Here is a 65,408-nt window from a genome sequence, read left to right as displayed (position 1 = left end):
CGGCCTCCCAAAGTGCTGGGATTACAGGCTTGAGCCACCGCGCCCGGCCTGTAATTACTTTTTTTCCATTTTTAAAAATTGTAGTGAAATACATATAACAAAATTTACCATCTTAACCATTTTAAGTGTGTAGGTATTCACCACATTCATAATGTGCAACCATCACCACCCTCCATGTCTCGAATTCTTTTCATCTTGTAAAACTGGAATTTTATACCCATTATCAACTTTATTTATTTATTTATTTATTTATTTATTTATTTATTTATTGAGACAGAGTTTTATTCTCGTTGCCCAGGTTGGAGTGCGGTGGCATGATCTCTGCTCACTGCAACCTCCACTTCTGGGGTTCAAGCAGTTCTCCTGCTTCAGCCTCCTGAGTAGCTGGGATTACAAGTGCCCGCCACCACGCCCAGCTAATTTTTGTATTTTTAGTAGATACGGGGTTTCACCATGCTTGCCAGGCTGGTCTCGAATTCCTGACATCAGGTGATTCACCCACCTCGGCCTCCCAAAGTGCAGGGATTACAGGCGTGAGCCACCACATCAGGCCACCCATTATCAACCTTAAAGAAAGATACCAGGTGGCCGGGCATGGTGGCTCATGCCTGTAATCCCAGCACTTTGGAAGGCCAAGGTGGGCGGATCACGAGGTCAGGAGATCAAGACCATCCTGGCCAACATGATGAAACCCCGTCTCTACTGAAATACAAAAAAATTAGCTGGGCATGGTGGTGGGCGCCTGTAGTTCCAGCTTACTCAGGAGGCTGAAGCAGGAGAGTCGCTTGAACCTGGGAGGTAGAGGTTGAAGAGCTGATATTGTGCCATGGCACTCCAGCCTGGGTAACAAGAGCAAAATTCCGTCTCAAAAAAAAAAAAAATAAAATAATAATAATAATAATAAAAGAAAGATACCAGGAAAAAAATCTCCTAATTTGAAGCATTTATTTAGTAGTAAGAAAAGAGGATTATAATCTGGAATGTAGAGCTATGGCAAGCCAGAGATGCATCTGAAGAAGGGAGGGGAAGCGGGGCCAGGCACGGTGGCTCAGGCCTGTAATCCCAGCACTTTGGGAGGCCAAGGCGGGCGGATCACGAGGTCAGGAAATCGAGACCATCCTGGCTAACACGGTGAAACCCCGTCTCTACTAAAAATACAAAAAATTAGCCGGGTGTGGTGGCGGGCGCCTGTATTTCCAGCTACTCAGGAGGCTGAGGCAGGAGATCGCGTGAACCGAGGAGATGGAGCTTGCAGTGAGCGGAGATCACACCACTGCATTCCAGGAAGGGGAAGCTTTTATTGGCGAAAATAAGTTCACATAAGCTGTAGGACACGAAGTTCATTGGTTCAGGAGGTTCGAAATCAGAGTTGGCATCAGTTCACTGATGGAGATGCTGTGCTAGGCAAGTGTACTTTCCAGACCATCTTATCTGAATTGCTGCAGTCCTATAAATGGAATATCTTGTGGGGTTATTTCAGAAGGTCCTTGAGACACAGTCTTTATCTCATACAGGCAGGCATGAACTCTCCTCCTTCCTGCTTTCCTGGCTCCAATTTGTTTGGGTTTGACAAAAGTGAATTTATCTTGGTATCTGCAACATTTAAACCATTAAACATTAACTCCCCATTGCCCCTTTCCTCTGGCCCATGGGAACCACCATTCTACTTTCTCTATCTATTATTTTGACTGCTCTATGCATCTCATACAAGTGGAATCATATACTCTTTTTTGTGACTGGTTTATTTCGCTCAGCATAATATCCTCAAGGTTAATCCATGTTGTAGCATGTATCAGAATTTCCTTCTTTTTTAAAGCTTAATAATATTCAATCGTATGTATATACCACATTTTACTTATCCATTCATCTTGGGTTGCTTCCATGTTTTATCCATTATGAATAATGATGCTATGGACACGGGCATACAAATATCTTTTGGAGACTCTTAGAGAAAATAATTGAATTGCTTTTTCTGTTTTGAGACAAGGTCCCCCCTCTGTCACACAGGCTGGAATGCAGTGGCATGATCGCAGCTCACTGCAGCCTCAACTTTCCGGGCTCAAGCGACCCTCCCACCTCAGCCTCCTGAGTAGCTGGGACTACAGGCCCGTGCCACCATGCCCCACTAATTTTTGTATTTCTTTTTATAGAGATGGGGTCCCACTATGTTGCCCAGGCTGGTCTTGAACCCCGGGACTTAAGCGATCCACCCTCCTCAGCCTCCAAACATGCTAGGATTACAGGTGTGAGTCACCACATCCAGCCTGCATTGCTTTCAGTTCTTTTGAGTATATACCCAGAAGTGGAAGTGCTGGATCATATAGTATTATTTCTTCTTCTTTGGATCATATAGTATTATGTCATCGTCGTCGTCGTCATCGTCGTCGTCGTCGTCTTCTTCTTCTTCCTCCTCCTCCTCCTCTTCTCTTCTCCTCCTCTTTTCTTCTCCTTCTCCTCCTTATTCTCTTTTCCTCCTTCTCCTCCTCCTCCCCCTCCTCCCTCTCCTCCCGCTCCTCCTTCCTCCTCCTTCCTTTTTCTTCCTCCTTTTCTTTCTGAGATGGAATCTTGCTCTGTTGCCCAGGTTGGAGTGCAGTGGCACAATCTCAGCTCACTGCAACCTCCACTTCCAGGGATCAAGCTATTCTCCTGCCTCAGCCTCCTGCGTAGCTGGGACTACAGGTGCACGCCACCACACCCAGCTAACTTTTGTATTTTTAGTAGAGACAGGGTTTCACCATTTTGGCCAGGCTGGTCTCAAACCCGTGACCTCACGTGATCCACCCACCTTGGCTCCCAAAGTGTTGGGATTACAGGTGTGAGACACCATGCCGGGCCTCATATAGTATTTCTATTTTTAATTTTTTGAGGAACCATCATACTGTTTTCAATAGCAGCTGTATCATTTTACATTCCCACCAACAGTGCACAGGGGTTCAAATTTCTCTGCATCCTCACCAACACTTGTATTTTCTGTGTGTGTGTGTGTGTCTTATAGTAGCCATCCTAATGGTTGTGAAGTGGTATCTCATTGTGCTTTTGACTTGCATTTCTCTAATGATTAGTAATGTTGAGCATCTTTCCCTGTGCTTTTTGGCCATTTGTATATCTTTGGAGAAATGTCTATTCAAGTCCTTTGCCCACTTTTGAATTGACTTGTTTGTTTTGTCGTCGTTGTGCTTAAGTTTTAGGAGTTCTCCACATATATTCTGGATATGAATCTCTTATCAGATACATGATTTGCAAATATTTTCTTCCATTCTGTAGGTTAGCTTTTTACTTTGCTGATACTGTTTCTTGCTGCTGCTTCTTCTGCTGCTTCTTCTTCTTCTTCTTCTTTTTTTTTTTTTTTTTTTTTGAGACAGGGTCTCACTTTGTTGCCCAGGCAAGAGTGCAGTGGCATGATCATAGTTCACAGCAGCCTTAGCCTCCCAGGCTCAAGTGACCCTCCCAAGTACCTGGGGTTACATGGATGAACCACCACACCCAGTTAATTTTTAATTTTTTTCTTTTTTTTTTTTTTTTGTAGAGATGAGGTCTCACCATGTTGCCCAGGCTGGTCTCAAACTCCTGAGCTCAGCTGGGCGCAGTGGCTCACACCTGTAATCCCAGCACTTTGGGAGGCCGAGGCAGGCAGATCACGAGGTCAGGAGATCGAGATCATCCTGGCTAACATGATGAAACCCCGTCTCTACTAAAAATACAAAAAAATTAGCTGGGCATGGTGGGGGGGCACCTGTAGTCCCAGCTACTCGGGAGGCTGAGGCAGGAGAATGGCGTCAACCCAGGAGGCAGAGCTTGCAGTGAGCCGAGATCGCGCCGAGACTGCACTCCAGCCTGGGTGACAGAGCGAGACTCCGTCTCAAAAAAAAAAAAAAAAAAAAAAAAAAAAAAAAGAATTTTATACTTTTAGGTCTTCTATTTATGTATTTAATTTCATTTTTAGTTAATTTTTGTGTATAATGTTAGGTAAGGGTCCAACTTCATTCTTTTAACATGTAGATGGATATACAGTTTTCTTAGCATCATTTGTTGAAAAGACTGTACTCTCACCATTGAATAGTTCTTGGCACCCTTGTCAAAAATCATTTGACCATATATGTGACAGTTTATTTCTGGGCTGTCTATTCTATTCCGTTGGTCAATATGTCTGTCTTTTGCAGTACCACACTGTTTTTACTGTAGCTTTGTAGTAAGTTTTGAAATCAGGAAGTATTCGTCCTCTAGCTTTGTTCTGCCATGATTGCTTTTTTTTTTTTTTTAATCAGAAGAAAAAGCTTCATGTTTTCCATTTGCATAATCTTATCATAGACCCGTACAAGAAAAAGGTACCATTCATGCCTGAATTTCTTTTTATGAAAATGCAGCTAACATATCATGAAGAACTCAAAATAAGTCAGTCACATTAGGAAAAAAAAAAAATATATATATATATATATATACACATTTTTTTAGACGGAGTCTTGCTCTTGTTGCCCAGGCTGGAGTGCAGTGGCACAATCTCGGCTCACTGCAACCTCTGCCTCTCAGGTTCAAGTGGTTCTCCTGCCTCAGCCTCCGGAATGGCTGGGACTACAGGCCTGCACCACCATGCCCGGTTAATTTTGTATTTTTAGTAGAGACGGGTTTTCACCATGTTGGCCATGGTTGCTCTCGAACTCCTGACCTCAGGTGATCCTCCTGCCTCAGCCTCCCAAACTGCTGGGATTACAGGCGTGAGGCACTGTGCCCAGCCTTTTCTGATGCGTTGTCTTGCACAGGTGGCCCTGAACCCGGAGGAGGAGGGGCTCGGCGTTTCTTCATCTCTGACTTCATGGACACCTCTGAGATGCTGCCCAGCAAGAGGGATGGACCCAGTGTAATGGAATGTCAGTGCATGGATGGAGAGTTGGGAGAGCCATTCAAACCCCTTTCCAGGGCAGCCTGGAGGTGTCCTCATCACTCTCTGCACCCGACAGCAAGAGCTGCTCAGCCTTACTATTGCTTCTTTTATTAACTTTGAAAAATCCCAGAAAGTTTTTCTTCTCTTTATCTGTCTCATCATTGCCAAGTGATGATTTTCTAAAGGTTTATCTTCTGTTGTCCCACGAGTAGAGCGCCTTTATCCCAAGCTCGTTCAGGGAGTTGGACAGCTCTAGCTCCTCCCTGGCAATGTTGTCCCTGAGGAGAACCACGTGCTCTGGGCTGACCTCACACTTTGCACAAATGACTGGGAGAATATTTTGGAGAGGAACCTCAGGGCTCACAGGCACAACAGCTTTTTGTGTCTGCAAGTAATTTACGACCAAACACACAGATTTCTCAGGCACCTTAGGGGGACCAGGCTGAATTTTCTCTTCAGGAACTTTTTCTTTCAGAAACACAGTATGCACATTCAGGGTCCCAATCAAAGTATTTGGCTTAAAACTCAAAGGTTGTTGGGTTTCTGAAGACCAAATTTCAAGGGCTTGGTGGGATGGATTCAGGTGGTTTTGAAGGCAAAGTTCAACCAGTAGGTCCATCATTGCATGGCTCCCATTGAGCACGCTCCTCTTCTCCAGCCCCCTGGGCAGGACCACGGTGACGTCCATGGTTGCTGGCCCTCAGCTCCTCCTTCATGCGGACCAGGTTCTGCTGCAACCTGAGGGCCCCATTGTTGGGGTCTTCTGGTGGCTGTGCACGTGCAGAGTGGCAGCCTTTCCAGGAGGCGGGGGAGCACGGGCCTTCATCTTCCTCCTCTCCTCCCAGGCACACCTGGGATCTCAACAGCCCCCATAGGCGTACACTCAGCTCTCCATGACGTGAGGTGGGTGCCTGCAGTCACAACAGCTGCTCTTTTAGGCCCAGGGGGAGGATTACACAGGATAAAGTGTGCAAATTTCTTTTGGTGGTGCCTGGCACTGGTAAGCAATCGATCCACGTAACTCTTATTATTCAGACTTGTTCACTTGCTTTTGGTGCATAGTTCCCTGAACAACTATGCAGCTAGAGTCCTGGCCCCTTGAAAAGAGCTCAAAGCAGAAACAAGAGCCAAACACCCATCATCGTGCTCTGGCAGGTATACATGTCACCGGAGCTGGGCCAAGGTGGTGCGGGGCGGCAAGTTGGGGGGCTGTTTTGGGGAGTAGGAGAGTCATGCATCCGAAGTCCTCTTCTGCAGCCAGTGTGCTGCAGTACCCATGATTGCTTTTTAAGATAAACCTTTGTGGAAAAACAGTCCCAAGGAAAACGGACAAAGTACATTGTGGTTTTGACAGGAAGATGGGAAGAAATACTCTTGGAGGCTGTTGCTGAGATGGATAACTCTAAGTGCTTGGAGAAAGATGATGAAGAAATTAATAAAAGGAAATACTATATATTGAGCATGTACTATGTGTCAGATGTTTTCATATATCCTCACAACAAACTCTGGGAAGCAGGTAATATTATCCTCATTTTTCCTGGTAATATTCTGAGAATTAGATGAAGTAATTTGCTTGTACCACTAGTAAGTGACAACTGAACCCATGTCATTAAGATTCTAAGGCCTGTCACCATATTTCCTTGATAATGAAACTACCTGAATAAATGTATCAAGCAGGGTCTAATCAGAAGAAAGAAATCACATGAGCTATTTGATCAAAGACAATTTAATATAAATAATTATTAACTAGGTTTATAGTTGTTAACTAAGTAGCTTAAAGGGTAAAAAGATAACACTTTTACCCAGCACAGATAAGACTGTGCTGTCCAATACAATAGCTACATGCAGCTTTTGAGTGCTTGAAATATAGCTAGGACAACTGATGAACTGAATTTTAATTTTTATTTAATTTTAATTCATTTAAATTTATATTTAGAAACCATTAGTTGGTACTTCCATTTCTAGCCAGTATGAAATAATAGAGACTGAATTTACCCTCACATTTGAAACAACTGAATATTGGATCAAATATATGAAATGGTTTCCAATACACTGGACAGCAGACAAGAAGAGCAGTGATCCCTGAGACAAGAGAAATAAGTGAGCTCTAGGATTGTCCCAGATTACTGACTGAAGAGAGTTTCCTGGCTGTGGCACAGAGAAGGGGAGGTAGAGCCAGGAGGACTCCCTGACTTGAAGAGACAGGACTGAGAGTTCAGGAAGCTCAAAGCAGCTAGACTGCAGGGAAGAATACCTGGAAGGAGAGAAGTACACAGAAGGAGAACTCTAGAGAGCTTTGGTGGATCACCTTTAAGTACTGATAGGTGTGTACATATGAGGAAACTACCAGAAGCCAAGGAAAGGACTATACAAGAGGATTAAAAGGAACAGTATCCGGCCGGGGATGGTGGCTCACGCCTGTAATCCCAGCACTTTGGGAGGCCGAGGTGGGTGGATCACGAGGTCCGGAGATCGAGACCATCCTGGCTAACACGGTGAAACACCATCTCTACTAAAAGTACAAAAAATTAGGTGGGCGTGGTGGCAGGCGCCTGTAGTCCTGGCTACTCGGGAGGCTGAGGCAGGAGAATGCGTGAACCCGGGTGGCAGAGCCTGCAATGAGCCGAGATCGCACCACTGCACTCCCGCCTGAGTGACACAGCAAGACTCCACCTCAAAAAAAAAAAAAAAAAAAAAAAAAGGAACAGTACCCAAGTACCCAACATATACTCAGAACCTGGAATACTGTCTGTCCCAAATAGGCAGACTGGAAAACCTCATAATTAATGGTAAATTGATAGATTACTCAGAAGGGTCTTCCCTTGTAGTGGGAAATAATTAGCCTTAGAAAAAAACATTGCTGTGCTCCAACCTAACAGATCTTAAAAGAAAGACTGAAAAGGATAAAACTATGTTCAAGAATTTAAAAATCAATTAATTAAAATAGTCCCAGAAATAACATAGATGTTAGAATTAGTAGACTAGGATATTTAAAGATTTATTATAATTGTATTTTAAATGGTAAAAAAGTTATGTAGAACCATGTAATATATTAAAAAATGAAAATGAAACTTAGATATGAAAATTATAGTATCTGAAATAAAATACACTGATAGGATTAACCATAGATCAGACATTTCAGTAGGAAAGATAAATGAACTTGAAAACATGTCAATAGAAACTATCCAATGAAAGAGAGAATAATAAAATAATTATTAAAAAATGAAAAGAGATTCAATGAGCTATTGAACAACTTCAAGCAGCTTAATATATGTATAATTGTAATCCCCAGAGGAGAGGAGAAGAGGGGAAACAAAACAACATTTGAAGAAATATTTGCCCATGTTTTCCAAAATTGATGAAAGCTATAAACCTACATATCACAGCATCTCAATGAACTCCCAGCACAAGAAACATGAACAGAACACTACCAAGGCAGGTCGTAATCAAATTGCTCATAACCAGTGGTAAGGAGAAAAAGTTAAAAAGCAGCCAGAGAAAAAAGGAACGTACAAAGGAACAAAGACAAGGATGATGGGAGATTTCTTGTGGGTGACAACACAACCACAAAAGCAGCGGAAAAACATATTTAAAGAGTTGAAAGAAAGAAGAAAAAGCTTCCATACCCAGTACAAACACTTTTCAAAAACAAAAGTGCTGGTCAGGCACAGTGGCTCATACCTGTATTCCTAGCACGTTGGGAGGCCGAGGCAGATGGATAACGTGAGGCTGAGAATTCAAGACCATCCTGGCCAACATGGTGAAACATCGTTGTGACAAAAAATACAAAAATTAGCTAGGGGTGGTGGCGGTTGCCTGTCATCCCAGCTACTCAGGAGGCTGAGGCATGAGAATCACTTGGACCTGGGTGGAGGTGGCAGTGAACTGAGATCATGCCACTGCACTCCAGCCTCAGTGACAGAGTGAGACTCTGTAAAAAAAAAAAAAAAAAAAAAAAAAGAAGTGCCACCTCACACCCATTTGAAATACAAAAAAAAAAAAAAGGTTGGTGAAGCTATGGAGCAACTAGAACCCTTGTATACTGTTGGTGGGAATGTAAAATGGTACAGTCTCTACTGTGGATAACAGTATGGCAGTTCCTTAAAACATTAAAAACAGAACTACCATATAATTCAGCAATTCCACTTCTGGGTGTATACTCAAAAGAATGGAAAGGCAGGATTTTGAAGACATATCTGTATACTCATGTTCATGGCATTATTATTCACAATAACTAAAATGTGGAAGCAACCCAAGTGTCCACTGTTGGATGAATTGATAAACAAAATGCAGTATATACATACAATGGAATATTAAGCCTTGAAAAGGAAGGAAATTCTGATGTATTTTACAACATGGATAAACCTTGAGTACATTATACTAAGTGAAATAAGCCAGTTACAAAAAGACAAATACTGTATGATTCTACTTATATGAGGTACTAGAATGAGTCAAATTCATAGGGACAGAAAGAATGCCAGGCCAGGAGCAGTGGCTCACGCCTGGAATCCTAGCCCTTTGGGAGGCCTAGGCGAGTTGATCATGAGGTCAGGAGATTGAGACCATCCTGGCTAACACAGTGAAACCCCATCTCTACTAAAAATACAAAAAATTAGCCAGGCGTGGTGGCAGGGTCCTGTAGTCCCAGCTACTCAGGAGGCTGAGGCAGGAGAATGGTGTGAACCTGGGAGGTGGAGCTTGCAGTGAGCTGAGATCGCACCACTGCACTCCAGCCTGGGCAGCAGAGCGAGACTCCGGAGAAGGAGAAGGAGAAGAGGAAGAGGAGAAGGAAGAGGAGGAGGAGGAGGAGGAAGAATGCCAGCACTTAGGGAGGCCAAGGCAGGTGGATCGCCTGAGGTCAGGAGTTCAAGACCAGCCTGGGCAACATGGTGAAACCCCCAACTCCACTAAAAATAAAAAAATTAGCCAGGTGTGGTGGCAGGCACCTATAATCTCGGCTACTGGGGAGACTGAGGCAGGAGAATCGCTTGAACCCAGGAGGTGGAGCTTGCAGTGAGCCGACACCATGCCACTACGCTCCAACCTAGGTGACAGAGTCAGACCCTGAAAAAAAAAAGAGAAAGAAAGAAGGAAGGAAGGAAGAAAAGAAAGAGAAAGAAAGAAGGAAAGAAAGAAAGAAAGAAAGAAAGAAAGAAAGAAAGAAAGAAAGAAGGAAAGAGAAAGAAAGAGAGAGAAAGAAAAAAAGAAAAAGAAAGAAAGAGAGAGAGAAAGAAAGAAAAGAGAGAAAGTAAATAGAATGCTAGTTGTCAGGGCTAGGAGTAGAGGATAATGGGGAGCTGCTGTTTAATGGATATAGAATTCTAGTTTTGCAAAATAAGAGTAGTTCTGGAGATGACTGATAATGATGGTTGCACAACAATGTGAACGTAGTTAATGCCACTGAACTATACATTTGAAAATTGTTAAGATGCTAAATTTTGTGTTATGTGCAGTTTGCAACAATTTTATTTATTTATTTATTTTTGCGATAGAGTCTCTCTGTGTCACCCAGGCTGGAGTGCAGTGGCACAATCTCGGCTCACTGCAGCCTCCACCTCCCGGGTTCAAGTGATTCCTCTGCTTCAGCTTCACGAGTAGCTGGGACTACAGGTGCATGCCACCATGCCTGGCTACTTTTTATTTTTGTTTGTTTGGTTGGTTTTTTTGTTTTTTTTTTTTTTTTTTGAGATGGAGTCTCGCTCTGTCGCCCAGGCTGGAGTGCAGTGGCCGGATCTCAGCTCACTGCAAGCTCCGCCTCCCGGGTTTACGCCATTCTCCGGCCTCAGCCTCCCGAGTAGCTGGGACTACAGGCGCCCGCCATCTCGCCCGGCTATTTTTTGTATTTCTTAGTAGAGATGGGGTTTCACTGTGTTCGCCAGGATGGTCTCGATCTCCTGACCTCGTGATCCGCCCGTCTCGGCCTCCCAAAGTGCTGGGATTACAGGCTTGAGCCACCGCGCCCGGCCTGTTTGGTTGGTTTTTAAACGGAGTCTCTCTCTGTCCCCCAGGCTGGCGTGCAGTGGCGCGATCTCAGCTCACTGCAAGCTCCGCCTCCCAGGTTCACGCCATTCTCCTGCCTCCGCCTCCCGAGTAGCTGGGACTACAGGCGCCCGCCACCACGCCCCGCTAATTTTTTGTATTTTTAGTAGAGACAGGGTTTCACCATGTTAGCCAGGATGGTCTCAATCTCCTGACCTCGTGATCCACCCACCTCAGCCTCCCAAAGTGCTGGGATTACAGGCATGAACCACCGTGCCCGACCTAATTTTGTATTTTTAGTAGAGATGGAGTTTCACCATATTGGCCAGACTGGTCTCGAACTCCTGACCTCGTGATCCGCCCGCTTTGGCCTCGCAAAGTGTTGGGATTACAGGCTTGAGCCACTGCGCCCGGTCCAAAATAAAGACTTTCTAAGCATACAAAAGGTTTAAAAAGTCATCACCAACGGACCTGAATTACAGTAAATGTTGAAAGACATCTTTTTTTTTTTTTTTTTTGAGACGGAGTTTCACTCTTGTTGCCCAGGCTGGAGTGCAATGGTGCAATCTCAGCTTGCTGCAACCTTTGCCTCCTGCCTGGGTTCAAACAATTCTCCTTCCTTGGCCTCCCAAATAGCTGGGATTACAGGCAACCACCACCACGCCCAGCTAATTTTTTATATTTTTAGTAGAGACGGGGTTTCACCATGCTGGCCAGGCTGGTCTTGAACTCCTGACCTCAGGTGATCCACCTGCCTCGGCCTCCCAAAGTGCTGGGATTACAGACGTGAGCCACCACACCTGGCCTGAAAGACATCCTTCAAGCAGAAGAAACAACCCCAGATGAAAATACGGATCTATATTAAAGCAATAAAGAACACTGGAAACAGAAACTTCATGGATAAATATATGATATTTTTCTTATTTCATAAATATCGTTAAAAGATAATTGACCAAGCAAAAATAGTAACAATGAATTGTGGGCTTTATAATTTATGTGTAAGTAAAATATATGCAAATAACAGTATAAAGGCCAGGAGAGAGTAAATGTAGGTATACTATTGGAAGGCTCTTCTTATATTATTTGTGAGGTGATATAATATCACTTGAAGGGAGACTACAGTAAGTTAAAGATATACGTACATGTGTGTGTGTGTGTGTGTGTGTGTGTGTAGCTTGAACCCAGGAGGTCGAGGCTACAGTGAGCCATGATCAGGCCACTGCACTACAACCTGAGGGACAGAACATGACCTTGTCTCAAAAAAAAAAAAGAAAGAAAAAGAAAAAGACCATCAGACTTGATAAAGAAGCAAGACCTAAGTGTATGCTGTTCACAACAAACACACTTTAAATACACAAACCAGTGAAAAATAAAGTGATGGAGAAAGATATACCATGTGTAGTGAACTCAATAGTGGCCCCAAAGATATGTTTATGTTCTAATCCCCAGACCTGTAAATATTACCTTACATGTCAAAATATGTGATTAACTTAAGGCTTTTGAGAGGAACTTGTCCAGGTAGGCCCTAAATGCAATCACACGTATCCTTATAGGAGAGAAAGAGAGCTAATTTAGCTACACTAACACAGAGGAGAAGGCAATATGAACGTGAAACAGAGAAAGAGATAGAGCTGTAGCCATAAGCCAGCAAATGCTGACAGACACCAGAAGCTGGAAGAGGCAAGGAATATATTCCCCCCTAGACCCTATGATGGAAGTGTGGTCTTACCTATACCTTGATTTCAGACTTCTCACCTCCAGAACCATGGGAGAAGAAATTTTTTTAAGCCACCAGCATTTCAGTAATTTGTTATAGTAGCCACGGGAAACTAATAGATCTAGTTAATTAATGCTAACACCAGATACAGGAAAGACAGATGGCTTTATTAGTGACAGACAAGTAGATTTCAAAGCAGCAAATATCACGGTAGGATGATAATAACAAAGGGGTCAATCCATCAACAGTACATAACTGTCCTAAATGTTTGTGTACTTGACAAAGCTTCAAAATACATGAAGCAAAACATGTATTCAAGTCATACAAAGTATGTATTCTGATGTCAATGGAATTAAATTATATTCTAAACACAGAAAGATAGCTGGAAAATACTCAAATATGTGGAAGCTAAATGGCATACTTATAAGTAAAACATGAATCCAAGAAAAAAAATCTAAAGTGGAATTGAGAGGCATATTTAACTGAATGAAAATGGAAATACAATATATCAAAATATGAGATACCATAAAGCACTATATAGTGGAAAATTTATAACACTACATTCATATGTAAGAAAAGAAAAAAGATTTCAGATAAATGACATCATTTCCACATTAACAAATTGAGAAAGTAGATCAAATTAAGCAAAAAGTAAGAAGTAGAAATCAATAAAATAGAAAACAGAAAATCATTACAGAAATTTAATGAAACGAAAATCTGATTCTCTCAGATAATAAGCAAAATTGATAAAACTCTGGCTATGTGGATCAGGACAAACAGAAGACACAAATTACCAATGTCATAAATGAGATAAAAATATTAACACAGATTCTACAAATATTAAATGGTTAATAAGGGAATATTGTAAACACATTTTTAGCAATAAATTTGAGGACTTAGATGAGATAGGCTAATTGCTTGAAAGATATAAACTACTAAAGCTCGTTAAAGGAGATTATATCATTATCTCTGTCTATCTATCTACCTATCTATCTGTATGTATAGAGATACATACACACACATACAAACACACAAAAATGAATACCCCTAAACCTACCATAGAAATGGAATTTGTAGTTAAAAAGCTTCTCACTAGTAAACTCCAGTTTAGTAACTCCAGACCCAGATGTTTACACCGGTTATCACTACCAAAAACTTAAGGTTGAAATAACATCAGTTTTACCCAAACTCTTCCAGAAAACTGAAAGGAAGGAATATTTCCTAACTCATTCTATGAGGACAGCATTACCATGATACTGAAGCAAGACAGATAAAACTACAAACCAATACCCTCTCATGAACATAGAAACAAAAACCTCCAAACAAAATCTTGGCAAATTGAATCTAGCAATATAAGAATATAAAAAACATAATGGGTCCAAAAAAACAGTAGAAAGAATGACTAAGACCTACTATTTGATAGCACAACAGGGTGACTATAGTCAATAATAACCGTACATTTTAAAATAACTTAAAGAGTGTAATTGAATTGTTTGCAACTCAATGGATAAATGCTTGAGGGGATGGATACCTCATTCTTCATGGTGTGCTTATTTCACATTGCATGACCATATCAAAACATCTTATGTACCTCATAAATACATACACCTACTATGTACCCACAAAAATTAAAAATTAAAAAAATAATACATCATGTGTAAGTGTAGTTTATATCAGGAATGCAAGGTTGGTTTACATTTGAAAATCAATCAATATAATTGACCATATTAATAAATTAACAAAGAAAAGCCATGAGCTCATCTCAAAAGAGGCAGAAAAGTCATTTGACAAAACCAGTATCTATGGCTGATAACAACTCTCAGCAATATAGGAGTAGAAGGAAAGTTCCTCAACCGATTAAAGCACATACGTGAAAATCCTATACCTAACAAACTTTATGGTGAAAGACTGAATGCTTTCCATATACAATCAGTAACAAGTCAAGGATGTTTGTTCTCACCTCTTATATTCAGCATTGTCTTAGTCTGTTTTGTGCCATTATAACAGAATACCTGAGACTGGGTAATTTATAAAGAACAGAAATTAATTACTGACAACTCTGAAGGCTGTGAAGTCCAAGATCAAGTCACCAGCAGGTTAGAGCCTGACCTCTTTGCTGCCAAGATGATGCCTCGAACACTGCATCCTCTGGAGGAGAGGAATGCTGTGTCCTCATGTGACAGAAGCGCACAAACCCACTCCCACAAGCCCTTTTTTTATAATGGCATTAATCCATTGAGAGGGCAGAGCCCTCAAAACCTAAACATCTCCCAAAAGGCCCCACTTCCCAACACTGCTGCAACTAGGGATCAAGTTTCCAACACATGAATTTTGGGGGATGCATCCAGACCATAGCACACATTGTACTGGAGGGTCTGGCCAGAGAAATTAGGCAACAAAATGCAATAAAAGCTCACAAATGATAAAGAAGTACTCTCTTTACTTGGATATAATTGCTCATATGCAGAAAACCAGTTACAATCTAAAAAAAGTTCTAGAACTAAAAGTGAGTTTAGCAAGGTTGCAGGCTACATCATTAATGTTTTTTAAAATTTCATTTATATATACTAGTAATTGACAATTGAAATTGAAATTTTAAAATACCATTTAGGTCGGGTGTGGTGGCTCATGCCTGTAATCCCAGCACTTTGGGAGGCCGAGGCAAGTGGATTGCTTGAGGTCAGGAGTTCAAGACCAGCCTGACCCACATGGTCAAAACTCATCCCTACTAAAAATACAAACATTAGTCAGGCATGGTGGCACACACCTGTAGTCCCAGCTACTCAGGAGGCTGAGGTGGGAGAATCGCTTGAACCCAGGAGGCAGAGGTTGCTGTGAGCCGAGATCACGACACTGCACTTCATCCTGGGGATCACACCACTGCACTTCAGTTTTATATACAAATGGTCATAGAAGCTTTATTTGCAATAGCTACAAACTGGAAAGAGCCCAAATGTGTATCAATAGGTAAATGGATAAACAAATTGTGGTATAGCCATACAGCAAAATACTACTCAGCAAAAAAAGAAAAGGACTATTGAGAGAGATATATATATAAAATAACATAGGTGTGGCCGGGTGTGGTGGCTCACGCCTGTAATCCCAGCACTTTGGGAGACCGAGGTGGGCAGATCACGAGGTCAAGAAATGGAGACCATCCTGGCCAACATGGTGAAACTCCTGTCTCTACTAAAAATACAAAAATTAGCTGAGCGTGGTGGCGTGCACCTGTAGTCCCACTTACTAGGGAGGCTGAGGCAGGAGAATCACTTGAACCCGGAAAGGCAGAGGTTGCAGCGAGCCGAGATGGTACCACTGCACTCCAGTCTGGGCAGTAGCAAGACCTTGTCTCTAAAAAAAAAAAAAAAAAAAAAAAAAAAAAACTACAACAAAAAATAAAACTAACATAGGTGAATCTGAAAATAATTATGCTCAGTAAAAGAAGTCAGAAAAAAATTGATGTATGATTCAATCAATCTATGAATCAAAACGTATAAATTCTTTTTTTGTTTTTTGTTGTTGCTATTTGTGAGTTAGGGTCTCGCTTTGTTGCCCAGGCTGGAGTGAAATGACGCGATCTCGTCTCACTGCAACCTCCATCTCCCAGGTTCAAAGGATTCTCCCACCTCACCAAGGTAGCTGGGACTACAGGTGTGTGCCACTATTCCTGGCTATTTTTTGTTTTTAGTAGAGACAGATTTTCACCATGTTGGCCAGGCTGATCTTGAACTCCTGACCTTGAGTCATCTGCCTTGGCCTCTCAAAGTGCTGAGATTATAGGCATGAGCCACTGTGCCCAGGCAAAACATAAATTCTTAAAAAACACAAACTAGGCCAGGCAAGGTGGCTCATGCCTGTAATCCTAGGCACTTTGGGAGGCCAATGTGGGAGGATTGCTTGAGTTCAAGAGTTTGAGACCAGCCTGGGCAACATAGTAAGACTTCGTCTGTACTAAAATTTTTTTAAAAAATTAGTCAGCCATGGTGTGAATGCCTGTAAGTCCCAGCTACTTGGGAGGCTGAGGTGGGAGGATCATTTAAGCCCAACAGGTCGAGGCTGCAGTAAGCTGTGTTTGTGCCACTGCACACCAGCCTGGGTAACAAAGTGAGACCCTTTGAGGGTCAAAGTGAGATTGTACACTTAAAATATGTGCAGTTTATTGTATGCCGATCATACTTCAGTAAAGCTGTTAGAAAGAACTGACCCACACAAATACATCCAACTGACTTCTGACAAAGATGCAAAAGTAATTTGGTGAAGTGTGAGAAAAGGCTAAGGCCTGACAGACTTCGCCAATAAAAAAGACACCATGAGCACTTTTAAGATTCAGACAGTTTATTACTTACGTGGAGAGTGAAAAGAAGAGTAGCCAAAGGTGCCAGCTCCCTGTGGTCCTTGTTTCACACACCAAAAAGGATGACATCAAAACAAAAGGGACCTCTTATCCTCTTGTATACTGAGAAGATCACAAGGAGTTCTGCCAAGATTCAGATAAACTGCAGGTCAAGTCTTTGTCTGTGTGGTCTCTGTTGTCAGGTTGCCATGACAGAGCTGTTCCTCCACACATAAAAGCCGCAGACCCCGGGATTTGAACAGGTTCCTCTGGGCAGAGTTATTCCTCACATGCTCCTGTAGTTAACTGCAAGAGAGAAAGCACATCCTGTGTGGCTTCAGATAGGGAAGTCTATGCCTGACCTCTCTGGACTCTGTCCAATGCATGCATTTTTCCTGTTGTTTTTGCTCCGTTTCCTTTTCCTAATAAACTTTAGCAGTGAGTAAAACCTGCTATATTGACTCTTGTGACTCCTTCTAGTGAATCACTAAACCTGGGGTGGTCATGGGACCCCAGAAACATGGGAATTTTCTTTTTAACAAATGGTGCTGGAAAATGTGCACATCCATAGGCAGAAATAAACAATAAACCTATGCCTAAGCCTCATACTTTATACAAAAATTAACTCAAATTTGATCTTTGATTTAAATGTAAAATTATAAAGCTTTTAGAAGAGAACGCAGGAGGCTGGGCATGGTGACTCACACCTGTAATCCCAGCACTTTGGGAGACTGTGGTGAGCCGATCATTTGAGTTCAGGAGTTTAAGACCAGCCTGGCCAAAATGGTGAAACACTGTCTCTACTAAAAATATAAACATTAGCGGAGCATCATGGTGCATGCCTCTAATCCCAGCTACTTAGGAGGTCGGGACAGGAGAATCACTTGAAACTGGGAGGTAGAGGTTGCAGTAAGCTGAGATCATGCCACTGCACTCCAGCCTGGGCAACAGAGTGAGACTCCATCTCAAAAAAAAAAAAAAAGGCCGGGTGCAGTGGTTCATGCCTGTAATCCCAACACTTTGGGAGGCCAAGGCGGGCAGATCACGAGGTCAAGAGATGGAGACCATCGTGGCCAACATGGCGAAACCCCCCATCTCTACTAAAAATACAAAAATTAGCTGGACATGGTGGCACATGCCTGTAGTCCCAGCTACTCGGGAGGCTGAGGCAGGAGAATTGCTTGAACCAGGGAGACAGAGGTTGCAGTGAGCCGAGATGGCGCCACTGCACTCCAGCCTGGCGACAAAGCAAGACACTGAAAGAAAGAAAGAAAGAAAGAAAGAAAGAAAGAAAGAAAGAAAGAAAGAAACAAGGAAAGAAGGAAAGAAGGAAAGAAGGAAAGAAGGAAAGAAGGAAGGAAGGAAAGAAAGAAAGAAAGAAGAAAGGTAAAGAAAAAAGAAGAGACTGGGCACGGTGGCTCACGCCTGTAATCTCAGCACTTTGGGAGGCTAAGGTGGGTGGATCACCTGAGGTCAGGAGTTCGAGACCAGCCTGGCCAACATGGTGAAACCCTTCCTGTACTAAAAATACAAAAATTAGCCAAGTGTGGTGGTGCACGCCTGTAATCCCAGCTACTGGGGAGGCTGAGGCAGGAGAATCGTTTGAGCCTGGGAGGCAGAGGTTGCAGTGAGCTGAGATCATGCCACTGCACACCATCCTGGGCAATAGAGTGAGACTCCGTCTTAAAAAAAAAAAAAAGAAGAAGAAGAAGAAAACACAGTAGAAAGAAAATCACCGTGATCTAGGAGTTGGCTGAAGGGAACTTAGACATGACACCAAAAGCACAATGCACAAAAAGAAAAAAACATAAATACATTGATGAAAAGCTCACAGAACTTCTGCTCTATGAAAGACTTCTGTTAAGATGATAAAAAGACAAGCTATGGGGCTAGGTGCAGGGCTCATGGCTGTATTCCTAGCACTTTGGAAGGCCAAGGCGGGCTGATCGCTTGAGCTCAGGAGTTTGAGACCAGCCTGGGCAACATGGCGAAACCCCGTCTCTACAAAAAATACAAAAATTAGCCAGGCATGGTGGCATGCACCCATAGTCCCAGCTACTTGGTGGCTAGGGTGGGAGGATCGCTTGAGCCCAGAAGGTCGAGGCTGCAGTGAGCCAAGGTTATGCCACTGCACTCAATCCTGGGTGACAAGATGAGACCCTGCCTCAAAAAAATTTTTTTTAGCTGGGCATGCTGGCATGCACCTGTAGTCCCAGCTATTCGGGGGGCTGAGGTGGGAGGATCACTTGAGCCAGGGAGATTGAGGCTACAGTGAGCCATGATCACACGACTGCACTCCAGCCTGGGCAACAGAGTGAGGCCTTGTCTCAAAAAAAAAAAAAAAAAACCAGCTACAGTCAGGGAGAACATATTTGCAAATCACATCTCTAACAAAGAATATATATCCAGAATATATCAAGAACTCCCAAAACTCATCTGTAGTAAACCAACCACCCAGTTTTTAAATGGGTAAAATACTTGAACAGACATGTCACCAAAGACAATGTACTGGTGGCAGATATATACATGAAAAGATGTTCAGTATCACTAGCCATTAGTGATATGTGAATTAAAACCACAATGAGATGCTGTTATGCACCTACTCAAATGGCTGAAAAAGAAAACACTGATAACAACAAATGCTGATGAAGATGTCAAGAAATAAGATCTTTCGTATATTTTTGGTAGGGATGTAAAATGGTAGAGGCAGGCTGGGCACAGTGGCTCACGCCTATAATCCCAGCAGTTTGGGAGGCTGAAGTGGGCAGATCACTTGACGTCAGGAGTTCAAGACCAGCCTGGCCAACACGGTAAAACCCCGTCTCTACTAAAAGTACAAAAATTAGCCAGGTATGGTGGCGGGCGCCTATAATCTCAGCCACTCAGGAGTCTGAGACAGGATAATCGCTTGAACCTGGGAGGCCAAGGTTGCAGTGAGCCAAGATCATGCCACTGCACTCTGGCCTGGGTAACAGAGCAAGACTCCATCTCAATAATAATAATAATAATAAGGTAGAGCCACTCTAGAAATCATTCTGTCAGTTTCTTAAAAAGTTAAACATAGGCTGGGCGTGGTGGCTCACGCCTGTAATCCCAGCACTTTGGGAGGCCAAGGCAGGCAGATCACAAGGTCAGGAGATCAAGACCATCCTGTCTAAGATGGTAAAACCCCGTCTCTACCAAAAATACAAAAAATTAACCGGGCGTGGTGGCACGAACCTGTAGTCCAACTACTCAGGAGGCTTAGGCAGTAGACTCACTTGAACCTGGGAGGCGGAGGTTGCAGTGAGCCAAAATCACACCACTGTACTCCAGCCTGGGTGATAGAGTGAGACTCCACCTCAAAAAAAAAAAGGTAAACATAGAGTTACCATATGGCCCAGCAATCACAGCAATCACATTCCTGGGCATTTATCCCAGAGAAACTAAAACTCATACCTACAGAAAAACCTATACTCAGATGTTCACAGCAGCTTTATTTGTAATAACCAAAATTTAAAAATAAGTCAAATGTCCTTCAGCAGGTGAATGGTTAAATGTACTGTGGTACATCCATACCATGGAATATTACTCAGCAATAAAAAAGGAACATATCACTGCTACGTCCAACAACCTAGATGGAGCTTATGGGCATTGTGCTGAATAAAAAGGACAGTTTCAGCTAGGCACAGTGGCTCATGCTGGTAATCCCAGCATTTTGGGAGGCCAAGGTGGGTGGATCACCTGAGGTCAGGAGTCTGAGACCAGCCTGGCCAATGTGGTGAAACCCCGTCTCTACTAAAAATGCAAAAATTAGCCAGGTGTGGTGGCCTGTGCCTGTAGTCCCAGCTACTCGGGAGGCTGAGGCACAAGAATCACTTGAACCTGGATGGCAGAGGTTGCAGTGAGCTGAGATCACGCCACTGCACTCCAACCTGGGCAACAGAGTGCGACTTGGTCTCAAAAATAAAAAATAATAATAATAAAAAAAAGCCAGTCTCAAAATGTCACATACTGTATGATTCCATTTATATAATATTCTCAAAATGACAAAATTATATAGATGGAGAATACATAAGTGGCTGCCAGGGTTAGTTGTAGGGAAGGGAGGAAGTAAAAATAAAGGGGAAGCATGAGGAACTTCCATTGTAGTAATGGAGCAGTTCTGTCTCTTCATTGTAGTGGTAGTGGTCACACAAATCTATGCACATGAGAGCTACCGTAAGATTGAGCAATCCCATTACTGGGCATATACCCAAAAGAAAGGAAATCAGTATATCAAAAAGATATCCACACTCCCATGTTTGTTGCAGCACTGTTCACAATAGCCATGATTTGGAAGCAACCTAAGTGTCCATTAACAGATGAATGGATAAAGAAATGTGGTAATTATACACAATGGTGTACTATTCAGTCATAAGAAAGAGTGAGATCTTGTCATTTGTAACATGGATGGAACTGGAGGTCATTATGTTAAATGAAGTAAGCCAGGTACAGAAAGACAATCATCACATGTTGTCACTTATTTGTGAGATCTAAAACTCAAAACAATTGAACTTATGGACACAGAGAGTAGAAGGATGGTGGCCAGGTGTGGTGTCTCACACCTGTAATCCCAGCATTTTGGAGGGCTGAGGCAGGCAAATCACTTGAGGTCAGGTGTTGGAGACCAGCCTAGCCAACACGGCGAAACCACATTCTATAGTAAAAATATAAAAATTAGCCAGGCATGGTGGCACATGCCTGTAGTCCCAGCTATTCGGGAGGCTGAGGCAGGAGAATCTCTTGAACCCAGGAGGCGGAGGTTGCAGTGAGCCGAGAAAGCACCACTGCACTCTAGCCTGGGCGACAGAGTAAGACTCCTCAAAAAAAAAAAAAAAAAAAAAGAGAGAGAGAGTAAAAGGATGCTTACCAGAGGCTGGGAAATGTAGTAGGGGAAAGGGCAGGAGTTAGGGATGGTTAATGCATACAAAAAATAAAAAGAATGAAGAAGACCTAATGTTTGATAGCACAACAGGGTGACTATAGTCAGGAACAATGTAATTGTACATTTTGAAATAACAATAAGAGTATAATTGGATTGTTTATAATACAAAGGATAAATGCTTGAGGTGATGGATATCCCATTTTACATGATGTGATTATTATACATTACATGCCAGTATCAAAACATGTCATGAACCTCATACACCTACTATGTACGCACAAAAAATAAAATTAAACAATTTTTAAAAATCTATACACGTGAGGAAATGTTATATAATCACAAAGACATACAAAAAAACAATACATGTATGCCAAAACTGCTGAAACCTAATTAAGACTTCCAGTCTGGTTAGTTGCATTGTGCCAGTTAATGTTCTGGTTTTGACAATACACTATAATTACAGAAAATGTCACCAATAGGAGAAGCTGTGTGATAGGTACATGGAACGTCTCTGTACTATTTATTTCAACTTCTTTTGAGTATATAATTATCCCAAAGTAAAAAGTTACAAATTTATAATTCTGCTAATGAAAAATGTTAAGTATGCTTGGAACAACTTGAGTATGTGAATCCATATTTTCTTTCTTTCTTTCTTTTTTTTTTTAGACAGAGTCTCACTGTGTCACCCAGGCTGGAGCACAGTGACGCAATCTTGACTCACTGTAACCTCCGCCTCCCGGGTTCAATTGATTCTCCTGCCTCAGCCTCCTGAGTAGCAGGGGTTACAGGCACACGCCACCACACCTGGCTAATTTTTGTATTTTTAGTAGAGACAGAGTTTTGCCATGTTGGCCAGGCTGGTCTTGAACTCCTGACCTCAGGTGATCCACCTGCCTCGGCCTCCCAAAGTGCTGGGATTACAGGCATGAGCCACTGAGCCTGGCCAATCCATATTTTCAACTGTAAATTTTATGAAATCTAAAAACATATCAAGAAGCCTAGGAAGCCTAGGCTAGGGGGAAAAGGGAGTTGTAATTATTAAAACTTGGGGGAGGGGCTGCAAGGAGCTAAAACCCATACTTGTTTTTTTGGTTTGTTTTTGTTTTTTTGTTTTTGAGACGGAGTCTCGCTCTGTTGCCCAGGCTGGAGTGCAGTGGTGCAATCTCGACTCACTGCCACCTCCGCCTCCCAGGTTCAAGCGATTCTCCTGCCTCAGCCTCTCGAACAGCTGGGACTACAGGAGCCCACCACCATGCCCGGCTAATTCTTTGTATTTTCAGTAGAGACTGGGTTTCATCGTGTTAGCCGGGACGATCTCAATCTCCTGACCTCGTGATCCGCCCGCCTCGGCCTCCTAGTGCTGGGATTACAGGCGTGAGCCACCGCGCCCGGCCACTAAAACCCATACTTCTGAAAAGGGGTCATCTGCTTGCTGGTGCTGAAATCTCTGAGCTTGGAAGAGGGTCCCTGTGATGCTGGGACCCAGACTTCTAAGGAGGAGCACAGACTGTTGGTGGTGTCTGTGAGCAGGGCATGATGAGATTGGTTCTTACTTTTTTTTTTTTTTCTTGAGAGGGAGTTTTGCTTTGTCGCCAGGCTGGAGTGCAGTGGCGCAATCTCGGCTCACTGCAACTTCCGCCACCCGGGTGCAAATGATTCCCCTGTCTCAGCCTCCCGAGTAGCTGGGACTACAGGCAAGTGCCACCACGTCCAGTTAATTTTTTGTATTTCAGTAGAGACGGGGTTTCACCATGTTGGCCAGGATGGTCTCCATCTCCTGACCCCGTGATCTGCCCACCTCGGCCTCCCAAAGTGTTGGGATTACAGACATGAGCAACGGCGCCCGGCCGAGATTGGTTCTTTCAAGTGATGGAAAAACTGCAAACTGGACTCACTCAATTCTATAGAAAGGACTTGCTCTTTCCAGGGTAAAGAGGCAAGGCCAGGGTGGCGCTCATAGGAACTACAAGCAGACAGGCAACCCACAGTCAGCAAACACCTAGGAGCAAGTCCTTTTCTCCTTCAGCTTTGCAATCCCCCTCTACGGACCCCTATTGTCAGAAGCTAACACAAAGCCAGCAGACAAAACTGACTTGTGGTTTGCAGTGTCCTATTGCTAGCATCATGAAGTAGGGTATAGAAGAGTGGGTTTGGAACCAGGCAGGGTGGCTCACTCACTCTTGTAATCCCAGAACTTTGGGAGGCGGAGGCGGGCCACTTGAGGTCAGGAGTTCGAGACCAGCCTGGCCAACATGGTGAAACTCCGTCTCTACTGAAAATACAAAAACTAGCCAGACGTGGTGGCAGTCGCCTGTAATCCCAGCTACTCAGGAGGCTGAGGCAGGAGAATTGCTTGAACCCAGGAGGCGGAGGTTGCAGTGAGCCGAGATCCCGCCACTACACTCTAGCCTGGGTGATAGAGCAAGACTCAGTCTCAAAAAAAAAAAAAAAAAAAAAAAAAAAAAAAGTGGGTTCAGAGCTGAGACAATAACCTAATAACTGACAAAATACAACTGTGGCAAAGCCACTTAACTATCCCCCAAATATCAGTACTGCCAGTACTGTCCTTTCATCATGCTAAATTGTGGCAGTGAGGTGGCTCTGCAGATCAGAACTACCATTTCTTAGTTCCTCTTGCATCTAGGTGGGACCTTATGACAGGTATGTATGACATTCAGGCCAATCTAAGAAGCCACTCTTTCTCATTTCTCATGTGTTGACTGGTTGTCAGCATCCAGGGTGACTTCTGATGCCATATGTTGAAAGTGACGGAGCTAGTGTTACCATAACAGATACATAATAATTCTCTAGACACTTTGGCACTCCTCATAGTTACCATGAGATTGCCAAGGAGGTTTTAAAATTCACCAGCAGGGAGCTCACAAACGCTTATCAAAACACTACTCCCAAATACATGCCACCTTCAATATAAGAAGAAATATTCCTTTTACCTTTTGAACTTAGTTTGTTTAGCTAAGAAAAATTGATACTCTTAAGAGTTTTAGAGAGTTTATTCATGCATTCTAAATTGGAGAATACTTAGTATTGATAATGCTTCTGGTGTAATGCTGCAATTATGTTATAATAGCACACTATTAAACTTGTTAAGAATTTCTGTAAAATACACTGGGTGGGGAGCGGACAATGGGGATGAATTCCAGTGCCTCTCTCTTCACCAGAACAAAAGTGCTGTTTTTTAAAAATGATGCAGTGTGAAATTATTAACAAGTGGCCATCCTCAGACTCTAATTAAAGTCACATGTTAACATACAAATTTGAACTTCCACCAGCTCCTTCATTCAACAAAGGTGTAAAAAACTGTAGGGTTTTCCTAAGGGAATGACTCTTAGGCACCAATCCTAGAAAAACTATGTTTAAAATTCTCTCAGATATTGGGGCTAAATACAAAGGAGATAAAGGAAGAAAGATTTTTCTGGGTTAGTCAAAGAGAGCAGTTGCTTTAAAATCTCCCATCCTTTTGTAAAAAAGGAAACCTAGAACCTCTGCAACAAAGTCATACGTTTACTTAAATTCCCTTTTAGATTGTTTAAATTTAAATTTGTTTAAAGTTTAAGTTATTTTCTGCCTTTATATTTTGAAATATCATGAAGAAATCTAGTCAAATACGTTTTTAGAAAGGTAACTGACAACCTCTCATGAAGATCATGTTGAATGTTGGCTCAAGAGGCCAGAAAGTGAAGAGGAGGCAGCCATAGCAATGTCTCAGTGGAGTGGTTGGAAGGTCTTCCCGGACCTCAGAGTTCTGCTTCTCAAGGGAGAGATGTTCTGGAAGACTAGTGAAGATGTCTTAGAGAGGAATTTGATACTTCTTTAGCTTTCTCTTCCTCTCAGTCAAGTTTCCCTGGTAGCGGAGAAGAGGAGTGATTGACTAGACTAGAAAGAGGATTGGAGTGGCTTTGATGAATAAGGACAAGCACCAGGAGGGCTCTGACACACTTACCAGGTGTGGGAGAGCAGCAGGATTGCATGCACACGTGGGTACACGTGTGTGTGTGTGTGCGCGCCTGCTCCCTCCTCTCCTCTTGCCCCCCTCCTTCTCCTTCTACCTCCTTCTCTCCTGTCTCTCTCTCTCCCTCTCTCTCCTCTCCCCTTTTCTCCCTTCTCTGCCTCTCATTCTTCCTCTCCGTCTACCTAGGCACGTGCTGACATACCTTGATATAAACTTGAACTCCCTGAACCCTGATCCTACCAAGTGCAACTCTTTGCCATGCTCACTTTACTTTCACTTGCTTCGTTTCTCCTGAGACTTCCCTATAAAAACGTTTGCTATATTTGCCTATGATATTACCACCTTTTTCAGTGTTATCAACTCCCAGTTCTCTCTTCTAAGTTAGGCTCAAAGGAATGATATATAGTTGTAGTTTACATAGAATAGAATCAAAATTTACAAAGTTGTGCAAAAGTACACAAAATACATTTATTTTTATTAGAATTCTGTACCAGTAGAAGTAAACAGGTTTACCTACTGAAGTTTAAGGGGCTATCAAGTCACTCAGAGATCAGTGTGGATTAAGGCACACGAAGTGATTAAACTATTTGTATCTGAGATTAGCTGCCAACCTCCAAAATACTCTCCTCAGTAACTTTCCACTTACCCTTGAAATTCTCACCAATTCCCAGCACAATCATAGCTCACTGCAGCCTCGAACTTCTGGGCTCAAGGGATCCTCCCACCATGTCTGGCAGAACCTTCCTGTAGAAGGCAGGGCCTTCCGAAGAGATACAAATAGGTTTCCAGGGTCTTGGCACAAAACAGTGAAGTAATTTACATTTATGATAAATAATTTGGCATAGTCCCTGCTTAACAACTGGGTAGCAATTAAAGCTCTTTGAGATTTGGTTTCTTCATTTGTTTAAAAAAAAATTCTCTCTCTTCTCTGTACTTGATGCTGATTTCGTGGGGTCCTTGAGCAGCTGGCATTAATTATCCAATAGGATGCAAGCTGACAAGACTGAAGGTGGTCTCTCTTCCTGTGATATCTACATTTTAATAATAGTATCTCAGTAACTTATATCTGATGGATATTTGTGAGCTCTCATATAATCCTCCCACCAGTTCTGTGTGGTAGCCTGATTATACATCTATCTTATTGACAAGGAAATTATCTAAGAGAGGTTTAAATGACCTGACCATCATTATAGAACAAGTCAGTGGTAGAATAAAGATCAGAAATCATATTTTTTGCTGGACATAGTGGGAGGATCACTTGAGCCCAGGAGTTCAATACTGCAGTGAGCTGTGGCCGTGCCTGTGAATTGCCACTGCACTCCAGCCTGGGAAATATTACAAGACATCGTCTCCAAAAAAAGAAAAGAAAAGAAAAGAAATTATATCTCCCACTCCTAGCAAGTGCTTTTCCCTAGGGGTGAACATTTTCAGCCTCTGTGTCTCTTGACCTTCCATGGTTTGTTTCTGATGATTTGGACAGAAGAGAGGGCAATCCCAGTCTTGCCCTGAGCATAAAACCACTAGCATCCACCCTAGTTTATTATGTGCACACCACGTGCTTTGCCTCACATCCAGATCCTCTTCCTCGACTCTGGAACCCCCTACCAGTCCTTCACGGTCTGGCTAGAGACCTTCTCCAGGCAGCCTCTCCTGATCAAAACCACACTAGAGTCATTCTTTCCTCAAATTAAATCCCCTCAGCACCTGTGTATCCATAACCCTCCGCTAGTTGGGCTTTTTTGTGCATGTTGGTGGTAGGTGGGAGGTTCCATATAGTAGTTTTCAGGAAAAAGAGAAAAGTGACAACATAACCAACTATCAGAGGTTTAGTTGAACTGCTAGATTTTAGACAATGACTGGGATTGACACAAATTCAGTTAAATTTCATCCACTTTCTCTCTCTACCTAAACTTCTGAGAAGTGATCACTGATGATAATGGGGTTGACCTAGAGGCTCTTCAAGATTCTCAAAGGAAGAGAAAATCAATGGTCGCATTTGGGGACATTTGTTACCACAACACTCTCCAAAGGTGACCTTGGGCATGTCTGATAACTGCATTTTTCATCCATTTGACAAATAAAATTCATCGCACAAAGGATCAAAGCCCTGGGATGCTGAGAAGGAAATTTGCATAGGAATTTCAATACTGAAAAGGTCAGAGATCCAATGAGACAAGCTAGCCCTGGGGAGTTCTGAAGCCCTTATTCTAAGGAAAGGAAATGAAATGGGGTTCTCTTTCATTTTGAATGATGATGAGATGACTTACGATAACAAGTCTCACTTCAAAGTGATGAGCTATCCCATCTGAGCTTCAGCTGCATTAAAATTGATGGCTTCAAGGACCAGAAAGATATGCTTATTAGTTGCATGACTGGAGAGTTACAGGGCTGTTTACTCTTTGGAGGTAAAACTCTTTTGGGTGCCCTAGCAAAGTGAGGTAGCACGTTCTACTTAACTACAGAGAATCATTTCTGAAATCATATATACTAAGATATGCGTCAGATATCTATGTCAGCCTGAAGTTTTCCAAAATAGTTCAGTTCAACAAATAGTTCTCAAATGTCTATTGTCCAGGCACCGTGCTGGTTGCTGGAGATGGAGAGATATTAATAATGAGTTATAAGTGTCAGGCATTACTCAGAGTTTCTTACTATGTAAGACCCTCTGCCAGGTGCTTTAGATACATCATGTCATTTCATTCTTTCCATTACCCTGTGAGGTATTCTTAGCCCCACTTTATATGGTCTCTAGCCAGATCATGAGGGATCTGTAGGGGGTTCCAGAGTGAGGAAGAGGATCTGGACATGAGTCAAAGCACACAGTGCACAAAATAAACTCAGGTCGATGCTAGTGGTTTTATGTTCAGGACAAGGCTGGAATTGTCCTCTCTTTTTCTGTCCAGGTGGTCAGAAACAAACCATGGAGGGCTCAGAAATAGACTGGAAATGTTCAAGCCTAGGGAAAAGCACCAGCTAGGAATGAGAAGATACCCACGTTACAGGGAAAAAAGCAAGTCATAGAAAGGTTAAATAATTTGGCCAGGCACGGTGGTGCATGCCTGCAATCCCAGCGCTTTGGGAGGCCAAGACAGGCAGATCACCTGAGGTCAGGAGTTCGAGACCAGCCTGGTCAACATAGTGAAACCCCATCTCTACTAAAAATACAAAAAATTGCTGGGCATGGTGGTGCACACCTGTAGTCTCAGCTACTCGGGAGGCTGAGGTAGCAGAATCGCTTGAACCTGGGAGGCAGACGTTGCAGTGAGCCAACATCGTGCCACTGCACTCCAGCCTGGGCAACAGAGCAAGACTCTGTCTCAAAAAAAGAAAAAAGAAAAGAAAAGAAAAGAAAGGTTAAATAATTTGCCTAAGTTTACATACTCAATACATAGCAGAGATGGAACTTAACCCCAATTCTATCTAATTCCAAACTCCATGATCTTAACCACTACACCATACTGCCTCAGATATTAATACATTTTAAGAGCCTCATGGTAAACTAGCAGGCACATACAAAATGAAGCATTTTTGAATTATTATGCTAAATGCTAAGATACAAGCATGCCTATGGTGCTGCTGGAATACAGAGGATGTGCCCTTGGGAAGTAGCACTGCATATGGATTAAGAGCACAGACTCCAAAGCTATAACTGCCTGATGGGTTCTTCTGCCCACAGCACAGACAAAATCAGACCACGGCATTGCAATACAGAAAGAGTTTAGGCCAGGCACAGTGGCTCATGCCTGTAGTCCCAGCACTTTTGGAGGCCAAGGCAGGTGGATCACTTGAGCCCAGGAGTTGGAGACCAGCCTTGGCAACATGGCGAGACCCTGTCTCTACAAAAAATACAAAAATTAGCAGGGTGCGGTGGCACATACCTGTGGTCCCAGCTACTCAGGAGGCTGAGATGGGAGGATCTCTTGAGCCTGGGAGTTTGAGGCTGCAGTGAGCCATGACTGCACCACTGCACTCAGCCTGGATGACAGAGTGAGACCCTCTACCCGCCCCCACCCCCCAAAAAAAGAATTTAATAGATATGAGGCTAGCCATGCCATGTGAGAGATGGAGTCATCATTGAAATCAGTCTCCCTGATAATTTAGGGGCTAGGGTCTTTCAAAGACAGTTTAGGAGAAGGGGTGGGGGTAGCTAAGCAACGGGTGCTTGCTGCTGATTGGTAGGGGTGCAAACATGGGGATGTGGGAAATGGTCCTCATGCGCACCGAGTCACTTTTGGTTGAGACCACAGGAGTGGTTGGCAGGTTCAGGTGGAGCCATCAGTCCGTCAGACACACGGAAAACCTGAAATGATATCTCAAAAAGCCAATCTTAGGTTCTACAATAGTGATGTTATCTGCAGGAGTAAATGGGGAAGTTGCATATCTGGTGATCTCTGGAATAATGGTTGGCAATCATTTATGTCTACACTTTGGCAGAATTCAGGCTCCTCTATCCTCCTAACCTGGTGGTCTCTCATTAGCTTTTAAAAGGAAGTTGAGTTTTGGGGAAGGACTATTAGCATTTAAACTATAGGCCCAGCATGGTAGCACACGTCTGTAATCCCAGAACTTTGGGAGGCTGAGGTGGGCAGATCGCTTGAGGCCAGGAGTTCCAGACCAGCCTGGCCAACATGGCGAAACCCTGCTTCTACTAAAAATGCGAAAATTAGACAGGTGTGGTGGTGCACGCCTGTAGTACCAGCTACTTGGGAGGCTGAGGCACAAGAATCACTTGCACATAGGAGGCAGAGTTTGCAGTGAGCCGAGATCGTACCACTGCATTCCAGCCTTGGTGACAGTGCAAGACTCTGTCTCAAAATAAAAATAAAAATAAAACATAAACTAAATATCTCCCAAAGTTAGCTTAGCCTAAGCCCAGGAATAATTAAGGGTAGCTTGAAGGCTAAAGGCAAGATGGGGACTGGCTAGATCGCATCTCCCCCATTGCCATAATTTTCTCACTGTTAAAATTTTTGCAAAGGCAGTTTCAAAGCCAGATAGCCTGGATCTGAAGTGTGAATCTGTCACTTACAAATTATGTGAACATGGGCAACTTAAACCTCTATGTGCCTCAGTTTCCTCATCTGAAAATCAAGATAATAACAAAACCTAATTCATAGAGTTGTGAGGATTAAATGTGCTTAGACTAATTCCTGACACAGAGTAAGCACTACACAAGTGTTAGATAAAATGAATAAGCTTAACTCCAAATGAGGTTACGGGAAAGCTTTTTGGAAGGACTGATGCCTGGAGCTGAGTCACAGAAGATGAATAGGAGTTAGCCAGGTGAGGGCCGGGCGCGGTGGCTCACGTCTGTAATCCCAGCACTTTGGGAGGCCAAGGTGGGCGGATCACGAGGTCAGGAGATTGAGACCATCCTGGCCAACATGGTGAAAACCCGTCTCTACTAAAAATACAAAAATTAGCCAGGCGTGGTGGTGCGTGTCTGTAATCCCAGCTACTCGGGAGGCTGAGGCAGGAGAATCAATTGAACTAGGGAGTTGGAGGTTGTGGTGAGCCGAGATCACACCACTGCACTGCACGTCAGCCTGGGTAACAGAGCGAGCCTCTGTTTCAAAAAAAAAAAAAAGAGCCAGGTGAAGATGGGAAAGGTTTACCAGGCAGGGGGAGAGCATGAGCACAAAACACAGGCATACAGCAGTATTGTTGATGGAGGCTAATTACAAGCAGTTTGGCAATTCTCCACTAGACCATAAAGCACAAGCAAGGAAGAGGTAGGGGCTGTTCTGGACAGGGGCGTTCTATAGGTCACTTGAAGGAATTTGGACTTTATTTTGTAGGCAACAAGGAATCATAGAAGAAAAGAGTTTTATGTAGGGGAACCATGTAGACAGATATATATGGGAGAGTAGATTTGTTATATGACCTACAATTTACTTAAAAATACTCTGCAGAGACAGTGTGAGATACACATACACTTATATACATGTACATGTAGATATACATATACTCTAGGGGCAGTTAATATCTGAAGTACCCCCAGTGATGAACACATTCCAGCCGCACTTAGTTTGCATATAAAGACACTAATTGTGAGTCCACACTCCAGAGGCAGCTACTGAAAAACTGCACCCAATCTACCTAAACCTACACTAGAGGGTTTGCTCATTCACATAAAAGAGTCATTCATTCATGAAATAAATGGTGTTCTAGATATATGGATGGACACGTCTCTCTACCCTCACATGAATGAAGCCTAAAAAACTGGTGATCCCAGAGTGGCGTCTTAGTTCTAGGAATCTACTAGTTTCCACATCCTGACACGTAATGGAACATTCTATTGCCTGGTCTAGCCATTGAGCAAAAATGTTGCTACCACTGGAGAACTGCTGCATGTGCTTCAAGTGAACTGTTCCTACATGGGGCTTAACAGAACTTGTGAAGACAGGCTTCCAGAATAAGTGCTAAAAAATGCATGATTGACAGAATTGCGCCAAATTTGTGTTTTCATTAGAACATACCAACTAGTTGGGAGATTGTGGAGGATGAGGAAGAACTAAACTCCATAGCTACCTCTAATCATTAGAAGCTACTGATATCACTGAAATGTACTGGATGATGTGAGAGGCTCAACTGGTTTAAATAAATTTGCAGGCTGGGGGAGGTGGCTCACACCTCTAAGCCTAGCACTTTGGGAGGCCGAGGTGGGCGAATCACAAGGTTAGGAGTTCGAGACAAGCCTGGCCAACATGGTGAAACCCTGTCTCTACTAAAAATACAAAAAATTAGCTGGGTATAGTGGCAGGCGCCTGTAATCCCAGCTACTCGGGAGGTTTAGGCAGGAGAATCGCTTGAACCCAGGAGGCGGAGATTGCAGTGAGCTGAGATCGTGCCACTGCACTCCAGCCTGGGCAACAGAATGAGACTCTGTCTCAAAAAAATAAAAAATAAAAGTAAAATAAAATAAAAATAAATAAATAAATTTGCAATAGAATTGAAGAAGGGCAATTATGGAGGCAGGGAAACAAATTAGGCAGAGAGACTGCTGCAAGTGGTTCAATCAGTAGATGATAAACTACAAAAACAATTACATAACAAAAGATGACAGCAAGAGAGAAATGAAAGAACTGCAAAACAGATAAAAATAATAAAATAGCAATAGTAAGTCCTTATGTGCCAATAATTATTTTCAATGTTAATGGACTAAACTCTCCAATCTAAAGGCATAGAGTGGTTGAATGAATAAGAAACAAGATGCAGTGATATGCTATTTACAAGACACTGACATTAGATATAAAGACACACATAGGCTGAAAGGGAAGGAATGAGGAAAAAGATATTCCATACAAATCATAACCAAAATAGAACAGGGGTGGCTATACTTATACAGACAAAATAGGCTTTAAGTCAAAACCTGTCACTAGAGACAAATAAGGTCATTATGGAATGATAAAAGGATCAACTCTGCAGGAAAATATAATAATTATACATATATATGCACCCAGCATCAGAGCACCTAAATATTTAAAACAAATATTGACAGATCTGAAGGGAGGAATGGACAGTACTACAATAGCAGTAGGAAACTTCAATACCCCACTTTTAATAATAGATAGAACATCCAGGCAGAAAATCAATTAAAAAACAGCTTACTTGAACAACACTATAGACTAAATGGACCTAACAGACATTACAGAATTCTCTACCCAAGAGCAGCAGAATACATATTCTCTTTTAGTGCACATGGAACATTCTGCAGGATAGATCACATGTTAGATCACAAAATGAGTCTTAACAAATTTAAGAATATTGAAATCATACCAAGTATCTTCTCAGACAGCAGTGGAATGAAACAGGCAATCAATAAGATAAAATTAACAAACTTACACTAAGAAAAAAAAGAGAGAAAACACAAATTAATAGAATCAGAAATGTATCTCTAGGTGGACAGTGACAGAAAAAAAAAAGAGAAAGAAAAAAGAACATCAGAAATGATACTGGAGACATTACAATGGATGATGCAGAAAATGGATCATAAGGGACTATTATGAACAACCTAGGTTTCTAGGTTGAATAACCTAGAAAAAAATGAATAAATTGCTAGAAACACACAACTTACCAAGACTGAATCAAGAAGAAATAGAAAGTCTGAAGAGACCAATAAGAAACAAAGAGATAAGGCCGGGTGCAGTGGCTCACACCTGTAATCCCAGCACTTTGGGAGGGCAAGGCAGGCGGATCACGAGGTCAGGAGATCGAGACCATCCTGGCTAACATGGTGAAACCCCATCTCTACTAAAAATATAAAAATATTAGCCAGGCGTGGTGGCGGGCGCCTGTAGTCCCAGCTACTCGGGAGGCTGAAGCAGGAGAATGGCGTTAACCCAGGAGGCAGAGCTTGCAATGAGCCAAGATCACACCACTGCACTCCAGTCTGGGTGACAGAGTGAGACTCTGTCTCAACAAAAAGAAAAAAAGAAAAGAAAAGAAAAAGAAAGGAAACAAAGAGATAGGGTCAGTAATCAAAAAGCTTCCAACAAAGAAAAGTCCAGGACTAGACAAGCTTTGGAAAATTCTACAAAACACTCAAAGAATAATTAATACCAAAATTTCTTAAACTCTTCCAAAAAATGGAAGAAGGAACACTTCCAAACTCATTTTATAAGGCCAGCATTACTCTGATACCATGAGCCAGACAAGACATCACAAGTAAAGAAAACTATAGGCCAATATCCCTAATGAACGTAGATGCAAAAACCTGTAATAAAATATTAGCAAACCAAATTCAATAACACATTAAAAGGATTATACACCATGATCAAGTGGGATGCAAGGACAGTTCAATACACAAATATATCAAATCAATCAATGTGATACACCACATTAATTAGATGAAAGCAGAACCATATGACCATTTCAATAGACACAAAGAAAGTATTTTACAAAATTCAACATCCCTTCATGATAAAAACCCTCAACAAAATAAGTACAGAGGGAACTTACCTTAACAAAATAAAGGCCAAATATTAAAAACCATCACAAGCATCATATAAGCAATGGAGAAAAACTGAAATTTTTTCCTCTAAGATCTGGAACAAGACAAGAATGCCCACTCTTGTCCTGCTATTCAACACAGTACCGGAAATCTTAGCCAGAATAGTTAGGCAAGAGAAAGAAATAAAAGACATCCAAATAAAAAGAGAAGTATAATGATTTATATATGCTGATGACATGATCATATATGCAGAAAAACCCTAAAGATGCTACCAAAATAACTGCTAGAACTAATAAATAAACTGGGTAAAGTTGCAGGATACAAAACCAATATGCAAAAATTAGTGTCATTTCTCACGTATGTTCACTGCAACACTACTCACAATAGAAAAGAGGAATCAACCTAAATGCCCATCAATGGTAGAATGGATAAAGAAAATATGGTACATACATACCATGGAAAATGTGGTACATATATACTATGGGGTACAGTCATAAAAAGAACAAGATTGGCCGGGCATGGTGGCACATACCTGTAATCCCAGCACTTTGGGAGGGTGAGGCGGGCAGATCACAAGGTCAGGAGATCAAGACTATCCTGGCTAACATGGTGAAACCCCATCTCTACTAAAAATACAAAAAATTAGCCAGGCATAGTGGCACACGCCTGTAGTCCCAGCTACTCTGGAGGCTGAGGTGGGAGAATCACTTGAACCTGGGAGGCAGAGGTTGCAGTGAGCCGAGATCACCCCACTGCACTTTAGCCTGGGCATCAGAGCAAGATACTGAAAAAAAAAAACAAGATTAGCCAGGCGCGGTGGCTCACGTCTGTAATCCAGCACTTTGGGAGGCCAAGGCAGGCAGATCACCTGAGGTCAGGAGTTCAAGACCAGCCTGTCCAACATGGTGAAACCCTGTCTCTACTAAAAATACAAAAATTAGCCAGGTGTGGTGGCAGGCACCTGTAATCCCAGCTATTCGGGAGGCTGAGGTGGGAGAATCGCTTGGACCCAGGAGATGGAATGTGCAGTGAGCTGAGATTGTGCCACTGCACTCCACCCTGGGTGACAAGAGTGAAACCCTGTCTCAAAAACAAAACAAAACAAAAACAAAAACAGAAAACCCAAGATCATGTCCTTTGCAGCAATGTGAATGGAGCTGAAAGCCATTATCCTAAGCAAACTAATGCAGGAAGAGAAAACCAAATACTGCATGTTCTCACTTATAAGTGTAAGCTAAACGTGGAGTGCACATGGACACAAAGAAGGGAACAACAGACACCAGGGTCTGTTTGAAAACGGAGGGTGGGAGGAAGGTGAGGATCAAAAAACTACCTATTAGGTACGATGTTTATTACCTAGGCAACAAAATAATCTGCACACCAAATGTCCACGACACACAATTTATCTAAATAAGAAATCTGCACATATACTCCTGGACCTAAAATAAAAGTTAAAAAATTAATGTTGTTTCCATAAACTAACAACAAACTATCTGAAATGCAAATTTTAAAAAATCCCATTTATATTAGCAGCAAAAAGAATAAAATCCTTAGGAATTAACTTAGCCAAAGAGGTGAAAAATTTGTATACTAGAAATTACAAAACATTGATGGAAGAAATTTTAAAAGACACAAACAAATGGAAAGACATCCCCTGTTCACAGACTGGCAGAATTAATATTGTTAAAATTTCCATACTAGCCAAAGCAATCTACAGATTAAATGCAATCCCTACCAAAATCCCAATTATTTTTTACAGAAATAGGAAAAGGAATCCTAAAATTTGTATGGGACACCAAATAGCCAAAGCAATAATTCAAGAAGCTAGAAGCATCATACTTCCTGACTTCAAATTATATTACACAGCTATAGCAATCAAAACAGTATGGTACTGACAGAAAAACAGACATACAGACCAATGGAACAGAATAGAGGGCCCAGAAATAAACCCATGCATTTATGGTTAACTGATCTTCAACAAGGGTGCCAAGAACACACAATGAGGAAAGGATAGTCTCTTCAACAAATGGTGTTGGGGAAACTGGATATCCACATGCAGAAGAATGAAATTGGACCCTGCTATAATTTGAATGTTCCCTCCAAAACTCATGTTGAAATTTAATTGCCATTGTCAGAGTATTAAGAGGTGGGATCTTAAGAGATGATTAGGAGGACATAAGGGCTTCACCTTCATGGATTGATTAATGCTGCTATCAATGGAGATGCAGTTATTGTGGGAGTTCAGTCCCTTTTTTTTCTCTGTCTTGCCCTTTTGCCATGAGATGATAGAGCATGAGGGCCATTGCCAGATGTAGGCGCCATGCTCTTTGACTTCCCAGCTTCCAGGCCATGAGTCAAATAAACTATTGTTTATAAATTATCCAATATTTGGTATTCTGTTACAGCATCAAAAAAAGACTAAGACCCCTAGCTCACATCATATACAAAATCAACTCAAAATGGATTGCTTAAACATAAGATCTGAAACCACAAAACTCTAGAAGAAAACAGAGAAAAGTATTTTTGACATTGGTCTTGGCATGACAGCAAAAGCACAGGCAATAAAAGAAAAATAGACAAGTGAGGCTTCATCAAACTAAAAATCTTCTGCACAGCAAAGGAAATAATCAACAAAATGCAAAGGCAACATACAGAATGGGTGAAAATATTTGTGAACTATATATCCAATAAGGGATTAATACCCAGAATATATAAGGAACCCATATAGCTCAATGCCAAAAACACAAATATGCCAATTAAAAAGTGGGCAAAGGACCTAAATAGACATTTCTCAAGAGAAGAAATTCAAATTGCTAATAGATATATGAAATGATTCTGAATATCTCTAATCAGGGAAAGGAAAATCAAAATCACAATGAGATATCACTTCAAACCTGTTAGAATGAATGTCTACTATCAAAAAGAGAAAACATAAGTGTTGGTGAAGATGTGGGAAAAAGAGAACTCTTGTACGCTGCTGGTAAAAATGTATATTAGTACAGCCATTATGGAAAATAATATGAAGGCTCCTCAAAAATTAAAAATAGAACTACCAAATGATCCAGCAATCCTGCTTCTGGGTATACATCCAAAGGAAATGAAATCAGCATCTTGACGAGATAGCTACATTTCCATGTTCACTGCAGCATTATTCACAGTAGCTATGGTGTAGAAACAACCTAAATGTCCTTTGATGAATGAATGGATACAGAAACTGTGGTGTATAGATATATAATGGAATATTATTCAACCTCAAAAAAGAAGGAAAGGCTGGGTGCAGTGGCTCACACCTGCAATCCGGCACTTTGGGAGGCTGAGCTAGGAGTATTGCTTGAGCTCAGGAGTTTGAGACCAGCCTGGGCAACATAATGAGACCTTGTCTCTACAAAAAATCGAAAAATTAGCCAGGTGTGGTGGTACACACCTATAGTCCCAGCTACTCAGGAGGCTGAGGCAGGAGGATCACCTGAGCCCAGGAGACTGAGGCTGCAGAGCAAGACACTGTGAAGAAGAAGGAGGAGAAAGAGAAGAAGAAGGGGAAGAAGGGGAAGAAGGAGGAGGAGGAGGAGGAGGAGGAAATTCTGCCATTTGTGACAACATGGATGGAGCTGGGAACATTATACTAAGTGAAATAAACAAGATACAGAAGAGAAAAACTGCATGATCTCACTCGTATTTGGAATAGAAGATAATCAAATTCACAAATTCATAAAGGCAAAGAATAGGATGGAAGTTGCCAGGGGGCAGGAGGGGCTAATTCAGAGTTAGACTTACGTTTGCCGGATAGACCAATCCTGAATGTAAAGCTACTCTAAATAGAAGAAAAGAGGGCCAGGGACAGAACCTAGGAGAAAGCCAGCACTTAACCAATGAAAGCTAGAGTCGACTCTGGATCTGATCGTTCAGGATTAATGTTTAATTTGGGTCTACCTTTCTCTACCATTTGTATGGCTCTGGATCTATTGTTTTTAACACCAAATTGGCTACATGTCCCAGGAATGCCAACTAATAACCTTTACAAATCATAATTAGAAAGGAAAGTGTGTGGCAATAAAGTCATGTATCATATTCTGGAAAGAGAACAGGAATGGAAATCATCAGGTTTGCCACCTTCTCTCTCTGGGTTTCTGTTTTTCCAAACATAAACGTGATGAACTGGCTTCAGTTATTTCTATGGCTCTTCCAGTTGGAACAGCCTATGATTCTTTGACATTTGGTTTATCTACACTTTTCTTGTAGCTGTATCACTTCTCTCCTACATTAATACAAATGGGTAGAAGCTGACTATATTCTTTTCAAGGTCATGACAATAGAAGAAAATTGCAAAAACCCAGTCACAAAATATGGTAAGTAAAAGGAAGTGAGAGTTATAGGGGAAAATGTGATTGACCTCTTGCTATTAATATCAGTGCTCAGCTGTACAACAATAAGGGTGTGTCCCCTTGAGATCAAATCAATGGCTCAAAAGAGGGAAACAAACCACTTTTTTTTTCCTGATCAAATCAAAGTTTACTCCCTAATTCTGCTAATTTTTGAGGTGATAGTGAATATTGTTCTCCATTACTTCTCTCACAGTTGTCATAAAGTGTTAATAATTTATTTATTTATTTATTTATTTATTAGACAAGGTCTTGCTCTGCTGCTCAGACTGGAGTACAGTGGCATGATCTCGGCTCACTGCAACCTCCGCATCCCAGGCCCAAGTGATTCTCCTGTCTCAGCCTCCAGGCCCAAGCGATTCTCCTGCTTCAGCCTCCCGAGTAGCTGGCACTACAGATGTGCATCACCACACATGACTAATTTTTTTTTTTTTTTAAGTGCGACTGCACTCTGTCACCCAGGCTGGAGTGCAGTGGCACAACCTTGGCTCATTGCAACCTCCGCCTCCCGGGTTCAAATGATTCTCCTGCCTCAACCTCCTGAGTAGCTGAGATTATAGGCGCGTGCCACCATACCTGGCTAATTTTTGTATTTTTAGTGGAGATGGGGTTTCATCATGTTGGTCAGGCTGGTCTCGAATTCCTGACATCAGGTGATTCACCCACCTCGGCCTCCCAAAGTGTTGGGATTACAGGCATGAGCCACCATGCCCAGCCTAATTTTTGTATTTTTAGTAGAGACAGGGTTTTGCCATGTTCTCACCCCCACACCCCCGACTGATCTCAAACTCCTGAGCTCAGGTGATCTGCCCACCTTGGCTTCCCAAAGTACTGGAATTACAGCTCTGAGCCACTGCCACCATGCCCAGCCTAGAATATTTTAATATATGTAAAAGAAAGGGTGTATAACTACTGTTCTCATCTCATCAACTATTCTTACCAAACCTTCAAAGCTTAATTGGAGGGAAATTAGTCTAGAGACAGTGTGCCCTGCTCACCTTCTTCCATACTGCCAGCTTGGAATGATTTTCCAGTGTAACACCTATGTTCCTTGCTTCTATTCTGAAGTTTAAGAATACTTTTAGAGAGGGGGTGTGAATAAAGATCACACCGCCTTTCTTTTTCATTGTTTCTTTTTTTGAGATAGAGTCTTGCTTTGCCACCCAGGCTGGAGTGCAATGGCATGATCTCAGCTCACTGCAACCTCAAACTCCTGGGCTCAAGCGATCCTCCTGCCTCAGCCTCCCAAGTAGTTGGGACACAGGTATACACCACCATATCTTAATTTTTTCTTTTTTTTTTTTAGATGGAGTCTCACTCTGTCGCTAGGCTGGAGTGCAGTGGCGTCATCTCGGCCAACTGCAACCTCCACCTCCCAGATTCAAGTGATTCTCCTGCCTCAGCCTCCTGAGTAGCTGGGATTACAGGTGTGGACCACCATGCCCAGCTAATTTTTGTATTTTTAGTAGAGACAGGGTTTCGCTACGTTGGCCAGGCTGGTCTTGAAATCCTGACTTCAGGTGATCTGCCCGTCTCAGCCTCCCAAAGTGCTGGGATTACAGGTGTTAGCCACCGTGCCTGGCCATACACCTCGCTATTTTTAATCATTTTTTTAATAAATGGCATTTGCTATATTGCCCAGGCTGGGCTTGAACTCCTGGCGTCAAGCAATCCTCCTGCTTCAGCCTCTCAGAATTCTGGGATTACAGGCATGAACCACTATGTTCAGCCTGTGCTGTCCTTTCTATGAAAAGATGATACAACTGATCTATGAATAAGCCATGTCCTTTCAGTTCTTTTGCTAGGGTTGAGGATGAGATTATTCTGGATCATCTATACTCTCTCACACTCTTGTGACCAAACAGCTATCATGTGTACCCAGGTGGCTACTGATAGAGGTAAAAGCAGTAGCCAAGAAATTAACTAGTTCCTTTACATCAGACCTAGGATCACAAACCTCACATGCCTGGTACTCTTATCAATTACTTTCACCGTGTCATACTGACCGTGTCATCGGGTCCACCACGTAGGCAATGTATAGATATATGCTGAGTCCCAAAACCTCAGTATGGAACCCCACAGGCAGAGGCTCCAGCTTGGAGAATGGGTTAAGTTCTAGGTTTCTGCTCCAATCTGTGAAGCTGATTCAGTCCCTGGAGCAGGGTATAGGGGTCAACACGCTGCCTTCTGTTTTTTTGTACCAGGGTAGGTAGAGGGAGGCCACAATTTTGGAAGATGGGGATTGCCCAGCTGCCAGCTTTTTCAGCAGATGGTATAACCACCATGAGATAATTAGCATGCAGTCCCACAGTGGGGCTGGGTACAGAGAAGGAGCAACTGAAATGGAAAATTAGATCAACAAAAATGGAGGAGAGGTTGTTACCCCAGTTGAAAATGTTCACACCTCATTTGTGAAAGGCTCAACATGAAAGGCTCCTGACTGCATCAGCACTAAAGATGCATTTCTTTCCCATTCTCATTTGGGTCTCAGAACACCTTACTAGCTTCCTAAGTGTATTTTATTTCTGCTGTTTCTCAAATTGCACTTCCTTTATGACTACTAATGTGAAGAGGTCTGGAATATCTTAATGCTCAGATCTCCCGCTTCCTGGGCCACACCTAAACACACCAGCTTGGTGTACAGGTGTCATGGCCAGAATCCATCAGGAGTGGGACTGTGCCTGCCACAATACCTCTGCTGGCAATCTGTCATTTTGCTTATTTAACCAAAGGCTGGTATCATTATATGGCTTGAGTCTGTTAAGAATCGAGGTGATAAATTGTGCTTTTGATTATTCTTTTGTTGTTTTAAACATCCTTTTGATGTACTAAGAGTCACTTATATATGAATAAAACAAGCAACCATCTGTTTTATGAAGCATTGGATTGTAAAAGTGTCAACTCAAGCACAATATACTAATTTGTCAATTGTTGAGCATTGGTCAATTGACGGAAATTAGCTGTGTTGCTGGACATACACACCCTTACTTCATTAGTTGTTTATGTCTGTGGTTGGGAGGGGAGCTATAAAATAACACTGGTGATGGACGTGGTGGCTCACACCTGTAATCCCAGCACTTTGGGAGGCCGAGGCAGGCAGATCACCTGAGGTCAGGAGTTCAAGACCAGCCTGGTCAACATGGTGAAACCCCTTCTCTACTAAAAGTACAAAAATTAGCTGGGCATGGTGGTGGGCGCCTGTAATCCCAGCTACTCAGGAGGCTGAGGCAGGAGAATTGCTTGGACCCAGGAGTCAGAGGTTGCAGTGAGCCGAGATCATGCCACTGCACTCCAGCCTTGGCGACAAGAGCAAGACTCATTCCAGAAAAAAAAGGTGAAAAAGACCATGACCCTGGTTAACCCCAGGCAGAAGGGAAGCTTACTTTTTTCTTTTTTTAAAGATGTATTCTCGCACTGTCGCCCCGGGTTCAAGCGCCTCATTACAGGTGCACACCACCATCCCCGGGTAATTTTTGTATTTTTCCTAGGGACAGGGTTTTGCCATGTTGACCAGGCTGGTCTTGAACTCCTGACCTCAAGTGATCTGCCCGCCTTGTCCTCCCAAAGCGCTAGGATTACAGGCATGAGCCACCGCACCAGGCCAGAAGGGATGCTTACTTCTGGAGGCAGTGTGCAAAGATTGTCCTATTGCCTTCAGCTCCAGGTTAAATCCTCCCACCTGAGACTGACTCCCTTCCTTATAGAAACTGGCAGTTTTCGATACTTGACAATTGAGTTCCTTAGGACCTCAGTGATGGCTTGCCTTTGAGGAGAAAGGGGAAACACAGAAGAGGAAACTAAACAAAGAATAAAGCCCTCCTGCAACCAGAAGGCGTCCTCATCCCTCATTTTGGCTAAGTACACTGGATTCATAAACTCATTTTTATTGAATTCAATTTCAAAGCTTTTACTTAGGGTTTTTCTGGTAGGTAGATAAGGCAGAAGTCAACAAGCATCTAGCTACCCAACTCAATAGAGGGGACCACCAGGGCATGATCCAGGCATATTTATGAAATAGGCAAAGTTTGTACTCAGCATGCCCCTACTCCTCCTTTGGCACTTTCCTCCCCTTCTGGCCCACCTGTCTGAGTCCCAGCATCTCCTGCTGACACCTGGCTGGGCAGGATCATTCCCTGTCCCACCTCTTAATGTAAACTGGAGTTCCTATTTCTTAGCATTGAGCACCATTTCAGACCTTTCACACAGCTCAAATCAAAAGGTATCATTCTAATCCCACAGAGCCGAACTTCATCATGGAATGTCCTCATAAGTGACACATCTGCATTTTTAGGGAGGTCTTCTGGAATTCCTTAGTCCAGACAAATGATTCTGATGCTGGAAAGTTCAGACATGATTAAACTTTAGCAAGAGACATTTTGGGGTACTCAGGAGGGCAGTTTAAGAATTCCTTAAAACATGACTTCCTGAGGCAGTTGTACCTATTTTGTGTGTGTGTGTGTGTGTGTGTGTGTGTGTGTGTGTGTGTGTGTGTAGGACTGGCTCTAGAATCACATGGAGGCTCCTGGGCAAGAACCATATATATGTACAGAAGTCAGCTGGCTTCTTCTGTCCTGGAAGTTTCCCCAATTGGTGAGAGAAGTGATCTGAGAATAGTTCAGGCAGCCCAAGATGCTGATTTCTGGTTTCAGAACTCTATAATGAGGGTGGAATAATACACATTGGAGAAGACTCCAAAAGGTAGGAGGGTGGGAGGTGGGTGAAGGATGAGAAAGTACCTATTGGGTACAATGTATACAATTCGGGTGATGGGTACACTAAAAGCCCAGACTTCATCAACTATGCAGTATAACTGATAGAGTTTGTATATTTGTCCTCACCCAAATCTCATGTTGAAATCTAATCCCCAATGTTGGAGGTGGGGCCTGGTGAGATGTGTTTGGATCATGGGGACAGATCCCTTGTGAATGGCTTGGACCACCCCCTTGGTGATAAGTGGGCTCTCACTCTGAGTTCACATGAGATCTGGTCATTTAAAATTGTGTGGTGTCTCTCTCTCTCTCTCCACACACACATACACACTTCCCTCTCTCGGTCCTGGCCACTCCATTCTCACCATGTGATATGCCTGCTCCTGCTTTGCCTTCCACCATGATCGGAAGCTTCCTGAGGCCTCCCCAGAAGCAGATGCCACTATGCTTCCTGTACAGCCTGCAGAACCATGAGCCAATTAAATCTCTTTTCTTATAAATTACCCAGCCTCAGGTATTTCTTTATAGCAATGCAAAATTGACCCTGTCAAAAAACAAACCTCTCAAAACTCAAACAATCCAATTAGAAAATGAGCAAAACATATGAATAGATATTTCACCAGAAAGGATATATAGATTGCAAACACACATGACAAGATGCTCAATCAACACCATTAGCCATAAGGGAAATACAAATTAAAATCACAATGAGATATCACTAAACACCTATCAGAATAGCTAAAAGTAAAAAATAGTTAACAACACACATGCTGGCAAATAAGTAGAAAAACTGTATCATTCATACATTGTTGGCATTCTTCAACAGATTAATGATTAAACAAATTATAATTCATCCATGCCATGGAATACTATCCAGCAATAACAAGAAATCAGGGGCCAGACACAGTGGCTCAAGCTTATAATCCAAGCACTTTGGGAGGCTGAGGAAGGAGGATTGCTTGAGCCCAGGGGTTCGAGATGAGCCTGGGCAACATAGTGAGACCCTGTCTCTACAAAAAATTTAAAAATTAGCTGGGTGTGGTAGCACATGCTTGTAGTCCCAGCTAATCAGAGGGCTGAGGTGGGAGGATTGCTTGAGTGAGTTCAAAGCTGCAGTGAGCCATGATCACATCACTGCACTCCAGCTTGGGTGACAGAATGAGACTCTGTCTCAAAAAAAGAAAAAAAGAAATCAGGCATTGGTTCATGCAATAACTTGAATGAACTCCTGGGAATTTTGCTTAGTGAAACAAAAAAAAAGCCAATCTTAAAAGGTTATAAACTGTATGATTATTTATATAACACTCTTGACAAAAATATAGAGATGGGGAACAGATTAGTGGGTACCAGGCATTAGGGAATGGATCATATAGGAGGTAGGCATGGCAGCCGGGTGCGGTGGCTCATGCCTGTAATCCCAGCACTTTGGGAGGCCGAGGGGGTGGATCACCTGAGATCAGGAGTTCCAGACCAGCCTGGCCAACATGGTGAACCCTGTCTCTACTAAAAATACAAAAATTAGCTGGTCATGTTGGCAGGTGCCTGTAATCCCAGCTACCCAGGAGGCTGAGGCAGGAGAATCGCTTGAACCTGGGAAGCAGAGGTTGTAGTGAGCCAAGACTGCACCACTGCACTCCAGCCTGGATGACAAGGGCAAAACTCCGTCTCAAAAAAAATGTAGGCATGGTTACAAAAGCTTCCTTGTGGTGAAAGTACACCTCTGTATTGTGTTGGTGGATACATGAACCTACACGTGGTACAACTGCATAAAACTTCTAGTGAAAAAGATCTGTTATTTTTAAAAAATGCATATAACGAAATACATAGAACACATAAACAGAAACAAATGATTACAAGTAAAACTTGGGAAATCTGGACAAGAGTGATAGGTTGTAGCAATGTCCTGGTTGTGATACGATAGTACAGTTTTATAAGATGTCACCACTGAGAAAAACTGGATAAAGGGTACATAATATCTCAATGTGCTCTTTCTGACTGTTGCACGTGAACCTACAGTCATCTCTAAATAGAAAGTTTAATTTTTAAAAAAAGATAAAAACAAAAATTCGGGGCCTTGAACATTTTCTGGCTCATTGTGCAGGCATGAAAGTCATTGGCCGTCTGGCTACCAGGTTGGATAGTTACAAAGAAGAATGACTCCCCAAACCTGAGGATGTAGCACATTAGGGCCCCTGGTAATCCAAAGAATTGTTTGCCTTCTGGAATTTCTCAGTAACCAAGTTTAATTGAGCATCACTTTAATGAAAAAACCAGGCCTTTGCTATATAAATCTTCATACCAGGGTACAGCACTAGGAAATCAAAATAGGGTGTCTTAATCTATCTCCACCCCAGAGGCAGGGTCGCCCAGGCTGGAGCGCAGTGGTACCTCCTGTCTCGACCTCCTGGGCTCAAGCAATTCTCCTGCCTCAGTCTCCTGAGTAGCTGGGACTACCGGCACGCGCCACCACACCCAGTTAATTTTTATATTTTTTTGTAGAGATTGTAGCTTGCCATGTTGCCCAGGCTGGTCTCCGACTCCTGGGTTCCAGTGATCTGCTTGCCTTGGCCTCCCAAAGTGCTGGGATTACAGGTATGAGCCACCATGCCTGGCCCAAAAGTTCTTCATGTATCCTAGATACGAGTCCTTTGTTGGGTATGTGACTTGCAAATATTTTCTCTTAGTCTATAGCTTGTCTTTTCATTCTCTTAATAGGACCTTTCATAGATCAAAGCTTTTAATTTTTTATGAAGTCCAATTTAATGTATTTTTTCTTACATGGATAAACCTTAGTGTCAAGCCTAAGAACACTTTGCTAGGCCCTAAGTCATGAAGATTTTCTCCTGTGTTTTTCTTTTTTTTTTTCCTCTAAAACATTTTACAGCTGTATGCTTTACACTTAAGTCTGTGATCCATTTTGAGTTATTTTTGTATGAGGTGGGATGTTCAGGTAAAAGTACACTTTTTTGGCCTATGGATGTCAATTGCTCCTGAACTGTTTGTTGAAAACGCTATCCTTCCTTCATTAAGTTGCTTTTATACCTTTGTCAAAAATCAGTTGAGCAAGTTTGCATTGGTGTATTTCTGGGTTTTTTGTTCCACTGATCTATGTGTGTACTCTCTGCCATTACCACACTCTCTTTTTTTTCTTTTTATTTGTACAATATTGGTGTACATGTGCAATTTTATTATATGCATAGATTGCTCAGTGGCCAAGTTAGGGCTTTGAGTGTATCCATCACATGAATAACATACATTGTACCCATTAGCCAATTTCTCATCATCTTCCTCCCTTCTACCCCTCACCCTTCCAAGTATCCATGATCCATCATTTCCACTCTCTATATCCATGTACCACAGTATCTTGATTACCATAGCCATACATGGTAACCCTTTACATTGGGAAGAATGATTCCCCCCAATTTGTTCTTCATGAAAATCACTTTAACTACTCTAGGTCCTTTGCCTTTCCATGTAAATTTTAGAAGAAGCTTTTCTATGTCTATGAAAATCCTTGCTGAGATTTTGATAGGAATTTCATTTGCCTATAGATCAATTTGGGGATAACTGATATCTTTACTGTGTTGAGTCTTTTAACCCACAAACACAGTATGTCTCTGCAATTATTAAGGTCTTCTTTGAGTTCTTTCCTCAGTGTTTTATAATTTCCTACATACAGATCCTTGCATGTTTTGTTAAGTTTATACCTGCTCTTTGGCACAAGTATGAATGGTATTGTGTTCTTTATTTAGATTTCCACATCGTTAGTATATATATGTGATTGATTTTTATGTGTTTATCTGGTATCATATGACCTTACTGAATTCAGTGAATACTTCTACGAGGTTTCTTTTTTCTTTTTTTTTTTTAAAGATTCCCTGTGATTTTCTACGTAGACAATTAAGTCTTCCACGAATCAAGACAGTTTCACTTGATCCTTTCCAATCCATATACCTTTTATTTCCTTTTCTTGCCTTGTTGTGCAAGAGCTACTTTCCCCCCTTTCTTGCCATTGTACTGGATAGAACTTACAGTACAATATTGAATAAAAGTAGTGAGAACAGCCAGGCGCGGTTGCTCATGCCTATAATCCCAGCACTCTGGGAGGCCAAGGCAGGTGGATAACCTGAGGTCACAAGTTCAAGACCAGCCTGGCCAACATGGCGAAACCCCATCTCTACTAAAAATACAAAAATTAGCTGGGTGTGGTGGTGGGCCCCTGTAGTCCCAGCTACTTGGGAGGCTGAGGCACAAGAATCGCTTGAACCCAGAAGGCAGAGGTTGCAGTGAGCCGAGATCGTGCCACTGCACCCCAGTCTGGGTGACAGAGTAAGACCCCACCTCAAGAAAAAAAAAAAAAAAAAAGAAGTAGTGAAAACAAACATGCTTGCCTTGTTTTGACTTGAGAAAGAACTCAATCTTTCACCATTAAGTATAATGTTAGTTGTAGGTTTTTCGTAGATGTTCTTTATGAGATTAAGGAAGTTCTCCTCTATGCCTAGTGTACTGAGAGTTTTTAATCATGAATAAATGTTGAACTTTAGGCTGGGTGTGGTGGCTTATGCCTGTAATCCCAGCAATTTTGGGAGGCTGAGGTGGGCAGATTGCCTGAGCTCAGGAGATCGAGACCAATCTGGACAACACGGTGGAATCTTGTCTCCACAAAAAAATACATTAGCTAGGCATGATGGCACACACCTACAGTACCAGTTACTGGGGGGACTGAGGAGGGAGGATCACTTGGGCCCAGGAGGTTGAGGCTGCAGTGAACCATGTTTGTGCCACTGCACTCCAGCCTGAGTAACAAAGCGAGACCCTGTCTCAAAAAAAAAAAAAAAAAAAAAAAGTTGAATGTTACTATCAAATGCTTTTTCTGTGCTAGTTGATATGGTCAAATGATTTTAGTCTGCTGATATGGTGGATTACATTGATTAATTTTAAAATATTGAAATATGCATACATGGCAATAAACCCCAGAGTATAATTATTTTCTACATTGTTGGGTTCATCTGGCTATTATTTTGTGGCAGTTTCTGTGTCTAAGTCCATGAAAGATATTCATCTATAGTTTTCTTGCTTTGTACTGTCTTCGGTTTTGGTATCCTTCTGGGAATCTGATTATATGAATGTTGGATCTTTTGTTATTTCCAACAGGTCCCTGAGGCCCTATCCATCTTTTTTTTTCAGTCTATTTTCTCTCTGTTGTTCAAGCTGGGTAAATTCTATTGATCTATACACAAGTTTACTGATTTTGTCCTCTGCCATCTCCACTCCATAATTGATCCTATCCAGCAATTTTAAAAAATCTATTTTTCAGTTCTGTAATTTTCATTTGGTTCTTTAAAAAAATGTGAACAGGTGTTTTAATCATGTATAAAATGCCTGATTATGTATGAGTTTGAAGGAAGAAGAGATCAAAGGATTCCTGGAGGAAGGAGTGTCAGAAGGGGCCTTCAAGTAAAGAGGCACAGACTATCCCCGCCTAGGGCTGCTCTGAGCATCTTCCCATTTCTTCCTCACAACAACCCAACAATGATTATAGCAATACTTACACCCATTTTACAGATGAGGAAACTGAGGTTTAGTCAGGTTAAGGTTTTTTCTTTTTCTTTTTTTTTTTTTTTTTAGGTTAATTTATTTAACCAAGGTCCCATTGCCAAGAAGCAAAGGAGTTGGGACTTGAATCCAAGTCTTCCTGATGCCAAAGCCCATGCTTTCACCAGTATTTGGAAGCTGAAGTTAAATACCCTGCCAAGGGGAAATCTTCCCAAACACTCCCAGAATGTGGCCACTTGTTCCTTGGGATCCCCATGTTGTTCCATCCCAGGAACTTGCTTGCCCCCCACCTGCTGTGAGCTCTAGTCACGTGTGTCTATGAAGGGTGTCATCACAGTATCACTTATACCTGTATCTGGCACAGGGCTTTCTAGCTGGTAGCTACCCCAGTTGTCTACTGAGGGAACTTTAACACAATTAAACCTGACATCTCAAAACTGCCCTCAGTGGATGGCTGCTGTGAGGATTCCATGAATGGATGCTTACAAAGAGATCTAGTTCAGTGTTTGGCACACAGTGAGTACTCACTGCAAGGAAGGGTTGCCATTGGGCTGTTGATAGTTATTTGTATTTGACCAGCCTCCCTTCCTGGATTTGAAGTAGTTCCTATTCTCAGAAAGAGGCAGATGAGAGAGAGTCACACAGCCACACAAAGGTCAAAACCAAGTTTCCCAATTCCTGACTCCCCAGGAAGTGCTCAATGCCCCTCAGAAAACTACTCAGTCAAGGTTCAGGTCTGTGTCCTTTGACAACATAAGAGCCCCTTGTGATGAAATAATTCAGCTGCAGCTCCATCACAGAACCACACATGTATTTCCCATCTTATCCTGTCCTTGCCCTACTCCACGTTCCTAATCAGAGACTGAATGTGCCATGTCAGGCTGGCCTGGAGTATATTTGATTCTTTTGTATAACTTCTATTGCTATGCTAAGATTTTATATTTTTTCCATTTATTTCAAGAGACTTTGCAATTACTTATTAAAGCATTTTTGTGGTGGCTACATTAAAACCCTTGTCAGATAATTTCAACATCTAATTCATCTTGGTGTTGGCATTGGTTGATTGTTTTAGGGTGATTTTTATCATATTCTAGATATGTTGACTATTATGTTAGAAGACTCTAATTCCTACTTAAATATTTGACTTTAGCAGGCAGTCAGTTTGTTTAGGTTTAGCATAAAAATAGGTTTAGGTCCTGGCCTACTTTTGAAGGCTGTGATTCCAATGACAATTTAGTTTCAGAGCCTCTGTAGTGCTATTTTGGTCTGCTTGATTCATGTGGTGCTGATGGGTCCACTCTTCCCTGCTGGTGCTGCCTGAGGAAGCAGTGTTCCTCAGATAGGGTTTCCTGGTGCCTCTAGGTGGGGGAAGTGATTTTTCTAGTCTGTGGAAACAAAGAATCTTTCTTGTCTCTGCTGGTTCTGGTGGGACTCCCCTGACTTTGCTGCTTGCCTTCCTGGTATCTCTCAGAGGAAGAGAGAAGCCTCAAGACCATGAAGACAAACAGGCTTCCTGGGCCAGGCTACTTGTCATGGTCATGTTTCCCCTTGATGGTGTGCTTGCTTGGAGAGTATCTTTCAGTGGGGTAGGGGAGTCTCCGACCTTGGTGGGAAAGGACAGCACTTCTGCTGGCTACTTATTGTCAGTGGGGCGCCTTGCTAAATCCCACTTGCTGGAGTTGCTAGGCTTACCTGTTGATGTCCCATTCAATGCAGAGGAGAAAGGAACTCACAGGAACCATTTTCTGTTGCTAGGCTGGGGTTTAAGAAATGCTGGGCCTGGGTCACATTCTTTGGTTGGCTTGAGAGTCATAAAGTACCCTGCTACTATGGTGTTCCTCCAGTTCTGGGATTCCTAATCATTCTGCCTTCCCCTTTACACCTTTTAGAATTCTCCAGGATTTCTGGTTGGGCTTACCTGGGAGAAGCAGGGAGAAATGAGTCTGTGCCATCTTGTCCAGACTGGAAGTGGAAAACCAATTCTGCATTGGTATCTGCTGCTGCTTCTCCTAGGAATGATTCAGACTTTCATTTATCATCCTTTTTTGGGGGCAAAAAGAAGCTCAGAAGACTTTGCTTTGGTTAATATATGAAGCCCCCAGTTTTTTGTTGGTGGGTGCATCCATATCAGTGTGTGTGTGTGTGTGTGTGTGTGTGTGTGTGTGTGTATGTGTGTGTGTGTGTGTGTGTGTGTTTGAGAAGAAAAGCTGGCAGAGATTAACCCTGAAATGACTGTATTACAGTAACCAAACACTCTGATAGGATATTAAGTTAGCTGTGGATTTGTCTTGCTGATAAGATACTCCTATACCACTATACTCACAGAATCATCATATTTTGAGAGTCAGAACAATCATATTTTGGTATTTCCATATAGGCCAAAGGCAGAAAATATGAGAAACACATTCACCCATCCAAACCCAAAGAATGGACTCAGAGGCACGAAGAACAGTGGAAGCAAGACTTTTAAAGGCAGTATTACAAAATCGGGTGTCTGGTAGGCAGATAAATCTGGGGCAGTTACAGCAGGTAATTTATCTCTAGCATGCAAGTCCCTCCCCCAGTTCCTCATTGGTCTAGTACTATGGGGTTACAATAGTCCCAGACATCACCTAAGTTTCATTATCTTTTATAAGATGATACCCCAGTCCCCTACCCCACTTACATTTCGATTTCCCAATAACAAAACTTTCTTCCCTTTTATGGGCTGACCCCTGCTCTACATTCTGTTTCCTTATCATGACTTTCTAGGTACATGAGCCATGTGGTTTGTCATGTCCACAGGCTGGTTGCCAGTACTTAGATTTATCATACCTTGAAAATTGACCAATAAAATGTTTTCTCACAAATTCCTTCCTCTTTTTTATTTACTTCCTCTGGTCTCATTTTCATCTAAACCCTTTTGGTCTTTGAATCACTCTAGAAGTTGTCTACTTTCTTCCTTATAGGAGAGTGAGTTTAATTTGGTTTCTAATAGTAGCAGGTTATTTTGCTGGTAAGTCATTGGTATTTGTTTATTAATAGCTGTTTCAATTAATCTCTGTGCTACTCCCTTCACACAAGGGATAATACAACATCCTACTGCAGTTAAGACTCCTGCCACAATTATGAGAGATGTAAGGATTGAAGCTATAATGTCTTTCCATTTTCCAAACCAACCTTCTAGCTAGCCTGTAAATGGGTCATCAATTCCAGCATTTTCTGCCAGTTTGTTGGCTAGAGTTGCCAGTCCTTGTAAAACTTTGGTGATGGTCCCATCTGGGGCAATACTGTTGGGAATGAAACTACAACATTTCCCATCCAGCATAACACATACGCCCCCATTTTCTGCTAGTATCATGTCTAGCACAAGTCTGTTTCCCAGGCCATTTGGCTGGTGGCATCTAACTCGCTAGCCACCTCTTTGAGGGTGTCCTGAGTAGAATTGATGAATCTCTGTTGATTATAACAGATGTAGTTAATCCAATACACATTCTTATTAATAGTTGATCACCAAAAGAGTGCTGACTCAAACTCAGCAGCTATTTGGCTTCGGGCCTTAAATTCATTAGGCACCCCCTTAGAGACTCCGATCGAGTCAATATATACATTGGGATCAAAAGAATTTGTCAAATCTCTCTGGTTTTGGTGGCCATGTGTATTTTCGGGTATCTTATGAAATGCCAGGGTGAAAGGAATGGCCAATTGGACTAAAGCACAAGTCCTGGTCCAATTGGACAGTAACTAACAGGTTATGGAGGTCCCTTTTCCCACAATACCACCAGACATCAGCCCAGAGTATATGGAGAGCTGAGTAACTGCCATTGCCTGACTCACCAGTGATGATTAGGATGTGGGTACAAGTACGAGAGTTCTCCCACGGGCTTATTGAACTCTGCCCCCTGCCTAGAGAGACAAGAGGAGTGCCTAGGTTCATATTCCTTGTAGAGAATGAGGGGATTGCTCTGGGATCTGACCTCTACAATGCGGGAAAGAGCAATGACAGGCTCTTACAAGTCTCATTTCCCCATGCATCTTCGTCCTGGTATACAGCCACCATGCAATGCATGCCTTCAGGATCGGTATCCCATCCTCAGGGAAATGGAACCACCTGTGCTTGAGGTCGTCCCACAGCACACACATAGCAATTACTTCTTTTTTTGTGTGACGGATTCTCGCTCTGTCAACCAGGCTGGAGTGCAGTGGCGTGATCTCGGCTCACTATAACCTCCGCCTCCCGGGTTCAAGCGATTCTCCTGCCTCAGCCTCAGCCTCCCGAGTAGCTAGGATTACAGGCACGTGCCACTATGCCTGGCTAATTTTTTGAATTTTTAGTAGGGACAGGGTTTCACCGTGTTAGCCAGGATGGTCTCGATCTCCTGACCTTGTGACCCGCCTATCTCGGCCTCCCAAAGTGTTGAGATTACAGGCATGAGCCACCGCGCCCAGCCAGCAATTAGTCTTGTTGAGGGCTTGTACCGAAAATTTGACCCGTTTGACCCAGGCATTCACATCCCTGTACGCTGTCTCAATTTCTAAAGTTTGCCTTAAATCCTTTACCTCAATTATTTCTACGCTTTTAGAGTTATTATTTGGTTAACTAAAGTATTTATTTCCATCAATAACAGCATAACTATTATGTCTCTTGCCATTTGTCACTTGGGACGACCCATCCACAAACAGCCTTATCCCACCATATAGTGGAGCTTCCTTAAGGTCTGGTCTAACTTTGACTTGGTATTCTATGATATCTAAGCAGTTATGGTCTGATGTCTCTTTGTTCTCCTCTCCTTTCCATCGGAAACTGGCTGGATTCAGGCAAGTATCTGTTGTTACAACCAAATTATCTTTTTCTAGTGATATGGCTTCATATTTTAGAATCCAAGAATCCTTTAACCACCTCCCGGCTTTTTGATTTAATATATTCCTGACTTGATGTGGGGTGCTTACTATTAGGGCCCCACCAAAGGTTAGCTTTTGACTCTACCAGCAGAGCTGTGGCAGCTACTGCTTGCACACATTCAGGCCACCCCCGAGAGACAGGCTCAAGAAGCTTGGAGACAAAAGCAACAGGTTGTCTCTTCCCTCCCCAGGTTTGAGTGAGCACCCCAAGGCCACACCCTGGTCTACTGTTACAAACAGATGGAATGGTTTCTTTAAAGATGGGAGGGCCAGGACCGGGGCTGTAATGAGGGCCTGCTTTAGCTCTTTCACTGCCTGAATTTCCTCTGGGGACCATTGCATGCGATCAGGCTCCTATTCCAGTAACTTGAGATACAGAGTTTTTGTCTTTTGAGCATATGAGTCAATTCATAACCTACAGTAGCCAGTTGAACCTAAAAATTTTCGGAGTTCTCTCTGTCTTAGGCAAAGGCAGGCCCATTATTCCAGATATTCTCTCTGGGTTTATTATCTGCTTCCCTTCACTAATCAGGTGTTCTAAATATTTAACTTCTTTTTCTACAAACTGCAATTTGTTCTTAGAGACTTGCAATCCCCTTTCTCCTAGGAAATTAAGCAAGCTTATGGTGGTTTCTGATACCTTGGCCCTCCTCTCACCAGAAATTAAAAGATTATCTACATATTTTAATGACTGCGTTCCCCTGGAAGGTTGGAATTCCTCCAGGACTTTTTCTATGATTTGACCAAATGCATTTGGGGCTTCCATGAAACCTTGTGGCAGCACAGTCTAGTGGTACTGTTGTTTTCTCCCAGTTATAGGATTTTCCCATTCAAAGGCAAAGAGGTCCCTATTCCTAAAATCTAGGGGACATGCCCAGAATGCATCTTTTAGACCCACCACACTGAACCACTTATGTTCATGGTATCTTATTAAGGAGGGTGTAGGGGTTAGGCGCCACAGGATGGTGGGTCTGGACAATTTGATTCATATCCCCTAGATCTTGCACCAATCTAGGGAACCCATCAGGCTTTTTGACTGGGAAAATTGGAGTATTGTATGGTGACATGCAGGATTCTAATAGTCCATCTTTAATCAATCCGTCTATTATCAGTTGGAGATCTTTTCTCCCTTCAACAGAAATGGGATATTGTTTTCTTTTTTTCTTTTTTTCTTTTTTTCTTTTTTTTTTTAAATGGAGTCTCACTCTGTCGCCAGGCTGGAGTGTAGTGGCATGATCTCGGCTCACTGCAATCTCCTGGGTTCAAGTGATTCTCCTGCCCCAGCCTCCTGAGCAGCTGAGACTACAGGTGCGTGCCACCATGCCAAGATAATTTTTGTATTTTTAGTAGAGACGGGCTTTCACCATGTTGGTCAGGATGGTCTTGATCTCTTGACCTCATGGTCCGCCCACCTGGGACTCCCAAAATGCTGGGATTACAGGCGTGAGCCACTGCGCATGGCCTGTTTTCTGAAAACTACTTCTCCTGGTTGTTTTAGTTTAATCTGTAAGGGTGTGATTTTTAACCATCCCCTGTTGCCTTCCCTAATCCACACAAAAGGATTAATTTTTTTTCTCTTCCTTTGTTAGGAGGCCCATCAGTACTTTTATTTGTCCTTCCTCTATTCCTAATCCTAAATCCAATCTCACAATCAGGTCTCAACCAAGGAGGTTAGTTCCTGCTTCAGGAACATGTAAGAGTGACCCCTCAATTTGTTCAGGTCTCAATCTAATTAACATTTCCCTGAATATCTGAACCTGCAATCCCTCCCCTTTTGCCCCTGTTACTGTCAATTTTTCCTTAGAGAGTTCTGTACCCCTTGGTTGGTGAATTAGGGAGGAGCAAGCCACCCCAGTATCAACAAAAAATGTCACTTCTTCTCCCTCGGGTCCCACCTTCACATTTATCAAGGGTTCCTGGAGGGTCCTACTCAGAAGGAACCCCTGACCCCTCTTGTCTTCATCAACGGTCATAAAGGGGATCACCTTTTCTTCTTTTTTCCCTTCAGGACATTCTCTCTTAAAAGGCCCTGGTTTTCCACACTTGTAACGTGCACTCATAGTCTTAGGAGCTTTTCCCTTCTTTCTCTGTGTCGAAATCTATTATTCCATTGTCTCCTTCAAGAGGGATATTGATCTAACCTTTTTCTGACTACCTCTTCCACAGCAGAAACCATGATTCTCACTTTTTGTTTCAGCTTCCCTTCCTCTCTCCTTACAAAGACCTTCTGAGCTTCCCTCAGTAATTCCTCAATTGGTTTCTCATCCCATTCATCACCCTTTTGTAATTTTTTTGTAATGTCTGGCCAGATCTTAGTTACAAAGTTAACCTTCAAAAGGCCTTGCCTGATCAGGAGCAAGGCAGCTGAATAGGAACAGCTCCAGTCTCCAGCTCCCAGCACAAGCGACACAGAAGATGGTTGATTTCTGCATTTTCAACTGAGGTACTGGGTTCATCTCACTAGGGAGTGCTGCAGAATCGGTGCTGGTCAGCTGCTGCACCTGACCAGGAAGAGCTGAAGCAGGGCGAGGCATCACCTCACCTGGGAAGCGCAAGGGGGAAGGGAATCCCTTTTCCTAGCCAGGGGAACTGAGACACACAACACCTGCAAAATTTGGTAACTCCCACCCCAATACTGCGCTTTACCAAGGGTCTTAGCAAACGGCACACCAGGAGATTATATCCCACACATGGCCGGGAGGGTCCCACGCCCGCGGAGCCTCCCTCATTGCTAGCACAGCAGTCTGCTATCTAACGGCAAGGCAGCAGCGAGGCTGGGGGAGGGGCACCCGCCATTGCTGAGGCTTCAGTAGGTAAGCAAAGCCACTGGGAAGTTCAAACTGGGTGGAGCCCACAGCAGCTCAAGGAGGCCTGCCTGTCTCTGTAGACTCCACCTCTGGGGAGAGGGCACAGCTAAACAAACAAAAAAAAGCAGCAGAAACCTCTGCAGACGCAAACAACCCTGTCGTTTTGAAGTCTTTGAAGCTTTGAAGACAGCAGTGGATCTCCCAACACGGAGATTGACATCTGAGAATGGACAGACTGCCTGCTCAAGTGGGTCCCTGACCCCTGAGTAGCCTAACTGGGAGACATCCCCCACTAGGGGAAGACTGACACCCCACACCTCACACAGCAGGGTACACCCCTGAGACGAAGCTTCCAAAGCAAGAATCAGACAGGTACACTCGCTGTTCAGCAATATTCTATCTTCTGCAGCCTCTGCTGCTGATACCCAGGCAAACAGGGTCTGGAGTGGACCTCAAGTAATCTCCAACAGACCTACAGCCAAGGGTCCTGACTGTTAGAAGGAAAACTAACAAACAGGAAGGACACCCACACCAAAACCCCATCAGTATGTCACCATCATCAAAGACCAAAGGCAGATAAAACGACAAAGATGGGGAAAAAGCAGGGCAGAAAAGCTGGAAATTAAAAAAATAAGAGCTCATCTCCCCCTCCAAAGGAACACAGGTCATCGCCAGCAACGAATGAAAGCTGGATAGAGAATGACTTTGATGAGTTGAGAGAAGGCTTCAGTCCATCAAACTTCTCAGAGCTAAAGGAGGAATTATGTACCCACTGCAAAGAAACTAAAAATCTTGAAAAACGAATGAAAGAATGGATAACTAGAATAATCAATGCAGAGAAGGCCATAAACGAACTGACAGAGATAAAAACTATGACACGAGAAATACGTGACAAATGCACAAGCTTCAGTAACCAACTCAATCAACTGGAAGAAAGAGTATCAGCGATTGAGGATCAAATGAATGAAATGAAGCGAGAAGAGAAGTCTAAAGAAAAAAGAGGAAAAAGAAATGAACAAAGCCTTCAAGAAGTATGGGATTATGTGAAAAGACCAAATCTACATCTGATTGGGGTGCCTGAAAGTGAGGGGGAGAAAGGAACCAAGTTGGAAAACACTCTGCAGGATATCATCCAGGAGAACTTCCCCAACCTAGTAAGGCAGGCCAACATTCAAATTCAGGAAATACAGAGAACACCACAAAGATACTCCTCGAGAAGAGCAACTCCAAGACACATAATTGTCAGATTCACCAAAGTTGAAATGAAGGAAAAACTGTTAAGGGCAGCCAGAGAGAAAGGTCGGGTTACCCACAAAGGGAAGCCCATCAGACTAACAGCAGATCTCTCGGCAGAAACTCTACAAGCCAGAAGAGAGTGGGGGCCAATATTCAACATTCTTAAAGAAAAGAATTTTCAACCCAGAATTTCATATCCAGCCAAACTAAGTTTCATAAGTGAAGGAGAAATAAAATCCTTTACAGATAAGCAAATGCTTAGAGATTTTGTCACCACCAGGCCTGCCCTGCAAGAGACCCTGAAGGAAGCACTAAACATGGAAAGGAACAACCAGTACCAGCCATTGCAAAAACATACCAAAATGTAAAGACCATCGATGCTAGGAAGAAACTGCATCAACTAACGAGCAAAATAACCAGCTAATATCATAATGACAGGATCAAGTTCACACATAACAATATTAACCTTAAATGTAAATGGACTAAATGGTCCAATTAAAAGACACAGACTGGCAAATTGGATAAAGAGTCAAGACCCATCAGTTTGCTGTATTCAGGAGACCCATCTCACATGCAGAGACACACAGGCTCAAAATAAAGGGATGGAGGAAGATCTACCAAGCAAATGGAGAACAAAAAAAAGCAGGGGTTGCAATCCTAGTCTCTCATAAAACAGACTTTAAACCATCAAAGATCAAAAGAGACAAAGAAGGCCATTACATAATGGTAAAGGGATCAATTCATCAGGAAGAGCTAACTATCCTAAATATACATGCACCCAATACAGGAGCACCCAGATTCATAAAGCAAGTCCTTAGAGACTTACAAAGAGACTTAGACTCCCAAACAATAATAACGGAAAAATTCAACACTCCAGTGTCAACATTAGACAGATCAACGAGACAGAGTGTTAACAAGGATATCCAGGAATTGAACTCAGCTCTGCACCAAACAGACCTAATAGACATCTACAGAACTCTCCACCCCAAATCAACAGAATATACATTCTTCTCAGCACCACATTGCACTTATTCCAAAATTGACCGCACGATTGGAAGTAAAGTACTCCTCAGCAAATGTACAAGAGCAGAAATTATAACAAACTGTCTCTCAGACCACAGTGCAATCAAACTAGAACTCAGGACTAAGAAACTCAATCAAAACCACTCAACTACATGGAAACTGAACAATCTGCTCCTGAACGACTACTGGGTACATAATGAAATGAAGGCAGAAGTAAAGATGTTCTTTGAAACCAATGAGAACAAAGATACAACATACAAGAATCTCTGGGACACATTTAAAGCAGTGTGTAGAGGAAAATTTATAGCACTAAATGCCCACAAGAGAAAGCTGGAAAGATCTAAAATTGACACTCTAACATCACAATTAAAAGAACTAGAGAAGCAAGAGCAAACACATTCAAAAGCTAGCAGAAGGCAAGAAATAACTAAGATCAGAGCAGAACTGAAGGAGATAGAGACACAAAAAACCCTCCAAAAAATCAATGAATCCAGGAATTGGTTTTTTGAAAAGATCAACAAAATTGATAGACCACTAGCAAGACTAATAAAGAAGAAAAGAGAGAAGAATCAAATAGATGCAATAGAAAAATGATAAAGGGGATATCACCACCGACCCCACAGAAATACAAACTACCATCAGAGAATACTATAAACACCTCTACACAAATAAACTAGAAAATCTAGAAGAAATGGATAATTTCCTGGACACTTACACTCTCCCAAGACTAAACCAGGAAGAAGTTGAATCCCTGAATAGACCAATAGCAGGCTCTGAAATTGAGGCAATAATTAATAGCCTACCAACCAAAAAAAGTCCAGGACCAGATGGATTCACAGCTGAATTCTACCAGAGGTACAAGGAGGAGCTGCTACCATTCCTTCTGAAACTATTCCAATCAATAGAAAAAGAGGGAATCCTCGCTAACTCATTTTATGAGGCCAACATCATCCTGATACCAAAGCCTGGCAGAGACACAACGAAAAAAGAGAATTTTAGACCAATATCCCTGATGAACATCAATGCAAAAATTCTCAATAAAATACTGGCAAACCGAATCCAGCAGCACATCAAAAAGCTTATCCACCATGTTCAAGTGGGCTTCATCCCTGGGACGCAAGGCTGGTTCAACATACACAAATCAATAAATGTAATCCAGCATATAAACAGAACCAAAGACAAAAACCACATGATTATCTCAATAGATGCAGAAAAGGCCTTTGACAAAATTCAATAGCCCTTCATGCTAAAAACTCTCAATAAATTCGGTATTGATGGAACGTATCTCAAAATCATAAGAGCTATTTATGACAAACCCACAGCCAATATCATACTGAATGGGCAAAAACTGGAAGCATTCCCTTTGAAAGCTGGCACAAGACAGGGATGCCCTCTCTCACCACTCCTATTCAACATAGTGTTGGAAGTTCTGGCTAGGGCAATCAGGCAAGGGAAAGAAATAAAGGGTACTCGGTTAGGAAAAGAAGAAGTCAAATTGTCCCTGTTTGCAGATGACATGATTGTATATTTAGAAAACCCCATTGTCTCAGCCCAAAATCTCCTTAAGCTGATAAGCAACTTCAGCAAAGACTCAGGATACAAAAATAATGTGCAAAAATCACAAGCATTCTTATACACCAGTAATAGACAAACAGAAAGCCAAATCATGAATGAACTTCCATTCACAATTGCTTCAAAGAGAATAAAATACCTAGGAATCCAACTTACGAGGGATGTAAAGGAGAACTACAAACTCTTCAAGGAGAACTACAAACCACTGCTCAGTGAAATAAAAGAGGACACAAACAAATGGAAGAACATACCATGCTCATGGATAGGAAGAATCAATATCGTGAAAATGGCCATACTGCCCAAGGTAATTTACAGATTCAATGCCATCCCCATCAAGCTACCAATGAGTTTCTTCACAGAATTGGAAAAAACTGCTTTAAAGTTCATATGGAACCAAAAAAGACCCCGCATTGCCAAGACAATCCTAAGTCAAAAGAACAAAGCTGGAGGCATCACGCTACCTGACTTCAAACTATACTACAAGGCTACAGTAACCAAAACAGCATGGTACTGGTACCAAAACAGAGATATAGACCAATGGAACAGAACAGAGTCCTCAGAAATAATACCACACATCTACAGCCATCTGATCTTTGACAAACCTGACAAAAACAAGAAATGGGGAAAGGATTCCCTATTGAATAAATGGTGCTGGGAAAACTGGCTAGCCATAAGTAGAAAGCTGAAACTGGATCATTTCCTTACTCTTTATACAAAAATTAATTCAAGATGATTAGAGACTTAAATGTTAGACCTAATACCATAAAAACCCTAGCAGAAAACCTAGGTAATACCATTCAGGACATAGGCATGGGCAAGGACTTCATGTCTAAAACACCAAAAGCAATGCCAACAAAAGCCAAAATTGACAAATGGGATCTCATTAAACTAAAGAGCTTCTGCACAGCAAAAGAAACTACCATCAGAGTGAACAGGCAACCTACGGAATAGGAGAAAATTTTTGCAATCTACTCATCTGACAAAGGGATAATATCCAGAACCTACAAAGAACTCAAACAAATTTACAAGAAAAAACCAAACGACCCCTTCAAAAAGTGGGCAAAGGATATGAACAGATATTTCTCAAAAGAAGACATGCATACAGCCAACAGACACATGAAAAAATGCTCATCATCACTCGCCATCAGAGAAATGCAAAGCAAAACCACAATGAGATACCATCTCACACCAGTTAGAATGGCAATCATTAAAAAATCAGGAGACAACAGGTGCTGGAGAGGATGTGGAGAAATAGAAACACTTTTACACTGTTGGTGGGATTGTAAACTAGTTCAACCATTATGGAAAACAGTGTGGCGATTCCTCAAGGATCTAGAACTAGAAGTACCATATGACTCAGCCATCCCATTACTGGGTATATACCCAAAGGATTATAAATCTTGCTGCTATAAAGACACATGCGCACATATGTTCATTATGGCACTATTCACAATAGCAGACTTGGAATCAACCCAAATGTCCATCAGTGACAGACTGGATTAAGAAAATGTGGCACATATACACCATGGAATACTATGCAACCATAAAAAATGATGAGTTCGTGTCCTTTGTAGGGACATGGATGCAGCTGGAAACCATCATTCTTAGCAAACTATCACAGGAACAGAAAACCAAACACCGCATGTTCTCACTCATAGGTGGGAACTGAACAATGAAATCACTTGGACTCGGGAAGGGGAACATCACACACCAGGGCCTATTATGGAGAAGGGGGAGAGGGGAGGGATTGCATTGGGAGTTATACCTGATGTAAATGACGAGTTGATGGGTGCAGCACAGCAACATGGCACAAGGATACATATGTAACAAACCTGCACATTATGCACATGTACCCTAGAACTTAAAGTATAATAAAAAAAATAAATAATAAATAATAATAATAATAATAAATATAAAAAAGGCCTTGCCCTATGGAGTCCTCCAGATCTAATCTAGAGTATTTTCTCAGGAGCCTCTGCAGGAATGCAGAGGGAGTTTCCTCTTTTTCTTGTTGAATCTTGAATGCCTTTGAGACATTTTGTGTCCTAAGAGTGGACTCTTTGATCCCTTTAATTATTAGTTCCCTGAGGTCCTGCATTTGGGCCCAGTTCCTGGGATCATTATTATCCCATTTAGGATCGACATTTGGAAATTTTTGTTCGGTTGGCAAGACTCCTTGCCCGGGAGGGTGTTGCCCCTCCCAGATGGTCATGGCTGCTCTCCTAATCATTCCTTTTTTCTGCTGTGAACAGGATATTCATGATAGACATCATTTCAGCCCAGGTGTAAAAGCTGGGTCCTAGGAATTTGTCCAGCTAGTCTGTTAAACCGAGGGGCTCTTCTAGGAGTGGTTTCATCTCCTTCTTGAAATTCCTAACTTCAGTACTTGTAAGAGGAGCATTTACAAAGCCAGTCTCTCCCTGTCCCATGGGAACTTCCTTAAGAGGGAGCATGCTCGATGCCTGCTGTGTGGAAAGGATAGGGAAGTTCTCAATATCCCTCTCACACTGTTCTTTTCCTTAAATTTGGATAAGGACTTAAAGGAGCAATTGGTTCAGCTCCCCCATGGTCTCCAGGTTTTTCTTCCTCTAACCCTCCTGTTGCCCCCTTGATCCTCCTGTCCCCTATTTTGTGAGCTGTATGGAAGGGCAAGCATGATAGGGGGTCCCAGGGCTTTTCACTGGGCAAGGGCTTTTTACTGGACTCTTTTTCTTCTTCTTTGATGGGGAACATGGGGGTTAATTCTTTGACCCAGCAGAGCATAATGTATCTCTTCTTGTGAGGATTTTTTTTTTTTTTTTTTTTTTTTGAGTGGAGTCTTGCTCTGTCGCCCAGGCTGGAGTGCAGTGGCATGATCTCAGCTCACTGCAAGCTCCGACTCCCAGGTTCACATCATTCTCCTGCCTCAGCCTCCTGAGTAGCTGGGACTACCGGCGCCCGCCACCACATCTGGCTAATTTTTTGTATTTTTAGTAGAGACGGGGTTTCACCATGTTAGCCAGGATGGTCTCGATCTCCTGATGTCATGATCCACCTGCCTCAGCCTCCCAAAGTGCTGGCATTACTGGCATGAGCCACCGCACCTGTCCTAGGATGGGGTTTTATCATTCATATAGAGAATTAAAGCTTGGCACACCCAATCCTCATCTGAGCCAAACTTAAACCAAAAGACTGAAGGCTTATGAATGGGGTCTTTGGGACAGATAAAACAGCAATACTTTATCATCTTTTGCTTTTCCTTGAGCCTGGCTCAAGGGTTGTCCCTCCAAACCTGCAGCATTCTCCCCAAAGGACTATCTGGGGGAATGTCCGAGGGAGTCTCTTTGGCTCCCTCTTTCCATCGTCCCCTAGGCCTAGAATTTCCGTTTCCCATTTTCGTCAGTCTCTGTGTCTGAGTTTTTCCCTGTGTACTCAAGCCCCCCACTGGAGGTTTCTTGCACACACCGAGAATCATTTCATCCTTCTCTGGCTGTTTCCCTTGGCAGAGAACAGAACCGTAAATTGGGTCTCCACACTTGCTTCATACCTAGGACACATCTCAGTCACACACACTCAACCTCCAAAAATGCCCAACCACCAAGGCAATACTGACAGTCCAATTTTCCTACCTTGGCTCGTACATGAGGTTGCCTGGTTGCCACGGTGCCTGCTTTTCTTCCTGTGTCACCTCCACTGCCTCCTGAATAAGTCTCTATGGCCTCTGCAGGGAGCCGGGCTTCCCAGACAGAGCAGGCCACTTAAATCAGGTGGGACGCGTGTCCCCTCTCAGCCGGAGTCCAACTCCACGCAGGCACAGAGATCCCAGATGGGCCCCCAAGTTTGTGAGAAACACATTCATCTGTCCAAACCCAAAGAATGGACTCAGAGACACAAAGAACAGTGGAAGCGAGATTTTTAACGGTGATCTTGCAAGATTGGGTGTCTGGTAGGCAGGCACACCTGGGGCAGTTACAGCAGGTAATTTATCTCCTAGCACACAAGTCCCTCCCTCCCCCTATTGCTCACTGGTCAAGTACTATGGGGTTACAATCTTCCTGGATGTCACCTAAGTTTCATTATCCCTTATAAGGTTATAACCCAGTCCCCTTCTCTGCCTAAGTTTCGATTTTCCAATAACTTTGGAAACTTTTTCTTCCCCTTTATAGGCTGACTCCTCCTCTACATTCTGTTTGCTTATTGTGACTTTCTAGGTGCATGAGCTGTGCGGTTTGTCACGTTTGCAGGCTGGCTGCCAGTACTTAGATTTATCAAACCTTGAAAATGGACCATTTAAAATGTTTTCTCACATAAAATAAGATTTTAAAACATTATTCTCCCTTTATATAAAACCTTGGGATATCATCATACTCTGTGCATCACTAGTCCTGGAAAATAAGGACCACTGGATCACTGTCCATCATGGGAAAACAAAATGCCACTGTAGAAAACTGTCTGTGGCAGGCTGAATAGTGGTCCTCACAACATACCGGTATAACATAATGGTAAAATGCTAAAAGGGACTTTGCAGG

General features: G+C 42.5%; 1 pseudogene; it reads right to left on the bottom strand.

Moving 5' to 3' along the window:
* Window positions 1–4,704: 4,704 nt before the first annotated feature.
* LOC112615249 lies at window positions 4,705–42,965 on the bottom strand (annotated as a pseudogene).
* Between the last annotated feature and the right edge of the window lie 22,443 nt (window positions 42,966–65,408).

The sequence above is a fragment of the Theropithecus gelada genome, chromosome X (assembly GCF_003255815.1).
Source record: "Theropithecus gelada isolate Dixy chromosome X, Tgel_1.0, whole genome shotgun sequence".
NCBI lineage: Eukaryota > Metazoa > Chordata > Mammalia > Primates > Cercopithecidae > Theropithecus > Theropithecus gelada.
This window is presented reverse-complemented; position numbering and strand designations above follow the sequence as displayed.